We start from the raw sequence: 72089 nt of genomic DNA, 5'->3' as shown, positions 1-72089 counted from the left end.
AATCTTTGGCTATTTTTTATTCCTTTCTGTTCTCTCCACTTCATATTTTTGCATCTGTATCATCTAAAACTTATTCAGAATTCTAAATCTTAAAACATCTGTTTTGCCACAATCTAGGAAAAGGCGAAGACAGAGAGGAATGATCCTATCAACTGAAATCTAGGAGCAAGGTTTGGCACATTTTACCCTCATTTTACTACGTCTTCTAAGCAATAAGAGTTCATTTTTTCTCTTCCTAGTATATTTATACTTGATTCCCAATAAAACGGAATCTGAAGAAAATATATTAGGAAAAATTTTAAAATTGCAAGAATAAATTGTCTTGATAATCAGCAAAACTCAAATAAATGCTGATCAATTTTGGGGCAATCAGATAATAAAGAAAAACCTTTGGAAAAAACAGTAGCTAGTTAATATTACTGATACTATTTTATGTGAACTTGTTTCATTCATTTAGCCAGCCTCAGTGGAGAAGGGTCTAATGAGCCCAGGGTTATAAATCTCTAAGAGCACAACACACATTTTGCGAGGGAGCATCAATTTCCAAATTTAGTTACAATGTTTGTCCATTCCTCTGGCCCGCTTTCTTACAAAAGTTGTTCATTATGGCTTCAAAAACAGTGAATGCATATCTACTATGACAGTAAATCTGGAAGTTTCTAGGAAAGGAGAATTCCCTCAAATTTGCCTAATTTTTTTTTTTTAAATTCCAGTTTTGTTGCAATGAAATACTAATGTACAGACTGAGGAGATTCAAAAGAAAAAAACAGAGCATGGGAGTGCACTGTCCTATCTCCCAAGCCTCTTCTTCTGTGACACAAAAAATCCCCAACATTTCTGAAAATATTTGTATGTTGAATTAAGTGTGTTAGTCTAATTTTGTTCAGCATTGCTTTCAACAGTTGAATTCCCCATATTATATTATGTTACACAGATGAATGGATTACTAATGGAATGTGTTGACACAAACCCCCTTCTCCATCATACTGCTCTGGACATAAGAAGATGTATACTATTTTCCAGAAAGCATTTTAAAAAATCCAATGGAAATTCATCTTGTAGCAAGCTCATACAGGATCAGGAAGAGCCAAGGGTTAAGCAGGCCATAACCTGCTCAGAGGACTTTGAACTAAGCAACAGTTCATGTGCACATGCAAAATGACTCATCTGGAAGGTAGATTGTCACATTAGAAAAAAGGCAGGGGCATGCCTAGAGTTGGAAATTTGATCTATAAAGATTAATTCTTTATGATTGCTTTTATGATTAGCATTTTTAGTTTTTTCTTTGAGGATTGCACTGGAGGCAGCTTCAGACAATATAATGTAGGTTTTAAGACTGTGCTAGCAAGAAATGAAAGTAAAAGTTTCAAAGTGAAGCTGTGCTATTAAGTACTGAGGCTGAGAAGCTGGACGTTCTTTGCAAACTTTATAGCCCAAAGAGAACAAGCTCAAGATTCCCATTAAATTATAGACAGACTGCTAGAGACAGTCAAACACTCTCAGTCAAGTAAATCAGCAGAACCAAGAAAAACAAGCCTCCAAGAACAGCCAGTCATGAACAGAAAAAATTTCTCTCCAATGTTGTTGAATATACTGAAGAGTAGTAATATTATTCTAGAACAAGATAAAAGTGGCAAGTTGCTAACATACTACTTTCCCCCAGGTTTGAATCTCACTGCCTGCATTTCTACAAGATATGCAGTCAATCTGCAAACGCACAATAAATTCGCTGAGTCCAGACAATATTTGATTTGCAAATTTCAGCAGTATTCCATGCCCACATCCATCACTTTCCATCACTCCTCCATGTAGCCATTCCCATTGTTCTTCATAGGAGATAACTGAAGGCAAACTACAGAGCAATTCAACTGTGTGGACATGTTAATGCAAATCAGTTCTGAAGGTAAAACACCATGACACAGGTGGAGCATTTGCCTTTCCTTGCTTTTGACTTTTTTGAGCACTTCTGACCAAGAATCACATACTGGTTTCATATTTGCACATCAGCTTTAGAACAGAAATCTGATCCATGACCACTATTACTGTGGTTACTAGGTAATAATCCACACCAATAACTTATTGTCCTTACTAAGAACAGATCTCCCTTCCTGCTGATCTGGGGGGTGGGAGAGGATTATTCCAGTATTGCCAAAGAGCTAAGCTAGTTAGCACTACCATTTCTCAGTCCTGTGCAATGCATTGCTTCCTATCACTTCAGTCAAGCTCTCTTGAAAGAATACTGCCTTTCCCAGAGAGTAAGGAAGTGCTGTCTGTGATAGTAAGGAATCTGTCTGTGTTTGTATTGAAACCCCCTACAAATGCTGACCATGGCAAAACTAACATATTCCAAGGCTACACTAAGGTTTCACTTTTTGTGGTTATTTTGTTAATAGCTGCCCAAAGTAACTGGAATTCTGTGAAGAGATCTTCAGTGTTAATTTTCTTTTATATCCATAATCACCAAAATTTCTGCTTTTGCTTGGAAAAAATCTATCAGCAAAAGCCAATTAACATCTAAAACACTGTGTATGCATCATGTTTCCAATGTGGAAGTATTTTAACAAAAAAAAGAATAATTACATTTCACCATCTGTCAAAAGGACATATATTTTAGGTGTTCAATAGTCACTAAATTCTACTCAAACCCAGTAAACCTCAGTGAAGAAAATGACAAATATTTATGCTTTAAACAGTGAAAGGTCAAATTATTTTTCTGCTTTCCATCTCTCAATATAAATGCATACTCACAAGGAATATATATTATGGGGGAGAAAAACAAAACAAAAATAAAAAACAAAAATGCAAAAAAAAAAACCCCAAAACCAAAACAACCAAAACCACCCCCACAACAATTGAAACTTGTAGAGAAATCTCCCTACAGATTCTTTCACCAAACCATGTTGAAATAACTATTTCAACCTTTACAGGAACCATCAGCCATCAACAACAGTAAGGACAATCTGTCAAAAAATTGTATAATAATCAGTTTTTAAGAAACAGGTGCTTATGTGTCCTAAATCATCATTATTGAAAATACTAGCAGTCTTTGTAAACATAAGAAACTCTAGTTTCATATTCATCTGCTAAAAATTAGCTCTATAAAGTTGCACCCTTGGTAAAAGATACCAAGATTTACTAAAATCAGCTGTGTGAACAGCACAGTTATATGAAAGACGTTGAGAAAATTCTCTCTAGTGAAAAAAAGTTTGCCAGTTAAATCTGAAAGATGATAATTCAATGGAGATGCATACAAAATTTTTTGACACATTTTTTGTTCTTAATAACCAATTTTTAACAGGAGATCAAAATCTAAATTATGTTAATGGCACCATCACATACCTGAGAATTTTGCTACTAAACATAGGTTATGTGGATGGAGTTGAGGGACCAGACTCAAGCACATTTCAGTCTCCAGGTTGGGGACTGTAAGTTGCAACCAGGATACCAGGTTATTTCATGCCTTTTCATACAGAACTTTAACACTTTTCCATTAGACTGAAAAGGTTATATATATACTTTTTTTTTTTTTTTTTTTTTTTTTTTTTTTTAAGGAAACTCTTTGAGGTTTTTCTCTCTCCCTGGCCCTCAATTCAGAAAAAGTAAAAAGACAATATCCGAAGGGTGCTGGATGTATTAGCCAAGGTGGGGAGGAAGGACATAAGTATGTAGGGCAGTATTTGGGACAGTATTTTGACTTGTGTAACAATGAGTAGGTCTTCTGCCTACAGATTTTAGGTCCCTGATACCAAGAATGGAGACTATGATTTTCATTATAAAGGATTATTTTTTTAAATCAAGCACAGGAATCCCTCTAAGACCCCAGCAACCACAGCATCTAAAAGCCTTGTATTTGCTGATGTACATAGTCAGGGGTATTAACTCCATGAGCCCAAGACTTCAGATTATATTACGAAAAGCAAACACATATAAGTTTCCCAAATCTCAATATATTTGAGGTGCAGCAAAAAAACCATATAATACTAGGTTTTACTTGCCTTGCAATTACATGTAATTTATAATTATTGTTTTCATCTCATGTCTAAATGGGGCACAGAAGAATTTTGAGGACATGGTTGAATGTAATCTGCAACAGAATATTAAGTAAATTGAACAATAACATGAATTCAGAGGCATCTATTGCAATAAATAGCTAGTTGGGTGGTTGGGTGTTTTTCTCAAAATCAAAAAGGATAAACTCTGCAGGAGGGGGCACACTGAGAATATGCATATGGCAGATTAAACCAATCAAAGATGGGCTACCCTAAAGAAGCCCAAAATGCTAGTGTTCTAGAAGTGGTTCCAAAAAGTCCTTGCGCTGCAGCAGCCACCTTGTGCCCACAAGAACAATATTGATTTTCGTTTTCCTGGACCTTTAGCCTGAAAAGCAAGCTGCTCTGTATTACTGTGCAGATGGGAAGGACAGCAAGGAACATTTTAAACTAACTATGAAATTACACCCAGAAATTGCTTTCCTTATTGTTACAGAAAATAGTCCTGCTGTTTACAGCAGACCTGTGTCTGCAGATGAAGAAAAATAATCCATACATGTGACACAAATATTTTGCACTGGACATTACTATTCTACACTTACATGACTGTGTTAAATTGGAAAGAGATGGAACTAGCTCAATCCTTAGATAAAGCACAAGACCACCATAATGAAGGATCATAGTTTATGCAGGACCACAAATCAGTCCATCATGACATGGAACATTGAGACAGAATTGCACTTGAGTGTAATTAAGGACTAAAAGGATGATTAAGGCTAGTAATTCTGCCCCATTAAATAAGAACTGACAGACAGAGAGGTCTTGCAGCAAATGCCTGACATTTGAATCTGGCAGCTTGCAGTTCACTTGGAAGGAACACAGTGATGTGATGTGAGAAGCTAAAGTGTCCTAACAGGAAAAGGTAAAATTGCAAAGAAAAACTGCAACCACAGTTCAAAGCAGTATTGACAGCCATGACTGTTCAATGAAAGACTTTTCAAAGCTTGCAGTATAAGTAATGCATCATACTTAGAATTATAGAATATGCAGAGTTGGAAAGCACCCACAAGGATCAATCAAGTTCCATCTCTGGCCCTATATACATCTCTGGATACCCAAAGAGTCACACCATGTGCCTGAGACATTGTTCAAACACTTCTTGAACTCTGTCAGGCTTGATACTGTGACCACTTCTCTAGGGAGCTTCTTCCAGTGTGAACCATCCTCTGGATGAAAACCGCTTCCTGATACCTAATCTAAGCCTCCCCTCACTCAACTTCATGCTGTTTTCTTGAGTCCTGTCACTGTCCACAAGAGCAAAAAGCTCAGTTTTCTCATTTTTTAAAATTTTTTTTCCCGACTTAGGACATTTATTTGAGGGCAGCTCTCCCAAAATGTGTCACTCTGGCCCTTTTACTCATGTCCCAGTTGTTCACAGAAACTGTTGGCGGCAAGTCAATTCACACCTCTGTAAATTTTACCTTAGAATTTTAAGGGGGATTGGTTTTTTGGTGGTGGGGTATTTGGTTGACTGGTTTTGGGTTTGTTTGTGTGTGTGTGGGATGTTGTTTTGTTTTGTTTTGTTTTACTTTGTTTTGTGTGAGGTTTCTTGGGTTGGTTTTGGTTTTTATTATCTTTCAAACAAGAGTCATCTGACATGGACTTTTAACTTCTTTGCACATATTCCATTGTGTATTTCTGGCACGTATAATACACCACAAAGTGGGTCTGCTTCAAATAACACGTTATAACTTGCAGTTTTTGAGTGTGTTTGAGATCAGACAGCGAAGTAAAATCAAGCCATTCATGTCCAAAACAGAAATCTAAAGGGACAACATGAAGGCTTGGTCCAGAACTTTATATATTTAGGAATAACTGAATATATGTGATCAACAAAAAATCAGGATGATGATTTTTGGAAGACAAAGTAGATAAGAAAGCATCACTGGAGCAGTTGTAGTGCATTCAAATATAAATTCATCATACGAAACTCAAACTTGACTAAGGCGAAATGCAAACAAATTTGGAAACAGAAAGAAACATGAGAAACTAATGCCAAACTGCATCAATAAACAAGTAGCACCTTCCTTTCAGAGTAGACTCTGGAAAACAGTTTTGCAAGAACAGAGTCTTAAACATGATGAAGGAGATGGATTCTCCATTCCTCCAATATTTTTATTTTTCGAAGTTAAATGCCAGGATTTTCTTGTTTTAACACATTAACCAATTGGCAATGAAAGAAAATACATTCTTTCTTGTGACTTCTACAAAAAGACTTGATAAGTCTCAGTTTCACCTGACCACTACTCCCCAGTGATGCCTCACACCAAAACATCTTACAGTTCTTAATGTCAGAGAATAGTCAACAGTATCTAACAGGTCCTAAAGCAATTGGTCAAACTGCTAATGGAGCCTAATGAATTAATCACCTCCCCAAATAATACACACGTGGGAACTAATGTCTGTACAAATTTGGGAAACAAAACACATCTACTCTCCCTCAAGAGTTATCATGCTTGACACTGGTATTCCAAAAAAACATGTGGGAAAAGAGCAATCAAGAAATATCTGACTCCCAAATTAATGCCACAGAATCAGTTTGTAAGTGCCTGTAACAGTGGCAACTTACTTCTAATGTTATAACTGTAAAGATTATACCTGAAGCTGTTGAACAACAAGTCATTTCTGCATTCAGGAGTTACTTCACACTGCTCTTACAGAGAAGTACAGCCAAGGTACACACACGACCTACTCCTTCTTCCCTTCACCGCAAATCCTTGAAATAAAATAGGAACTCTTATCTTAGATCCATACCAATGCTCCCAAAATATTTCCTAACATTTCATTTGGCCACCAGGAAATTATAAAAGTTCACTAGCAAGGTATGTTTACATACATTGATAAGTAAGTATAAGTAAATTAAGTGTACTGGGAACACCAATGGAAGTGATTAGAGTCAGCAATATTGACATGTAAAGAAAAATATTTGAAAATTAAAGATACAATTTCACTACACATCACAGGATTAAGTGACATCACAGACAGCCACTGGGATACTAACAATTACCCATAATATTTATATGACTGATTTTATAATTATTAAAGAATTTGAAATTAATTTTAAAGGGAGTAACAAAACCAATTTTTTAAAATGTAAAGACAAGACTCTGTCTGAGTATCATGAAACACTACTTGGCAATAAGATCAGTAAAGCAGCACAAAAGCATCCCAGGGGAAGTAGTGGAATCTCCATCATTTAGGATATTTAAAACCAAACTGGACAAAATGTTGGAAAATGTTCTTTAGGGAATAGTCCTGAATTTGTAAGGAGACAGACTGGATGACCCAACAGGTCTTTTTCCATCTGTAATGTCTATTACTCTGCAATTGTCTCATGTCCTCAGTCCACACATTAAGCTATCCCCAGATAACTACAGTGCCAAATGGTTTGGTTCCAAAGCTCCTACTCTTTCTTTACTCATCATTTAAGACTAGAAGAGCAGATGCTACTTAGGAATGAAAATGTCCATAGCAAAATCAACAACAAGGAATAAAATATAATTCTGAGGCCCAATCATGTAATTTCTCTCACACCAGCAGTTCTCAAGCTGTGTTAGTGCATACAATGTAAAAGGTACCATTAGGGGAATACAAACAACTTGAGAATGGTTTGCAGCTCACCTCAATGTTCTGTATTTTTAGTATGACTTGAATTTGTGATTATCAGCATTGTTAAACCCTGTTGCAAACTACTGTGCATCTCAGAAGCTGATGAAAAATAGTTCTGTAAAATTTCAATCCCATTGTCTCAAACTCTACATTGATGACAGTTTCTTTCAGCTACAATAATAATCTAAGCAATATCTACCTGTCTCATTCTCATCACTCAATCTTGTCTGTGTTTATAAGTCTTATTTACATACCACAAGCAGTAGCAGGAAGAGGGAGGATATTCATTATTACAGACTTTACTCCCAAAATTCTTTTTTATAGTTCCATAATCTGCAGTTTTACTTAAATTGGGAAAAATCAGAAAAAGCCTTCTTTGATCAGGGATGGCTAGTCTGTTTTCATAATGGAGAAATACATCAGGTTTCATATTTACAAACGAATGTGTTTCTGAGCATGAGTTTGCGTAGTGTGAGAAAGACTCACATTTCTATCCCTCAACACAGAAAGGAAGGTTTACAGTACTAACCAGCAAAATCACACCTTGCTTTTTACCAGAGGTGGTGCTTTAAATTTTTAAAGGCCCTTTTAGTCCCATAATAGCTCTGTTTTGTTATTCATCATAAGGAACATGCCATATGTAGAACATCTTAAAGTTAAGATTTTACTTGTTTTGAACCACATTTTATTTAATAACAGATTAAACATATAGATTTGACTGGTTTCAGCTTTCTAAATATGAAAGGTTTACTTAGAAAAGTTTTCAAAATATTCAATGAAGCACTATACTATCAAAGTAATAACTTTATTGTTTCTTTTTAAAGCACAAAAATTTTAAAATATTTAATGGTTTTTACTTTTTATAGCAATGTTAACATGCTTTTCATATTGTTTTCCACTTTGCTTCCTTTTATATTCACACAGGGAGAATTTATCCATTAGCATAGCCAACTTGAATTCCTTCCTGGCACAGGTACTTCAAATTGTTTACATAATGTAATTATGAATTTATATCACTAGATATGATTATATCACTATAATTTTATCCATGGCCATGTTTATTCCAGAATAAAAATATTCATTCATAGACCCATAGAGATATGCAATAGTTATAAATTTAGGATATAATATTTTCCAGTATATCCACAATTTGTATTGTACCTGGTCTAAATTGCACATTTTTAAAACAGGGATATTTCCGTTGAATCAGAGGATCCCAGGATGGTTTGCGTTGGGTGGTGTTATGATCCTCTCTAATCACAGAGGAGCAAAGTGAGTGCTCCATGGATTATGAACAGAATCCTGAGGTTCGGATATTCCTCGAAACAAGATCAAAACCAAAGTAATTTAAATGTTGACACAAAAGAAAATTGACGTATTTTATTTAATAGTAAAATGAGAAAGAAAGAAAAAGCAGGAAATAGGAAAAGGGATGGAGAGCTGGGAGATAGAACAGGAAGACAGATTAAATACAAACATATCAGCACTCCATGGGTCCAAATAACATCTTGTTGATCCCCATCATGTGGTCATCTTGGTGGTGATGGTTCCCCACCAAAAAACATAGAATCCAATAGTTTAACATACATTTTGGCCAGATGGGAATGCCCAGGTACATCTCCTGACACTACCTCTTACAAGACTTTGGGTCAGTTTCATCATTTCGCATCATGGTCAGTGCTCTGGTGCAGGATCTGAGGTACACTTTGGGGGGCCTTGGATGGACCATGACACCCCCTCAGCTGCCACTCATCTCAATGTCCTGTAGATGTGCCTTTCACAAGGTGGGGGGACCTGCAGCTAAGGCAGTTTGTGTAAGGGAGGATGGGCATTCACTGCCCCTCACTAGAAGCTACTTCACACACTCAAAACCTCTCCTCCTCCTCCGTGGGTTGGGGGAAGGAGTCTATGCAAATCTGGCAATGGATAAGCCTAGGGCTACGGCTTCCACCCTGAAGCTGTTGGACTTGGCTCTTCCTATGCTCTCCCAGCCTTATCCATTACTTTCCAGATCTGAGATGCTTTGAGCAATAGTATCACTTATCTTGAGTAGCCTCTGGCAGTTTGACTCACAGTTCAGGGTTTCACACAGGAAGCCCATTCAGATTGTGCTTCCATGGTGCAGCTAAGTTATACAATATTGCTATAATAGGCAAAAGTCTCAAAAAGTGCTTAAGCCATAAATCAAAATATTTCACACTCTGACAGTTGGAAGGGACCTTCAAGATAAAGTAGCTCCAAATCCCCTGCCATGACACCTTCCACTACACCAGGTTGCTCCAAGATCCATCCTGCCTGGCCTTGACACTGCCAGGCTTTGGCACCTGCATCTTCTCTAGGCAACCTGTTCCAGTGCCTCACACAGCAGAGAATTTCTTCCTAATATCTAATCTAAACTTACTCTCTCATCTCGACACTTCTTCTTCACTGCTATTATAAATTAATGCTACATACTCGTCTCATACAGTTTAAAGCAAAACCCAAAAACCTCTGTTTTCTAAACAGTTTCACATTTAACTACAAAGCTAAAATATTAAATTTAATTACACATTTATTATTTATATCTAAGCAAAATGGATAAAAAAGCTTTTCTATTTCCCTTTGGAAGCTTAAAAAACATCAGTTAAAAATGTATCAAAAATATGAGATGTGTGAAAAGTGAAAAAATCTTGATCAAAATCTCAAGTTCATATTAAAAAATTTACAATAGAGGTACACAATGAGGTTATACGTAGTACCTTGTTTGACATAGAGAAATATCAGAACTCCTAAAATAAATCTTGTGATTGTCTTAAAAGAAAAGCAATACGGGAAGAAAAACTATTATAATCGGCACCAAAAAAAGTTTACTAAATGAAATTGCTATAAAAATACAAAATAGACAAACTGAATAGAAATGAAACCCCCAAATTAACTATTTGATTTACCACCTGTGAAGGTTAAAAGAAAGCAAACTAACTGGGATGTTATTTTGGTTTTTTTTAACAGTACTTGTTCCAAATTACTGTATGATGTTAATTATGTGTTCCAGGAAACATTCTGCAAGAAGCACTGTGCAATATGGCAATCATGGCTTACAAAAGACGCAGAAAACAAACAAAAAAAATTACTACTCACAACATACAGCAACATGTAACAGAAAGTCCTCAGCTTTGTATGTACCGGATTAAAGTTATATTATTTTTAACATATTAAGAACAACAAATGTCGCCACATTAAAACCAAACATTAAAATAAATAAAATAGTCATGTCTTCTTTTGACATTAAAAAATAAAAATACCATGTTGTATAGTACCTTATTTTCCACTCTTGATTTTGCTTCGTAGAAAGAAACAAAATCTCTTATGGTTTCTCATCTATAGATACTGAACTCCAAGTATAAATCAGAGAAATAATATCTGCATAGATGATGAATATATATATGTTATTTATATAAGCTAAGTGGCAAATTTTAAATTTATGTAAAGTTTTAATTAAGTTTTTACATAGGAGTTTTCAAGCTACTTGTCCTTTAAATGAAGGGACCTAAAAGAATGTTTCAATACTTTTTTCAATATTTTTCAATACTTTTTATGTTTTAAGTTTTTCTAGACTTCAGGGCTGAAATGGACAAACTGCTTGCTTATGCAGGGTATTGCCTTTTGTAAATTCATCACTCCAACTGGATAGCTGGCAAAGCTACCTCCTATAATTCTAGGAAATGGTCTCAGGGTAGAAACATCAGACATGATACACTACTTGTCAGTTCAGCTAAAAATTACACAACACACAGCTAGAGCCAAAGAAAACTCTAAAAAATTATATGGCACTTGATAGCATACTCTATCTAGTAATTTATAAACACAGTCGATTGCTTCAGATAGAGAACAATTTGCCTATTTATAGTATTTCAGTTACTTGTATAGATTCTTGTGGGTTTAGCCCTTCACTTTGAATGTTTTATTTGAGGAAACCACATTACAACTAAATGAGGTAGAGGTAAGCATTGCTACCTGTACGCAAATGTAAGTCAGGACTTTTTTTCTTTTTTAGTTTTTAGAAGACTTTTCTAAAATCATCTATAGTCACATATTCAAATTTTTTTTATGCATGTGTAAACACAGTTGAGAAGCTGCAAGACCTGGCTGACTACCTACTCTTGCTGCATCCCCATAAGGGGAAAGTGGTTGAAAAAATGCTGCTTCTTGCAACTGACAGCTGCTTCTTTCCAGGGTTCAGATGGTTGCTTCTCATCTCTACTGAGTCCAACTTCCATTTCAGGAGAATGAAGAACCTCCCAAGGAGGACAGGAGCATTTCTCTCTTTCCCAGCATAGAAGAATGAGGGAGGATGACAATGAAACACTTTTCAATAACACCAGAACTTAGCACCAGCTTCTTTTCCTCTGCTCCACACTCCCATCCTACATTCTTGTTGATGCACTGTAAACTTACAGACCAGGTTTCCCATCTTTCAGTAAGGTGGTCATTTTTGTATACTTATCCACAGGAAACAAGGAAAAGGATTCACTACACCATATGAATGCCTTGATGAAAGCAGACATGCTCAGACTGTAAACGAAGGATGAACCAAGTATCTTTCTACCTTCAGCTTTCTTATTGAAGAAAGACATATTAAACGAGCTAAAGGGATGCTGGAATGGTCACCTTACATTTTTAATTAAACCTTTTACCTCTAAAAAGATAAACCAGATATAATTAACTGTACTGATAGTCTATACATCTACCAACTGCACACAAATCAAAATATGAGAGGCACAATCATATTAACATCATTTTTAGCTGGTTACTCTTTTTTATTTACTTGACCAGCAGTAAAAATGAATTTATCTGTCAGAGACAACATAGATGCACAAAATCCATTATCAAACTAAACTAACAAACTCTAGTTTAAATGCATTAAACATTTAATTGATGTTTCTTTCTTGCATTAAAAGGGAGAAATTCCTAAAAAGTAAAATCCTTTCAATAAAGTCAACTGCAACTCCAAAGGCACAGTAAAGCCATGCAACACAGTGGTCACATTAGAGACAAGCAAATTAACACTACATTATCAGCTAATATATTTACATGCCATATTAAAATAACATGTAGAAGCAGTAGTTTCACTCCTAATAAATGCATTAGTAGTACATTGTGAATAAGACTGTATTGCAAGTAGCAGATATGCTTTTAGAACCCCCTTGCAGCTCCTATTTTCAGTATCTTCCTCCCATGAGCTGAGTGATGTACCTATAGAACATCATTTGAGTAGCTCTCTAAGAAATGAATGACAGGTCTTCTCTCAGGGTCATTCATGTTCAGGTAAATTGTGCTCTTCCTTTACCTTCCCTGACAATTATTTTGCTCCTTCTCACATAGGTAGGGGGTAAAATTGTAGATTTAGAGAACCTAAGGCTATGAAAATCATCATGACCATCTATGCTGACCTGAATAATGCAGACAATATAACTGTATGATTCCAAATTAAATCTACAAAATCATGCTAACGGAACAGTTTATTGTGTTGAATGATTTCCAATTCCTGTTTAAAAGACTTCAGACTCTAAAGAGCCTATCATATTCCCAAACCATTTGTTCCACTGGTTAAGTATCCTAAGTATAAAATTCTTATCTAAATCTGTCTAACTTCATCAAACATGCATCAAAACTGCTCAGTTTTCTACCAGATGCAAGACCCTACCTCCAGAAACTTCCTCTAGGTTGCTGTAAGTTTTACTCAATTCTCTTCATAAACTTCTTTAGTTAAATTAGCATTCTAGTTTATCTTAGTCACGGTGATAATATTAATCCAATTTAGCAAATATTTTAGAGAAATGGTGAACCCAAGCTTATAGACAAATGCATAAGCAAAACATGCGTATTGAACACAGAAGCAGAAAGTCAGAATGACAAGTAACCATAGAGTTGGAAAAATTATCTTACATTAGTTATCTAATCTAGTTTCTAAAAAACTCATTGGACTGAGCAATTTCATTCTACTGTTCTTGCAAAATATTCAGCTGTTTGAAGCAAAATTGTATTTTGATCCTTTAGGTCATTTATACAGACCTGAAATATTCTTATTCACAAATGAATTGAAAACAAAAGAAAAAGATAATTTAAAAAGACATTGAAAATTTTGGCATTTACCATGATTTAATGTACTCATTCATTCCCAATCTTTCAACATTATTTCATCACTCCTTTGTTCCTAATTGTCATAATAAGCACGCCTATGTAAGTTAATATATACTGAAAAAAAAATCAACTAAACAGAATGAAAATATTTAAAATATTTTCCCAAGGAACAGCTGAGGAAAAGGGCAAGGTTTCATAGCTTTATTAAAAGTTTAGACTGAACTACAGGTTAAAGGTTCTGTAACACACTAACAACATGATTTCCTTTAGGGTATAGCTTTTGGATGGTTACCAAGACAAATTTTAGCTCCTTGTACAATTCTAACCCTGTTTGCTATACAAACTTCTTTGCCTTATTCAACTCCTTCCATAAACTCATGACTGCCACCAAGGCTGGAAGAAGTCAAATTATTTTTCTAACTCACAGTGAAAATACAATATTTATCATTTTCTACAGCTCCATCCTTTTGCCCGTGTGAACAGGATTTTGTCTCTTTTGCAAAACACCAACATAGTTTCAAGTATATACTGAATAATTATTATACCAATATTTTAAAATTCAAGGTCCTATACCACATTGGATTTTATAAGTTTCCTACAAGAGAGCTAAAACAGTATCATGTTTGACCAAACCAGATTTCACATAAACTAATAACTATAGAGAGTTAAGGCTGAAAAAATGCTTAAAACTTTTAATGACTAACACAAAAAAAATATACTCCAAAGGGTATGGAACCAGAAAATTATTTTCTGTAACAAACTAAAAATACTATCAGGATAAAAATATAAAAGCAAAGTGACCTATCCAATTACAACCAGTGTAAAAATGAGACACTGTTCAGACAGAGGAGTTTTTCTTTAGTGTTACATTAGTCATAATAAAGTAGGTAATTTGAGAGAATTCTGAATGAACAAAAAGCTGGAATTTTAAGAAGAAAATTCACATGTTGGCCTGAACTTCATATTCCTAGAAATTCTGAACCAAATGTAAGTCTTAAACTTTTTTTTCCCCCAAATGAGGAAAGTTAATTGCATAATTAAGAATTGTAACAGCTGTTCCATAAGAAAGAAGAACCACTAATTATAAACATAAGAAAGACAGAAACTCAAATGCTGCTTCTCATCCTCTTAAGGCCCTTCACCATTTCTATTGCCCTCCTTTGGACACTCTCTATAATAGCTTAATGTCTTTTTTTTATATTGTGGTGCCCAAAATTGCACACACGACTCAAGGTGAGGCTGCCCCAGCTCAGAGCAGAGCAGGACAATCCCCTCCCTTGCCCAGCTGTGATGCTGTGCCTGATGCCCCCAGGACAGGGTTGGCCCTCCTGGCTGCCAGGGCACTGCTGGCTCAGGTTCATCTTGCCATCGACCAGGACCCCCAGGTCCCTTTCCATGGCACTGCTCTCCAGCATCTCATTCCCCAGTCTATACTCACATCCAGGGTTGCACATCCCAGGTGCAGAATCCAGTACTTTCCCTTGTTGAATTTCATGTGGTTGGTGATTGCTCAGCCCTCTGATTTGTGTCTGTCTGCACAGCCTCCCTGCTTTCAAAGGAGACAACAGCTCCTCCCGGTTCTGTATCATCTGGGAACTTGCTCAGCATCTCTTCCAGTCCTGTGTCCAAATCATTTATGAAGATTTGAAGAGCACAGGGCTGAGGATGGAGCACTGTGGAACTCCACTAGTGACAGGTCTCCAGTCTGATGTCACCCCATCCTTTGTGCCTGATTCATGAGCCAACTGCTCACCCATCCCACGATGTGTTTATCCAGTTGTGGGCTGGGCATTTCATCCAGAAGGATCCTGTGAGAGATGGTATCAAAAGCCTTACATAAATCCAAAAAAGATTACATCAGCTGGCTTTCCTTGATCAGCTGGGTGGGTTACTTTGTCATAAAAGGAAACAGGTTTGAAAAGAAGGGCCTTCCCCTCATGAACCCGTGCCGACTGTGACCAATGACTGATTGTTTTTCAAGTGTTGTACAATACCTGTCAGAAAAATCTTCCACATAACCTTACCAGGCACGGAAGTGAATCTTCAGGCTAAGACCTGAAGTCTAACCCTGTAGTTTCCAGGGTCGTTCTTTTTGCCCTTTTTGAAAACTGAGACAATACTGACCAGCTTCCAGTTAACTGAGACCTCTCCAGATTCCAAAGAGCATTCAAAAATCATCAAGAGAGGTGTCATGATGACATCAGCCAGCTCTGTAGCTGTTGTCAGCCATCATGCTCTATAGATTTATAGGGATCCAACTAGAACAACAGATCCTTTACAATTTCAGGGTCAACTGGGAGTTTATCATTCTCATACTTATGGTCCTGCTCAGGGTACTGAGACCCTTTTAGTCCATCACTGGTGTTGAAAACAGAGGAAAAGAAAGCAATAAACATCTCCACCTTTTCTATATCCCTGTTTGTGGGGTGATCATCCTCATCCTCTAATGTGCCCATGCAACTTCTGCACTGACTTTTGCCCTTAATGCATTTTAAAAAACTGTTTTGAGTGTCCTCTACATTCCTGACCAGCTTCCACTTCAATTGAGCTTTGATGACACAAATTTTCTCCCTAGAGTGGCAATCCACATCTCTATATTCTTCCCATGTCACCTGACCTTGCTTCTGCAGGGTATATACCTCCCTTCTGTACCTTATCTCCAAAACAAGATTCCCACTTAGCCATGCCGGCCTTCTGCTTTGTCTGCTTGACTTCTGACATTTGGGAATTGCCTATTCCTGTGCCCTTAAGATGGACTTCAGCACCTGCAAAAGCATTTTCCAAGGGGGCCTCACTAACTAGTCCCCTTAGCAGCCTGAACTCTGCTCTCCTCATGTACAAGGTTGAAGTTTTGTTGGGACTTTTCCTGCTATCAAGAGAGATTTTAAACTTGAGTGTATGGTCACCAATCTCCACTCAAGAGACCCTCTTTGTTAACACGTAACAAATCAAGGAGGGCATCTCTCCAGGTTGGCTTAGTACCTGCACCATGAAGTTGTCATCCAGGTGTTTTAGGAATCTTTTGGACCTGATTAGACCAGGCCAGAGGGAGGATCAGTTGCTCATACATGTCTAACATCTTGTCATTTTCTTCTTATTAACACTCAATAGAGCTATCAGAAATCCATGTTTTTTCACAATAAATTACCTCAAGTAAAATTCCCCAACTCCAGATTGTCTTATGACTGTTCTACCTTAAATTTTAATACAATTACTTAGTTCTACTAAATTTGAGAATGTGAGTTCCCAAAGATATTACAGCTGTTGTGATAATCAGTAAATGGGAAGGACCAGGGGATAGAAAAGTGAGAATAATCTCTATTAATTCCCTGACTGACAGTAGAACAGGGAGACTTTAGATGTTATTCACTTTGACAACAACCAGCAGCTCATTTAGCACATGAATTCCTTGGAATAAGTACAAGCACATGATGCCTTTTGCCCAGCCAACAGAAGCAAAAGGAAGCTGAGGGCACTAAAAACACAAGTTTAAAAAAAACATGAGAAAGATATAAAGGCAAATGCAGAAGGACTCAAAGTATTTCAGAGTGAATATATAAGGATATAAGCACCACTTTTTTAGAAAGCTCTAAGGAGATCTAAGGGTACTACTAAAAGATACAAAAGGAAGAGGGAGTTAGAAAAAAGCTGGATTTTAGAGTGTCAGGATGGAGGAGATATACAACACTCACTCCCCACCCCCACACCCCAAAGGAAAAAAAGAAAGGTAAAAGAAAATCCATCCATTACTTTTGATTGAACAAAGTATTACACTACTCTAACAATAGAGAAATAATATAGAAAATGAAAGATATGGGTTATGTTGTCAATGTGAAGATATATGCTTTAATTTCATGGTGCTCTGGCCAGGAAGGATGGGCAGACAAAGGGATACCACTCACCCTTCCCGCAGCTGCCAATGTGAGTAGTCAGGAATGCAGGGCACCTGGGACCAAGCATGACACCATGAGAAGTCTGCTTTCACATCTCTGTTCCCAAGAATGCTTACTTAACTCTGCAAGATCCACTCCTGTACTCTCTCAGATTTCACTATAAAAATGACAGAAAATTATGTTTGATGACAATTATGGCAGCTCCCTTCAAGACTCATTTGCTAATTATTTTTTTCTAATAATTTTGATACTACTGATTCTACACTTACTATTGGCAAGATACTCCTTATAAGAACTGTGCTACATTCTTACCTTTCACTGGGGGGAAAAAAGAAAGTATTTTACCAATAGAATATTTTAACAAACTAATTAGTATGAACTTGAAAGCTATTAACTTGTTCAAAAAGCTATTAACATATTTTCATTATGCTATCTTGCAAATTAAATATCTATGAGACTCCAGAATCAGGTCTTTATTCTGAGAGGAAATGTCTCTGCTAAGGAGATTAATTTTTTTCCTTTTAATTAGAAAAATAAGGTAACATGATGAATGTGTATGTTTCTCTCACACATATTTGTAAGTGGTGTTCATTGCACAGTAAATGGTTAAAGATACCAGACTTTAACCTATTCTAAGACCTAATACTTCAGCTCCCCAAATAATAAATCCTTCCTTTTTGGCATATTTCTATGCTCATGTGAGATTACACTTCTCCTTTTTGTTAAAGAAATGAAAGAATTACACATATGAGCAGCAAGAAAAATGTTTCATTTACCTAAAAATGAAGTAGAAAGAAAATGCTTTGTCCTTATCAAAAGTGAGGAAGTGTTTGGTTTAAGAGAGTAAACCTCATCACAATTTAACACAGAAGTTTAAAATAGTTCATCCCATAATGCCCTATCTCAAAACTGTGCTTTCATTAACCCGGCAAAAATTCTCCCACCTTTGGACAAGCCGTGAATCTTTATAAATTATGTTTTGCATATGCTCAGCAGAAAGTTCCTTCCAAAAGAATAAGTCTCAAAAAAAAAAAAAAAAAAAATCCCTACTGAGTACTCTCCAAGCTGGAGATGAAGGAGCTAATCTAGCCCTTTGTAGTTGCCTCTGTTCCAGGCTGTTACAATGCCAAAGACAAGAAGAGACAGCAAGGGAACATTTCCTTCTGTGCCTTTTGTTCCTTCACTAATTGAGCACTGAGAGTTCACAGATGAGAGAAGCATAAAAGAGGCAAGGAAAACCAAAGACAATTAGGTAGATTAGACAGATAACTGCTACTGGAACAACGATACAAAAGGTCAGACGGACAAAAAAAAATCATCAGAAGGGGAAGAAACTAAGATGAGACAGTTTTAAACCTGTATTTGCTCATGAAGGACAATGAGCAAAACCAGGACACAAAGTAAGGTGGGCATGATTTCAGGGACAGAGAAGCTGTATTAAACAGATGCTGCCAGCTGAGAGGAGGTAGAGGACAATTTTGTACCAACAGAAGACATCCTGATCAGAAACTGGAACTCACGCTGAGTTTGCAAACGCAACCATCTCCAGTGGTCAGCAAAGCATATGCTTTACCAAACTGTACAAGTTGGCCCCTCTATAGATGTTTATCATTAGTGCTCTCTCAAATTAAGTACCAGATGACTGTGTTATCATAAGCAGTTATGTGAAGAGCAATATAATTCCACATCACAGATTTTTTTTAGTTGGCTTCATTTAAAGCTTAGCAGTCTACATTGGTAAAACTACAATTTTTCTGAGGGATCATTTTCTAACTGGATAATATTCTTTCCCAAATTACTTTTATCCCTTCCTTCAAATCATAAGTCACTGCTAGAAAAGTACTGGTATTACATCTAAAACTGACAGAGTTGAAATGGGACCACCAGTAATGGGGGCAAATATTCTTTAAATTCTTTCCAGTGCTTTGCAGGAAATATCATCATCACTACCCCAAGCCAATTCTATTGTTCGATAGAACACATACTGATTTTGTCCTTCCACAGAGAAATAAAACCTTGTTGAATAAATGTGGGATACCAACATTCCACTGATCATACGTAATGAGGTGAAAAAAATAATCTATTTAATTCCCTTACCAAATACAAAGTAATTTAAGAAAAATATCTTTAACAGTAAGCCAATTTAAACAAGAAATCCATATTGTAAAAGCAGTATTTGTATTTATCATGGTTTCCCTATCTAGATAATCAAAAAGAAGAGGTGGATGTGTTTTGAACAATTTTTTATATTCAATTCTTTCTCTATTTTTCATTCTTGGGAGGTTCATAAAAGAGTGTAACTTCTTCCTTAGTTGCATGCAACACTAAACTGAAGTTTACAGAGAAGTTTAGACTTTAATATTGATTTTCTTATTATCATAAAATATAATGTAGACACATGGTACTGCCCCTGCTCTTGTGAAAATTTACACAAAGTAGGAAAAATTTTATATATAAATTGCTGCAAAAGGATGTCAAGAATTTAAAATGAAAATTTTAAAATGAAATGATAAATATTAAAGGATAGTCTCCCCAGAATGAACGAGACCCAAATAAGAAAAACTGCATACCTTTCTTATCTCTAGCTATTGTTCTGAAAAATAATCTTAAATCTAATTTCAGAGGGATGTTGACTGCAAAGCACAGAAAGCATATTTGTTGCATTAATAGGTACCATTTTACACATTTACTTTCTACATTAAAACGGCATTTTACAGTGATGCAAAGAACTGCAAAGCTGAAAAGAGGGATTATAAAACAGACAGGGTAGTCTTCAGTTCAAGAAATATTTCTATTGCTCTCCAAGGAGATTTATTTCATCCACCATATAGCATGTGTCAAGAGTTATGCTGATCCTTCACCAGGAGCTAAGTACCCTGATAGTTTTTACATTACCATGCACCACAATAGCAAGCCTTGACACTGGTTATAAGTGTCAGATGGAGCCTTCATTAATTGTCATCATCTTTAAGGCATAAAAGAAACCCTCTCTTCTTGAATGTTATTACACAAAAAGTGTACATGTTATCTATATACAGCAAGTGCAAAAATGCTTTGTATTGTAATAATAATCATTTAGAATATATGGGGTAGAAAGTGTACTATTGTTAAACTGTCAGTCAAAACCCTTGTTATACAAGGATAGAACATCACATCCATCTATAACAGCCTTTTCTGTCAGTCAAATGTGTTGTTCTATACAAATCTAGCATCAATTTGATTTTTAAATTGGCAGAGGCTCTAAAACATTATACTGATGTGAAACCAATGTGATCTAAGTTGCTGTTGATATCCGAATACAACGCAGGTTTCCTCTAACACCTAGTTCTGCTTCTGCTTTTAGATATCTGCAGAACATAAATGATTTTGCATACATAAGTACATGAATAGCCAATGTTCCAAAGAAGTGTTTGGTGATAATCTTTAATTTTAAATAATTTGCGAAGTTTGTATGAGAGTGATGAAATTATTAATATGGGTGCACAAAACCCAAGGAATACTCCTGTTTATCCATTACCTACCTTCAGAGTAAGATTAATCCCTTTATCTCAGCTATGTGTTTTATGAAAATTGACTTAAAAAGCACTGAAGTCCTTCAGCATTTTTCTGTGACACTAGCTGCAGATGAACTGAATGGGACACACTATTCACTCACAAAAGAATGCAGATTTGGAGTCCATTCCTTGTCCCACGGAAAAAATGAACAAAAATTAAAAACACAGTGAAATTTAAATTTTATTGTGAAAAAACACAAAGTAATAAGACAAATGCCGGCCCTTTCTAACCTATTCCCATGCACACCCTGACATCTATCATTTTCTACTAAGTTACTAGTTTTCTCACCTGGGTTCAACATAATCCTGGGAAACCATATCAAATCAATCTTTCCATAGGCCACTAACAAATTTAATCACCCAATTTCTCCCACCTTTGAAGTGTGAAAGCCAAGGTAATAAAAAGTACTGGTTACCAAAAACAACAATAGTTTGAGTTCTATTTTTTGATATTTTGTTTTTAATTTCATACAGGAATCATTGATCTAGAGTGATTTATTAGGCATCCTGAAAATTATTTGGGCATATGCAATGGACCAGACCTTTTCCATACCCATAATCAGTAACTTTCAATATACTTGGTATTCACAACAACCATATGGAATACTACTTAATGACAAGGTTCTAAAATCTTCAAGATCCCGTGGGCAAATGCAAATAAATTGTTATTGAGATGGTATCACCAATCACTTTTTCACTTGGGGCAAATTCAGATGGATTGCTCCTGAGATGGTATCAGAAATCTCTTTTCCACTCGCACTCTTTCAGTAACACCTACAGTCTAAAATCAAGGGTGCCAATGCCTAAACCATCAACATTTTCAAAACACTAAAGCTTACAACTCTTAGTTAAGGTACAAAATGCAAGCTCATACTTGAGTTTATCAGCCCAGATACCTTTTAACAGAACTGAGGTTAAACAGCTGACCAGAGTAACCCTCAGTATATCACATAGAACTAAAATATGTACAGGACTACTAAAAAGTAGTTTTCAAAAGCCATAATTCAAAAACTCCCAATACCTTACTTTTGTTCTTAGCTTCAACACAGTAATTTTCCGGTAAAGGATGTAATATTTCCATGACTCACTTAAAATTTAACACAAAAACTCTCTTATAAGGTCTTACTATTTCATTCACGTCAGAACTATGAATGCTTAATACAAAAGCAGTTTCTAAAGCAATCAAGAGTCTACACATAAAAAGTAATCACATATAATCAACCCAATTAACATTTACAGCAGTATTTACTTAGGTAGCATGACAAAGCAGGCTAAAAAAATAGGCAGCTTGCATACTGGTACTGTCTCTCTATTCTGAAAAAACTGTGCACAGGACATTGTATATATTCAATTGTTAGTCTCATTTTTCCTGTGGCCAGTAATGTTATGTTAACTGCTTGAGTTTATGTGCTTCTAATTCAAGATTGAGTCATTTTTATCCCTATCTCAACTATCATTTGAAATACCTGAACTGGTATTTGAAAGCTGGTCTACAATAAAAAAGTGTCAACAAGTCAACTACACAATTTATAGAATCTTGGAATGGTTAAGGTCTTGTCCAGCTCCTGACTCAAAGTAGTTTGTTAACAGCTCTGTCCAGTGAAGTTTTAACTACCTCTAGGGATGGAGATTCCATAACCCATCTGGGAAATCTGCTCCAGTATTTGATTACCCTTAAAATATGAGGGACAGAATAAATTACTCATTCTCAATTAACCATTATATTGACAAAAATAATATATGCATAGTAATTCTAGAGAAAAAAAAAACAAACCACACACACAAAAAAGAAAAAAAAACACAAAAAAACCCAAAAAACAACACCTGTTTTTTGATGATGTTGCTTATTCAGCTTAGAATCTATAGATACTAGCAAAGCTTGGAGTTTATTTTTCTCCAAAAGAAGTTTGCTTCATAAGAGTGCAAGTTCTTGATACTGTAAAAACATTTAGGACACAACTATCTCTGGAAGTTTACAGTATGCCATCAAAGCAGAATTTAGGTCAAAGAATTTTAAGTAACTAGAAACACAATAAAACCTTGGAAATTCAGTTTCCCATGGTTACAAAATAGACCTGTTAATTCTTTTTATGGATAAGCACACATATAAAACTGAAATTAGCTAAGGTGAGTTTTAACTTTCAACTTTCTTTAAAAATATCTTACATAGCCCAAAATATAACACTAACAAGATTAACCATTTCTTCTTTAAAGAGTATTGGAGAACTAATCACAAATTACTAAAAAACCCCAAGGAAATTAAAATTTGAAATTTACATGAGGAAGGAAATACATTTTATACACTGGAGTCAAATGTAAGGAAACATATTTACAAAACCATTCACAAGATTTTTCCAGGTAATTTAAATTACAGAGCTAAAGACATTAGCATCACAGTCTCAGTAGATAGTTGCTACTTTCTACTAGAAACTAAGAAACACATAAGGTCAAAAATAATTATATTATCAAAAAAACTCCAAAAAAATCAACAACAGAAAACCTCAAAACAAACCCCAGGATCTGTTACTTCTCAAAGAGTAAAACTGAATTGGGAAATTGAGTTTATATAGTACCTTAATCTGAAAAATGAATACAATAAACCAAGTTTAAAAATGAAGGTTAGCACATAAATGCTTCTTCTCCAGCATGTAAATATGAAGGTTCATTCTTTCCCCAAATTTGTATTTTCAAAGGAAAGTACATCATGATTCATTTTCAAATGTACAGAGACAGTCACAGAATACAGTGCACAAATTTCCATACTGACCATCAAATTCTAATCATTATTTTGATTGATACAAATGTCAAATGTCTGTACAATGTCAATCTGCCTATTGTACAATTGCTTTCACTGAAAAACCCAGCCCAAAAGATTAGATATATATCTATACACACATATATATATGTATTTATATCTAATACCAAAAATTTTTCATCACCAATACATTGTTTTATGCATCACATACTATGGAACAGAATCACTCCTCTCAAGATATCTGTTATCACCAGAGCTTCTGCCTGGCTGTATCAGGTGGCTATTATGATTTTTTTCCTCCTTCTGTACTTCAATGATTATGCGAGCAGAATATTGTTAAACATACCAATCTTAAAATTTCAAAGCACAGAACAGATATTAATTTATGTCTGCAGCACTAAGAAGCAAGCAGATATTTTACATACCTGGAAATCAAAGAAAGGTGAAGTGCTTTGTCTAAAGGCTCTTGGAAGAAATGAGTAACAAAGCCATAATTAAAATTCAACATCAAGCTTCATGTTAATCCTCTAGACCTGCCTTTTTTCAAAGTGCATGATTTGGAACATCAAAATAAGAATCAATTCAGTCCCATTTCTCAATACATGCTTTGATGATAAAACACCACATTCAGCTTCTTCCTCTGTATTCACATGAACAATCATTTAAGAATAAGAATCAAACTCATGAATTCATTTTGGATTACAAAAAACAATTACAAAGAAAGTCAAGTCACATGTAAAATTTAAATTCCACATTCGATTTGGCTTCTACCTCTGTGTACTGAGGGGCCCACAGGAAAACACACATACGTGCCAGGTATGCTAGTATACCAACTTACACTAGACCTATTTAATTAGTTTGCTTTCAATGCAAAGGTGCAGCACCTCAGCAATTATGAGATCGTTAATACAAGAGAGCATAACAGCACCTTTAGAGATCTTGTCTAACCTCTAGGCACACATATAACTCCCATTAAGACTAATGGGAGTCACATGTGTGTATCCAAGGGAGAAGAGACCCATTAAAACTGATACAACATATCCATTAATCTTCAGGTCACTCTTAAGGTCAAACATTATAAAAATGTTTGTGAACAGTACTTGCTAGGTATTCACAGTGGCTACTTTGGTTTGGTACAGACCTGTGAGCAGTTAAGGCCATGGAAAATGTCTGCATTAAAAGCATCACTGTGTTTCAAGTAGAGGCACAGAAATTTGAGTGCTTTTCTATAGTCAGAGGAGACCTTTTTCTATCATATCCTGAAAGAATTAGAAGGGTAGAAATGACAGGGAAGGTTAGACACAAATGAAAACCTTGGATAAAGGTATGCTTTAGGTTTTCATTTTTCTTCCATCCCCCTCTCTTTCTTCATCATTCAGTCCCTCAGTTGTGGTTTTCTGCTTCAAGAAGAACATTAACAGCAGGGACTAAATTCCCAATCTGTGCAGCCTACTACAAAGACACTACAAATAACATTTTGATTACTAAACCACCAGCAAACCACAACAATTTAAGTACTTCTTGCATGGAGGAAGGGGTGTTTAAAGTGTTTCAAAGAGAAAGATAATATTAATTTGCTCTCTATTTCTATAGAAAGCATACCTGAAAACTCCCCATTTCATCACTGTAGTACATTTTAAGCAAGCATGTTCTTTTCCAGTTTCCAAAACGGTACTATTATCCAGTCTATAAAACCAACCTGCGCAACAACATATGTGCTGCTTTTATCCATACCCAGGTCTAAGGAGAGAGAGAATTCTCAGCAGCATGAGGGCCAGATGATCTCCATATGAACAGAGCAGAAGTAACAGCAGGAGAAAATGTGAGTGTCAGGTGAGTACAGAAATGCAGAAACGAGGACACATTTTGGGTATGAAGTACCCTATTTGTTTACTGTTTATTTCAGCAACTGGAGTAAACAAGGTGCCTTCATCAAGAGTTACTCATGGACTACCCTGAAATTCAGCTTCCAGAACTCACATCAAAACTCTCACTCTACGTGTAAGACTTGTTCAGCACTCCCTATGATAATTCCTGTTACAGGGTCTGTAAGTATCCCAAGCATTGACAACTTAGATCTGCAAGTTTTTGTTCAGACCTCCTGTGATGGACACAGATAGCCAGCTGCCTCTGCAGTGTCAAGTCAAAACAGAGGCAAGCATGGCCCCCAGAGGCAGCCACAGCAGGAAAAAGCACCTTGTTTCACTCTTGAGCTGCAGGTCCTCTGCCGCCTTTCTCTGCCACGCCCACGTGAAACAAAGTCTTACTTCACAAGATTTTAAACTATAAGCTCTCCAAAGTCCCCCACACAAGGAGGAGTTTTTCTTTGTTCCTAATTCAAATATACAATGATAAAATAATGATAATAAATTAATGTCATGGTTCAATTACTCCTCAGCAGGAGTAAATTACTGTATGATTTTGTTTTAAAAACAAAGCAAAATTTACCCCAAATACCCTGATGTACATAGTATACTATTTAAATATTTGGGGGTGATTGTTTTTTATTAGTGGTAATAAGTTTCCCACTACAATGTTTTTCTATTAAACAAAAGAGTCTTTCTAATTCAAAAGATAGTAACCTCATTTTGCTTAAAAATGCACTTTTCATACAAAAAAGATCTAATCCCATTTTTGTGAAATCAGTCACGTGAATTAGCCCTATTCACTTCAAACAGGTATTATAAAAGAGGAATTACTCATTGCTAACAAAGTTAGGCATCAGTTTTGCCTTACTTCTTTGTGAAAATCTCCATGTAAATATTGAACAAAACTGTTCTTTGATGATCCTGATATTCACAAAGGTCTGCATTTTGTTTTGTGATACTTGAGGTAGTCCAGAGTGCTATAATTTCTCATGAGTTACAAAAAAAATAATAAAAAATGTAACAATATGCGCCTATGGCATGCCCCCTCAGCAGAGATAACCTCAGGAAGTTATCTGAGGAAGTACAACCCTTAATGACACCTGTGAATCTGTGCTCATGGATATGTCAAAACTAAATATAGTTGTGGTTTGGAGATAAATAAATCACTATTAGAGTATCTTTTATCTTCTGTTTAATAAACATTGACAATTCCCCCAACCTCTCAGAGAGAGTTCTCTTTAGTTTGCTTTCCAGAACAGTAATAGTCAACTTCACAGTGCAGTTTACCTCACTAAGGTGTACAACACAATTAAATTACAGCTCTTGAATCACTTAAAATACTTTCGAGCCCGTGAGGGAAAACCTGACACCGATGCCAGTAACAACCGAGCAACCAAGTACCGAACAGTGCAACTGCTGGAGAAATACCGCCTGCAGCGTTTTTAGGCTGTCACCACGCTTGTTCCCCAGTTCTGCTTGCTTCTCCTCTCATAGGCCCGCCGCCAAACGCTCCACAGCCTCCCCCCTCCCCACGGACTCCAGCACAGACTGCCCTCGACTCCGAGCTGTTCGGTGACCACGCCACCCCAGGGCAGGAGTCTCTCCACTCCCCCACGGGCGGTCCCCGAGCAGGAGCCGCCGCTGGCGCCGACCCATCCGCACACGGCGGCACCGCCGCTCGGGACCCACCGCGCCCACAGAGCCGGGGCCACCGGCCCCGGAACCGCCCCGCCCCCCGCCACCATTGGCTGCGCCGTCTCGCCCCGGGCCGCTGATTTGCTGCTCGGGCTGTCAGTCAAGTAGCGCGCGGCCCGCCCTGGCACGGCCGCCGTGCGGGGAGCCCTTCCCGCGCGCCGTCCTGATGTCCCGGAGCTCTTCCTGCGCAGGCGCGCCGGGCGCTGGCCGGCGCACTGCGGTCCGTGCGGCCGCCGCTCCGGGCAGCTCCGCCGTGACCCGGCGGCCGGGACGGTGCCCGCGGACCAGGGCGGCTGCGGAGACAGCGCCCGGGGCGGCTCCGTCCTCGCAGAGCTTCGCTGGGAGGCTCGAGGCTGAGCCCGGCGCACCCGCGGAGTCGCGCAGGGCTGGGCCCGGCAGCAGCGCAGGTCAGTCGGGACGTGGGGCGGGATGGAACGGGCCGGCTGCGGCGGGCGGGAGCTGCCGCAGGGGCTGGGGCGTTTGGCGGAGCCCATCCAGGCACCTCCCGCGGCCCGGCAGGCCGGGCAGTCCCTTTGCCTCAGGCCCCGAGCTCATGCAGGCCCTGCTTATGAAAACTTGTGTTTGGCTTCCTGCACTTGCCAGTCTCCGCCTTTCCGTGCGTGCCGCTGGCGTTCAGCCTCCTGGTGCCGCAGCTGCGGACGGCAGCTTTCCAGCTAGGCCCAGGCGTGCGGTGCGACAGGACGGCCTGGTGACGGCCTATGCGGAGAGGAAAGGGCATCATATCCCGTCAGAGGGGTGTTATCGTCGAATTCTGACATCATCTGAGAGACTGAAACACTTACAATCTTCAAGGGTTGTTCCTCTGACTGTCTGCTATAGGTGGCAAAGAAACCTAAAAATGAGGGTGCCACCTTTCCACTTTCTGTTGATCCAGTTTTGTGCAGCCTGTAAGTAGCAAACCATTGGTTCACCAGAAAACGAATGTGGATTTGTTCTGAGTGGCCCATGTGTTTTGACAGACAGATTCTGCTTAATTCCAGTCCGTACTGGAAACCACAGCACCGTGTATTGCTTGTATGATCTTTCACTGGTCAGTGTGAGGGAGGTGTTCGCTAAGGTCAAAAATGAAGTATGACTAAAATTTGTACTAAATGATGAAGTTTGTGCTAAAATTTGAGTCCGAAATACTTTACTATTTGATTTCATTGGAAGTTAGTTAATTATTGTCCACTTTTTGGAAGCTTTTCATGACATACAGTTTAGCAACAGTTGTACATAAAATTTTCTTTTTAAGATTAATGCTGTTTTTATTCTTTTTGAAGATCTGCCTTATCAGTGTTTTCTTCTGCAGATTGTTTTTCATCTTTCTGTTGCAGCTCCTTCTCAGCAGCAACTTGTTTTTCAGTTCTATGCTGTCCATCATGACTAGCTTATCTAATGAAGTGATTAGTAGTAAAACAATTAAAAGTACCATTGCTAGTACTTAATTAGAGTAGTAAATAAGCTATTAAAGGGAGGAAAAGTTAATGTTTTGAGGGTTTTTTTCAGTGTTTGTTTATATAGCATGAAGTAATCAATTTCCATTACTTGCTATGGGGTTAAATTCATATCTATAAGATGTATAAATTAACAAATCATTAAAAGGGCTTTTTTAAAAATCTTTTTAATTTTCAGTGGAAAGGAAGTAAACCAGTAGGACACATAATCAAGAGTACTGAAGGGATTCGACAGTTATATTTTAATTTTTCTGGAAATTAGTAGAGGAATATATGATCGTGTCACTATTGAAATGTCTACTTTGGTTGCTAGTGCCTCCAGCATTAGGTGTTAGTAAGAATCCTTTTTTAAGTTAGTGCTGTGTTGATGGTTGGACTTGATGATCTTAAAGGTCTCTTCTTGATCCTAGAGTTCTAGATGATCTTGATGATTCTAGGATTCTGTAATTTACACTTTCAATTACCATGATGATTGCAGTTTTCTCTGTTTCATAAGGTTTTTGGCAGAATCTGTGATTGGAAGGTGGAATACATTTAAAGCTATTGTCTGTGAAGATTTTGCAAGGGTCATATTTCACCCTCTTTCTTGCCTATTAGTCTGGATTTTTTGGGGGGAGTCTGAAAGAGGTGGGATGTTTTGGCCTTTTTATGTAGTGGGAGTTTGTGTGTATATCAATATTTTGAAAACCACAGTGCTATGTATATATATTTGCAGTTTTTAAAGTAGGAATTGAGGATGCTTATTACTGAGTACAGAGTATTGTGAAATTGCATCAATCTGGGGCCAAGGCAACTGAAATAACTCTGCTTAGCATTTTGCCTCTATTTGTACATCCTTTTAACTCCTAGGCTTATCTTTGTTCAAACCTGTGTGTTATTATTTGTCAAGAACATCCTTCTCAGCAAATGAAAATAATCCATTCCATTAATGTTGTTATAATTAAGTAAATAATTAAAATTAGATACCTCTCTGCATGAGTGTCAAAATATCTTTTATTTTTCTTAGAAATGTTGAAAACTGTGAAGTAGTAGTGCAAACTTACATGTATTTGAATCAGCTCATGCTTTATAGAACTCTTAGTATAGTAGTACAGACATATAAAACATCATGTTCTGAAATTTTTTTTTTTTTAAATATTTCTTAGGTAATGGTCCTTCAGACGCATTATGGATCTACCAACTTATTAAAGGGCTCCTGTGTGGCTAGAATGGCATTCCTCAGTTCATGTTCATAGAGTCCTATGGCTCAGGCTAGATAAATGTCTGCTCTGTGCAAGGAGAGTGTTTAGATTTGGGAGGGAATTTTTTGTTGTTTGTTTGACAGCTGTGTTTGTGTCCTGTTAGATTCTTTTATTATTCACCCCTGTCTGTAGGTGAAGACTATGGGTTTAATTTCATTAAAGATTGTAGTTACTCACAGAAAGGTTTTGATACTTAAGGTGATCCAGGACATGCAGGGAGTAAATGTACCTGTAATAGACCAAAATAAATTAAACTAAAACTTTCAAACAGCTATTACTAGTATATAAATACTCTATTCATAGAATTGAATAGAAAAGATAATTTTTATACTCTTGATAGTTTTTGACACTGTTACTTACCCAAGGTCCTTAATTTGTTCTCTGACATCAAATGCTGTGGTGTAAGTCGAGAAATACATTTTATCTTCTCCATTTATAGTCTTTTGAAGTGACAGTCTTGAAAATATCTAAAAGCTGCTACCTAGAGAATATTTGGGAAGGAAGGAAACTGGTTTATGGCTAAATAGTATCAATACCAAGAATATGGTGCAAAATGAATGACTCTTCAATATATAACTTGTCAAAGTGTAGGGAGTGATATCTGAACCCAGTATTAACATATAGCTGGATGTAGTAATGAAACACACGGTCTTTTAGGGAAAAAACCCTATTTAAATGCATGTTCAAAATGTGAGATAATGGGAATGTCTTTTCTTATCTTTTTAAACATAGGAAAGTAGTTTCAAAGCTATGAGGTTCAGAGAGAAGGGGAGGGGGGAACAAAGAAGGGAAGAGATGGACAACTTCATGAAGGAAAATTAGTAGTAGATGAAACAGTAGACAAAAGCAGTCAACAACTGGAGATTATAATTTAAGTACCTTGTTACCCATGTGTTTTATTTCTCTGTTGGTTATAATGGCCTACTCTTGCAAAACTTTGAAAAATTCTACAGCACTGTTGTTGCACTTGGAATTTCTGCATTTTTTCTGTGAAAACAACAATCAAGAAGATGTAAAAAAGCAAATAAATTGTGTCCAGCTAACACTAACTGATAAGCTTCAGACATAAATACAATTTCATTGGATTAGCTTGTAAGCATGGTGCGCTCCAATAATGATAATTAAGATAATAAGAACTACAAATAAACATTTGAATTAAAAGATAACACTGTATTTAATAAACAGTGTTCTTCATGTATTACCAGTAAATTCATTCCATATTAATGTCAGTCCAACTGAAGAATAAGATATGGTATATTACATTTTTGATACCTTACTTCTTAAACCTTTTAGGTATTTAATGATTTTTGGGCAGAGAGGGCTTTTTTTAAGACTCTCTAGGTAATAACTTTTTCAATAAAGAAGTTCACTGTGTTTGTGCCAGTTTAGCAATATTTCCTTTAAGCTATATGGTTTCTGACAGAAACTAATGTAATCTATTTTTTATTCAGTCGGTTAGTGATATTAGTGCTGGCTTTCTCTGAGAGCCTGGTTTAAGGATAAGAAAGTAAGATCATTGCCCTGGATTTTAGGAAAGCAGGCTCTGGCCTCTTCAGGGATCTACTTGGAAGAATCGCCCAGGGTCAGGCCCTGGAGGGATGCAGCAAAGCTGGTTGATACTCAAGGATCACCTCCTCAGAGCTCAAGAGCGGTCCATCCCAGTAGTAATGAAGTCAGGCTAAAATGCCAGCAGCCGTGCGTTGATGAACAAGGAGCTCATTGTAAAAGTCAGACATTAAGTGCAGAAGCAGGAATGGATAACCTGGGAGCAGTACAGACAGTATCTGAGCATGCATGGATGTGATTAGGAAAGTCAGACACTACCTGGAGTTGAATCTATGAGGGATGTCAAAGACAGCAAGAATTGCTTCTGTAAATACACCAGTAGCAGGAGGAATACTAGGGAAAATGGGGTCTCGTGGCTGAATGAACAGAGAATGTGGGAAACACTGAGGGTCTGTGGGCCACCTTTGCTTCCATCTCTACTAGCAAAGACCTTCAGGAACTGTAGAATGCAGGGAAAAGTCTGGAGCAGGGAAGAGAAACACTTGGAAGAGGTTTAGGTCAGAGAATGCCTAAGTAAATAGGACATAGATAACTGGAAATGAATCCATGAGTGCTGAGGGAGCTGGCTGATATTATTGTGAGGACAATAAATAATCAATAATCATAGGACTGGGAGATTGAGGAACTGGGAGAAGTGCCTGTAGACTGGAGGAAAGTCAATGTTCCTTCTGCGCATTGAGGAGGTACTCAGGGAACTACAGCCTGATCAGCTTTAGCTTGATCCCCAGAAGGATGGAAGGTGATGGAGCAGCTAATCCTGGAAACCCTTCTAAGACACATTAAAGAAAATGATCAGGAGTCGTCAGCATAGATTTACCAAGGGGAAGCCATTCTTGATCAACCTGATAATTTTCCACAATGAAATTAACTGGCTTGGTAAACAAGGAGAGGGAGGGCAGTAAGTACCTGCATCAGTAAGTGCAGTGTCTCCTGTGACATCCTCATGGAGAAACTGCTGCAGTATGGGCTGGGTGAGCAAATAGTGAGGTCAGCCATAAAATGTGCCGAACAGATGGACCACAGAGAATGGCAATCAGTTCTGTGAAGTGTAGTTGGGAGCTGGTAACTACTGTTGTACCCCAGGGGTCAATACTGTATTCAGCCCTGTTTAACATCTCTTAATGATCTGGATGATGCAATTTGCGCAGTTAGAAGATGGTAATTTTGTCAATTAAAATTTCTCCCCAGCCAAGGTCTGGTTCCCAAATGTTAGCTATTTAGGAAAAACATCTGAATTCATGCAGTTTTTCAGAGCATCCAGAAAGAAATTTAAATTTTCAACCTAAATGATAGTACATTGTTTATGACTTAAAATGGAAATGGACGCAGTGTATTACTGCTGCAGTTGGTGGGGACAGCTGCTACAACTTGTTACCTCTCTTGGACTGTGGAAGTGTACTACAGTATGGTGTTTCCAAGCAGGCTGCTTGTACTGTTTAGAGGTTTTTATTGGGTTTTCTTGGTCTGGATTTTTAAGAGATAAGGTTGGGCTTTTTTCCTTTTGATGCCTATTAGCATACATACTTTTTCACTTAGACCACTGAAGAGAGTCGCACCCTTTCTGTTCCTCTTATTTTAACCAACAAGCATGCTCTCAACATAGCTGCTATATAGCACTCCCTGTAAAGTTAAAAGCAACAAATAAAAAAAAAAAAATAAAATGACCTGTGTGTTGTGCTAAAAAGATGCAGGCTCATAGTCAGATTATGCTGTATATGCACAGAGAAGGTAGCAGGCTCTCTGTTCTGTAACTTCTTCAAGAGCTAATTGGTTCCTGCAACCATACAGCTGACTACAGGCATCATCAGTTCACATCTAAACTTTACAGAAATCTTCAGGAAAGTATGCTGTCTGTTTGTAACATGCCTCAGAGATGGGGGTTGGAGTTTTTTGGTTTGGGAGTGGAATGCAAGAACTTGGGTAGTTTGAGTTTATTTCAGACTCTTTTGAAAAGGAAATTAAATTCAGATTTTTCAGAGTGAGGGGGAAAATTAAGAAAAAAAAGGTAGAGAAATTTGAGGTAGACGAAAAAGAGGATGTACACAATATATGAAGAGGAATTTCAACAATGGTGCAACTCTTGATTCAAGGTTGATTCTTACTGGGTCTGGGCACTTCTTCCTTCTCCTGCAAGGGAGGACCTGAGGAGGTTTTTTGCTTTTAGGAGGAAGTTGAATTGAATGTTACTGATATTCATTGTGTTTGTATCAGTAGCTGCCTGGAAATCTTGTCTCTGACACTCCTTATCTCCACTCTTGGTTTTTGCTAATATTGTGGGTGGGGTTAGAAAACAATGAGTTAATCAAAATTTAAATTCTTAGAGAACTCGAAAAAACACATTAAAATAATAATATTCAAAAGTAATGTTAATTGTGTAGGCAGAGAAGCAACCAAAAAATATCACAGGAGGGGCTTGGTAAGGAGGAAAAACTTTTCCTGGAAAGGAAATTAATATAATGCCATGGCAGTGTGGGGCATAACTAAATCATGAAGGGAAATGCACATTGGAATTGCAGAGGGATTTCACAAGCTGTAACAGCATACAACTCAGACTGCCTAGCAAGGAAATTACTATCCCTCTTCTAAACTGTTACTTGTAATACGTGTATGCAACCATTCCGTTGATTGTAAAATGCTAATGAAGTTGTATGATTGAGGAGAAGTGTATCAGTCTTTCCTTCCAGTGTGCTTAAAGTTCCTATAATTAACAAGTAATAAAATCGTCAAGTATTGGGGACACTGAGCACATCAGATTTTCCCAGCACCCCTAGTAGTCATGTGTATGCCAGATGTTTCAAAGTACAATCATACCAAAAAAGCCAGAAGTAGAGAGGAATTGCATAGTGTGACTTATTTAAACAGAGTATCCTCTCACTTGCAAGTTTGCATGAATCCTACAGTGGACTGGTAGGAATAATTATTTTCTTTTTATTTTTGAAAGACAGCTAAAGTTTCATTATTTGTGTTTGCGGTGTTGTGGTGTTTTGTTTGAACATTCAGCACGTTGAACTTGAAGACAAAGAGCAATTCTTCAAGTCTTTTGTTAGACTTGAGTTTGTCTTGCTGTTGACTGGTGGTGGATGTAAGAGTATGATGCTGAGATTCAAAGGCATCTGGTTTCACAATTACCTGGTCTTCCTGACCCTGTTGTTCTTTTTACTGGTACTGCATGTATCCTATCTGATTGTGTGGTGACCTGTTTGTTTACTAAATCTGCAGAAAAATAAGTTTAAATAGAATGGGCTTTTGCCAGTTCAACATGCAAAAACAATTCAGTAGAAATTCAAATGAGTGCTAGTGTTAATTTGTAAGATAAGGACAGAATACACAGTAGAAGGAAAATAGGAGACAGTGACTGTAGCTGTCAAAAATTGCTTTACCTTAGGTTTTTATAGAACACAAGCCTAAAAAAAGAGGCATGTATGTCAAGTAAAGTACTGTTCTTTATCCTTACGCCAGTTGAGAGTTCTTGATTTTAATTAGATCCAATTATTCCTATGTTATGCCATATAATGCAAAATCAGAACTTACAACCTAGAGTGAACAGGCTTGTCTTTTTATTGATGCAGGACTTAATTGGTTCTAGGAAATCAAATATACACAGTCTGTAACAATTCTGTTTTTACATAGAGTCCTCCTTTTGGTACAGATGTAGACAGGGGTTAGTTATGACTTAGGCATTTAGGACAGATTTTACTGTTCTTATCTAATAAGTATTTCTAATAAAAGATTAAAAGACATTATATTCCTGCAGAGCAGTACTTGGATCAGCATTGTTACACATTGTTAGATATTGCTGAATATTCATGATTATGCAGTTGGTATACATATGTATGCAAAAAGGGAGAAAGTTGGAATAAAATCTGGGCAGTGACTGTGTTTCATAAATGGTAAGCATAAAGTGTTTAATGAAAAATTGCAGGGTTCTGTCATCTGTGGTAAATTGTATCAGAGTATATAGAGCAGGTGTTGCATCTGAATCTCTTGCATGTATCTTCTCAATCTTCATCCTGGCTTCTCCATACTTATCTGGTGATCCATTCATATGAATCAGACAGGTAGGAGCAGAACAGAGACACAGAGCTATGAAATGAGGATTTAACTTAGATGACTTTTTCTTTGTTTTTTTAGGTAGTTTTGAATGGAAGAAATGTAAGGAGGGGCATGGAAAAGATGCATAAAATTGGGATTGACACTGTGCTAGACAAATAAAGTGATGTGAGATACAGTGCCCTTACAACAATGAAATGCAGATGTTACACATATCTTGAGGTATAAGACCAACCTTTCAGAAAAATAACAGTAACCAGCAGAGGAAGAGTTATGACTGTAACTGCCCTCCCTGTGCTCCCAACTGTGCATTCATGTTCTGTCATTGGACCATTCTGAAATGGAGCTGCATACCTCTGCCAGCAGGTGATATTTCATCTGCTTTACACAAAAGATGGCACATTTACTAATCCTTGCATTCTTTTCACTGATGCACATGCATTGCAATATTACCTAGCCATCCTTTTACCAGAACTTCATATCCTTATCACAGCCAAAATGTCTTCAAATACAAGAGTTTCCCAGTCATCTGTTGGTCACATCAGCAGTTGAGATCTAGATTATTAACTTAGTTCTTAACTTTGCTTAGCTTTTACACCTCCTGATACTGGTTCAATCAGAGATGTTGCCCCATCCTTACAAGGGGCTGTTTCTTCCCAGCTAACCGTCACAGTTGCTGCTCTGTTCAACTACTTCAACCAAATCTCTCTTTACCATTTTAGTTCATCAAGAGTAAAGGTAAGGCACTTCTCCAAATAATTCCCATTACCTAGTTCCAAAGAAAAAAGGAGTCTGTTGTGTACTAGGCACATACTTTGCTCAGAATCTAGATCCAAGGGAGTTTTAACCATGTTTTTGGAAGTCTTCAAGTTACAATGCAGCTTCTTTTTAACACTTTTGGGCTTTTTTCACTGATTGCTTTAAAAGGAGCAACAGCTAGATTTTATTTAGTGTAACAGAGAATGAGAATTTATAAGTGGAACTGACACTTCCCTTTAAAGATGAATTTGTAATTCAATGTACTAAGGAGCAGGATGACAAAAGAGGAAATAACATGAGGGAGGAAGAAGAAAAGGATATGGGATTAAGAATAATAGTGATGGAACATTAGCTTGTTACATGCTTATCTTCCTGTTTATTCCAATAAATGAAACTTAGGGCATATCAAGAACGTTATGGTACTGTCTCTGGCTTCTATGCTACGAGGAATACAAATGTACTTTGAGGTTTTATAGCCTTGAGTTTAGCATCACAAATTTTAAAAGGCAGTATTTTAAGTATTAGTTATGAGGTAATTATCAGATCTGGTTGTTTGGATCTAATAATCTGTCTTTTAAGAGTGCTGACTGATGACAAATTTATCTGAAGTCAGTAGAAGCTTTTAGCATTCAAAGTATCTTTAGGAGTGGCCAGTAATAGTCTTGGTTGCTAGCATTCATCGAGGGGATGTGTTACACTGATGTGGGATTTTCAGTTTCCATCAAATGCTGACAGAAATGACTGATTTACAGCTTTTAACAGTGCAGCACTTTCCTGCTGCTCTTCATTACTGTTGTATCAATTCTGGCTCTTCTGAGCTGGTTTTGATTTTGTAACTTGAAGCCCTAATATTTTGATTCTGGCAGATAGTTTATGGAAGATAAATCAATGAGCTATCATTATGTTTCCTTGCTTTCTCCAGGCATTCAGCAGTGGCTAATCTTTTGTATCTCATTTTATGAAATCTAAGTTTACTGAGTTAAATTGGAAAAGCAACCTGTGATTTGAATGTGTCTTTGTCTTGTGCTTGGTTTTTGGACCTTAAATGTAACTGTAGCATTTAGGATTCTGGAATTATTTACTAGTAGCTCACTTAACCTCCATAAAAAAATTCTGAATTTTATCTATGGGATTGATTTGTTACACAGTCATTCAGTGTTTTCCTTGAATTAGTCTATTTTGAGAAATAGTTCTTTCTCCTGGGATTATAAGAAATAAATAATAGTTTCTGTGATTGCAGTGTGTGTTACTGACTTTTCAATTAGTGTTAGTAGTTATTCCAAACAGTTAAAGAATCAATTTATGTTATTTAGCAAATGATAGGTATTTGTCTGAAGTATATAGAAATCCAAACAGTAATACAAAATCAATCTTTTTTAAGGTTATTTGAGGTAATGATATAGTGATAAGTTAATTTTGCAGTGATTAAGAGACAACACAGTTGGGGCTCCCAATTAGACTTTGATCTGAGGATATTTCTCTCTGTACTTGATAAGTAAGAAAGAGATGAGAATTAATGGTGAGACATGAGGATTTGAGCAGCTGGGGTTCATGTTCTGTGTTGAGAGTTGGTGTAAAGGAATATTTTAAAATTGACTGAATATGTATCATTTGATTCTCATCTTTAAAATTTATTGATTTTTAAATTGACATCTAAAATATCCTCTGTTATTGAGAGTACCCAAAAAGAACAGTTAAATGATACACATTTTCACAACAAAAAAAGTAGAACACTCCACATTAAAAAAACTTCTCAGCATTCTTGTGATGGGTGGAAAGGTAGTTTTCATTGCTATCTGTTGATACCCTAACTTTGAGTGTCAAAGGAGGGATTGTAAACCAAGGCTATGGTTTGCTGCTCTACTGTCACACACACCCAGTATGACAATGCTGAATGCACAGTACCAAATGTATTGTAGCTCCCAAAGGAAAAAGGAACTGTGTGTCAGTGTTTCCTCCAGAGAGGGGATGATTTCTAGAATATCTGCTCTACATACTGCTTCCCCATGCTTGGATCACTGATCTCAATGCTGGGACTTGGCAGAATCTAGTCTGTTGAAAAGGCTGAAAAATTGTTATCTTTAATGTATATCCTGTTGTTTGTTTGTGTTGAGATTAGTTTATAACAGTAAAATAGTAATACTGAATATTAAAAGAGACTTTATATCAGGAATTCTTCCATGGTCTGGAAATTAAAAAGTTGTCCAGGCAGAAGTAATACAACATGATTTGGAATAAATAAAAAGGAATAGCATAGGAAGGTAAGAATAAAATTGGTGACTGAAGAACAAAATAAGTTTCAATTTACAAAACACAAGAAAAGAATCAATGAAAGGGTCCAAAAATCTGAGTAAGAGGAGGCATGAAGGGATAAGTCCATTACCTAGATCTCTTATTAAATAAGAAAAGAGAACAAGGAACAGACTTTCAAAGACTGATTCTTTCTTTCATACTTTGTAAAGGAGATATATTGTGACCTGCTGCTTTCATGAAATTAATCTTAGACAGGAAATAAGAGTGGAACCAAAGCACAGAAGGAATAGCCTAAGGAATCTTAATATAGATGTGCTCAAGTGGCAAATCCTAATAAAATTCGTCCTAGAATGATTGAGGAATTAGGCACTGCTGATTTTATTTATTTATTTAATATCCCAGAGGGTGGAAATAGCCAGCAAAATGGGTTTGTGTGTTTCTGGTTTTGTGCCTCTTTATTCTTCTGTTAAGAGAATTATTGAAGCTGTCAGTTTTGATTCTAAATAAAGGTTCAGGAGTAAATAGTTTAGCAATTAATTTGTATCTAACGATGTGTGGAAGAGCGATGGTAAAACAACCAGTATGGTTTGGTGAGACCTGTTTGTAAGCAACCTCAATATTTTTCTCTTCTTAATAAGAGTAACAGGTTTAGTAAGAGGAAAACTTTAGGTAAAGTAGAACTTGATTTTAATAAGTTCTTTTTCCTTACATGAGCAAATTAGGGAAACGTAATATCAATATTGTTTCCATTAGATGTTGATGTTATCAGCATCAAGTTGAAAGATTGTCTTTACAGAGTAATTATCTATAGTACTCTGTCAAGATGAAAAGGCTTTAGTGAGTTGGATGATGGAAGAGAACACATACTTAGAAAAGTTACTGATGATACAAGCTGGAGAGAGGCTGGAAGTTTAGGGTTTTCTTTTTTCCTTTGTTTTAAACATAAGATCTGAATCCAGTGTATTTCTAATGAGTTTTGAAAGTGTAAAATCAGCAAGATGAAAAACAATGCAGGCATTTAACATGAAAAATTCAAAATACATTAATTCAAAACAGGGAAAAATTGTTCATATAGAAAAAGGAGAGAAAAAGACAAGAAGATATAGTAGATCTCACGTTAAAAATTAAAGTTGTTGTTTTGTTGTGGATTTTACTTGGGTTTTTGGTTTGGATTGGTTTTTCTAGAGAATCATACCAGGCCTGTTCTAGGAAGGCAGATATTGTCTAGTTTTGCAAATCTTCTCTGGGTAGCTGGTCCTCTCACATGCCTTGCTTCTTTTTACTCTTGAGAAGGTGCAGGAAAATGGAAATTCTTTTTCATTGTTCCTGATTTCTGCTATGAAATGAAAACCGTCCTGATATGTACTAAACATGCTTTTTACTGAACGCTAGGAGAAGAGTCTTTGTAATTATTAGAGTCATAAAACACTGGAACAGAATACTTAGAAAAACTGTGGAATAGGCTGTTCGTGCTGCATTAGGATTTGGTGGTCTGTTGTAGTCCATTCCATCTCTCTGTAAGTACAGTGTTAGACTACATGTTTTGTCTACACAGAAGAGACTGTGTTAAAGTATTAAATCACAAACTCAGTGAAGTTAGTGGATGTGCTACTTATGCATCCTAACTGCAATTTTAAGTTCCCAAAATGAGCTAGGTTGGAAAGGATCTTTGAACATCAAGTTCAACCTATGACCTGACACCGCCTCATCAACTAAACCATGGCACTGAGTACCATGTCCAGTCATTTTTTTAAACACCTCCAGGGGTGATGACTCCACCACCTCCCTGGGTAGATGATTCTAGTGCCCAATCACTCCTTCAGTGAAGAATTTTTTCCTGATGTCTAACCTAAACTCCTCCTGGTGCAGCTTAAGACTGTGTCCTCTCATTCTGTCACTGGTTGCTTGAAAGAGGAGACTGACCCCAGCCTGGCTACAACCACCTTTCAGGAAGTTGTAGAAGTGTTAAGGTCACCCCTGAGTCTCCTTTTCTCCAGGCTGAACAAGCCCAGCTCCCTCAGCCGTTCCTCACAGGGCTTGTGTTCCAAGCCTTTCACCAGCCTCATTGCCTCCTCTGGGTGCTCTCAAGTGTCTCAACGTCCTTCCTAAACTGAGGGGCCAGAACTGGACACAGCACTCAAGGTGTACCCTCACCAGTGCTGAGTGGAAGAATGACCTCCCTACTCCTACTGGCCACACTATTCCTGATCCAGGCCAGGATGCCATTGGCCTTCTTGTCCACTTAGGCACACTGCTGGCTCATGTTCAGTCGGCTATCAGCCAGTTCTCCCAGATTCCTTTCTGCCTGGGCACTGTCCAGCCACACCATCCCCAGCCTGTAGCACTGCAGGGGGTTATTGTGGCCAAAATCCAGGACTCAGCACTTGGACTCGTTAAACTTCATGTTATTGGACTCTGCCCATCTATCCAGCCTGTCCAGGACCCTTTGCAGAGCCCTCCTACCCTGCAACAGATCAACACATGCTCCCAGCTTGGTATCATCTGCAAATTTACTGATGGTGGACTCAATCCCCTCCTCCAGGTGCTCAGTAAAGATATTAAACAGGACTGACCCCAGCACCAGTCCCTGGGGGACACCACTTGTGACTGGCCTCCAACTGTTAGGAACAAATTTTGGTTTTTAATTTAATAAATATGTTTTTATTTTGCTTCTCAAAAAGTGATTTAACAGATCATACTTAAAATTATTTTGAGGCTTCTGCATATATGTCTATTTGTCATCTAATGATTTTGCTAGAAAAGCAGAGAATGCGGTTGTAGTTGCTCTGAGATAGTTGATTACTCACCCACAGTAGAAAAGCCCTGTGGAAAAAATGGCACCCAAGAGGTTACTTGGATTTGTGTATTTCTGCAGGCAAAGTTTACAGACCTGTAAATTTAAATGTAGAATTTTTGTGGGCAGAATGCATTGACAAATATGCCTGATGGTAATACATCTCCTACTGATAGTCCCAGAACAGGTCAATAATAATGCTTATATTGATAGCAGCAATGCAGGAGATGTTACTTGGTATTATAGCTAAAATCCATGTTATCCCCTTAATTATAATTACATTAATATTGACAGGCTGTTGACAATACTCACATTACTATTGATAGATTTCTGTCAATAACATGTTTCCAAATAAAATATATTCATTCATAATTTCTACAATGCTCAATAACAGCACTAATACATACCAGAAGAAATTCCTTTTTCCCTAGTGATATACAGTAATATTTTTTGTACTGTACAAGTAGGATTGTTTATTTGTTTGATTAAAAAAGACAAAACAGACAAAATATAGGTTATTTGAGAAAGGGACATTTTAGGGTTTTTTTGGTTTTGTGTTTTTTTTCCTGGCAGGCAATTCTTTTTTTTTTTTATGCAATATCTTGGACAGTATAAAGTAAAGGGAGAACCTTACAAGTACCAGTCTTTACTTTTGCCTTCGAGAGTATTTATGTAAAAGTTTCATACCACGTGGAGTTTATTATATATCTGAATGTTGATACCTGTCCCTTTCATTACTACGTCTAGGATTCTGAGTTCTTATGTTTAAGCAACTTAAAATAAGAGTTAAAACAGTAAGGATTTAACAAATAGAATTTAATGAAAAAACATGGAGGAAAATGAACATTCTCTATATTGTCTATATTCTTTTGCTCAGCAAAATATAGAATGCAAAAAAAGCATCAAAAAAAGTACAAGATAGTGGTGTGTTTTAATCTAGTTTTAAGATACTATAGTTCTCATTTATTTCTACTTGGTACTACTGTCTGCAAAAACAATACAAACTGAAAACCAACAAATTTCTGAAAGGACTTTGTATAGAAGTAATTTTTAAAGGGAAATTTTCTACCGTAGCAAAACTGGGATTAAAATTTAGGGCTCATCTCTCAAAGAAACAGTTGCTCTTACTCAGACCATTAGGACATTTGAAGACAATTTCATAGAGCATTGCAGATTTCAGACTGTCCTTTTTAATATTTGCCTATGGGAAGTAAATATCTTCCCTTTAAATGCAAGAAAACCTTAAATTAATTCAGAAGAAAGCATAGTCTATAGCAGAACACTAAGCACACTGAAATGTGCTTACACATTAAATCAGAAGTATATGGATATAGTCTTTAGGTACAGTAAATTCATGAATACAAGCCGCACGGAGTATAAGCCGCACTGCTGGTGTGTTGGCAACATTGATGTCTTTGTCAATAGATAAGCCGCACCCGGAATATTAGCCGCACTTTAGTTCGCCACGAACTTTCACAAAGTCGTCATTTAGCAACACAATCGCGGGATCGCCGGGGCTTACTGGCTTACTGCCGACCTCGGAAACATTGTTTCCAAGTGAAAAAAGACACACCCTTTATTTACAAGCCAAAAAAGACAGGAACAATAGTGTGGTCATTTTGCGAGCATTCCCAATGGATCCGTGTTGCCTTTAAACAGCCGCTCAGCCGCGCGGGCAGGAAGCTGAGCTCCGAGTGGAGCCACATCTCCGTGCTGGCACAGGAGCGGCCGTTGTAGCCCTCGCGGCCCGTGGGGGGAGCGGCCGCTGTAGCCCTTGCAGCCCCGCGGGGGGAGCGGCCGTTGTAGCCCTCGCAGCCCCGCGGGGCGAGCGGCCTTTGTAGCCCTCTCCCTGCGAGCCGAGTGGCCGTTCTACCCCTCTCCCTGCGGGCTGAGCGGCTCTCCCAGCCCTCTCCCTGCGAGCCGATTGCCCGCTTCATCCCTCTCCCTGCGGGGAGAGAGGCTCCCCCAGCCCTCTCCCTGCAAGCCCAGCCAGCCCCGTAGCCACACAAGACTGAAAACACTTTAAAAAGTACAGAGAAATATCACACACTTTTATCGAACTGCCGAGGTAACTCACCCCGATAACAACCCCCGCCCCTCAGTAACGCCGCCATCCACAGGCAGGCAATAAGCTGTTCTCTGATTGGTTCATCGTCGGAACAATGGGAAACCATGGATTTCAGACTGTTTTGGCTCGGGACTGGACCAGCATGATACTAGGTAAGGGCAGATATCACATTTTTGTCCATAGATTAGCCACACCGGAATATTGGTCGCATTTCCGGGTTTCCACCAAAATTTTAGTCTTCTTGCTGCGGCTTGTATTCGTGAAATTACTGTAACTTGCAGGGTCCAGTTAGCAGCCATGGCCTATGGCAAGCTTTAAATGTTCTTAGTAGGAAAGAACTCCAGAACAATGCCCATATTTATTGCTTGAATTGAGAACACTTAATTGTTCATCAAAAGGAAAGCTTTTATTCTTTTTTTTTTTAATGTAGCTATGTTACAAGCATAATTTAAAAGTTAGCATCCTTACTGTGGTTTGGTGTTCTTCCTTTTCTGTATAGTCTGTATAAACGTGACTAAAAGTTCAATCAATTTGATAGCTGTAATTCAGGAAGAGACATTAGACATGACACCATTAAACAGTATATATGGTGTTGATTCTGGTTTTTTTTAAAAAAAAGACTTGTTGGATTTGACAAAATTTCAAAGGTTAACGAACAGTAGTTGTGCTGCTCAGGCATGTTGTCTCAAAGGTGGTTTCCATTTTCTATATACAAAGTTCCAGTACACTCCTGAGAGGTTCAATGAAATTATTTCCTTCAAATACAGTTCTGTATAGGATGACAGACATGAAAAAAAATAGCAGTTAGATTCTGCAGTGAGGCAATGGGAATGTCAAGCTCCAAGTCTTCCCAGAGAAGATCTTTAAAACATTTAGTCTACTCTCCTGTGAAAATGTGGAATAAGTTATTTGCTAAAACAGATAGGTTCAGGCATCATTTTGTCAAGTTTCAAGAATTTCTGGGAATGGAGATTTTGGTGTCGGTAGATAAAATGTTGCAGCTTCCTTGGGTCCAATTGGGATTTCTCATTTAGTGACTTAAATCATAATTGCCTCTTTTTCTTTTATTGCATCCCACAGAAAACTTTGACTTCATCTTCTCTGCAACCCTTAGGAAGTAGAAGATTATTCACAGACCACTTCCTAGCCACCTTTTCCTTTAAGTTGAACAATCCCAGTTCCTTCAAGCTCTTCTCATATATCAGGACCTGAGGTTCGCTGATGGTATTAGTGACAGGACTCTTTTCAGTTTGTTGACATTTCTTTTGTACTGCTCATAGAAAAGAGGCAAAACTGGACTTTGTTTAGTAGACTCACTAGTGCCAAGTGGAGGGTAATATGCACATTTTTCCGTTTGCTGGCTATACACATGCTAATGTGCTGTAAGATGCACTGGTGGCTTGTGATCAGCTTACTTCCTGTCAGAATCTCCACATCCTTTTTTTCAAAGCAGGTGTGCAGTCATACAGGCTCCCAGCCTATGTGTATTTCATGATCCATCATAATCCTGTGGATTTGACACATTTTCCTTTGTCTTCAGAAAGTTCCTGATGACCCATTCTTCACTTGCTCAGGTTTCTTTAGATAATATAGCTATAATGGGGGGGAAAATCTGTACTTAGTCTGCCTTATTTATGAGAAACCTACAATAGAAATCGCTCATATCACCTGTGATAATGAAAAACAATTGAAAAAGATGGTTGAACTGATGTTGGAAAATAGTCTTAGTAGATGGATCAAGAAAGTTGTTTAATAAGATGTCCCTTTTGAGTAACTTCAGTATTTTTAAAGGAGGTTTTGTCTGTTATATAGAGTTATATAGAACACTGAAACAAGAACAAAGTGAAATGAGTAGAAGAGAAAGTAAAGATGACATTAGACATTTAGGGGTTATGAGTGAATAACCAGTGACAGGTGCCAGAGCAGATGGCCCTGGTTCCTAAAATGATAGTGGAGTAAAAAGATGAGGGATAGGAGGGTGAATGGTCATTGGTGCTGGAGTTTTTGAAGTGATGCAGCAAAATCCAGTAGGGATTGAATTCCGCCTTTGTTCATAAATTAGAGGAGGCAAGTTATTTGTAAAAAAATTTGGAAAATGTTTCCTGTGCTTTGATTTCTGCTACAGAAAAGACTAAGTGTGTGGGAGAGAAGCTTGGGTATTTAGCCTTTGTATCCTGTTTTTTCCATCTGACGTGGGTTCATGCAATGAGCTGTATAGCTGTTTATGTAGAGGAGGTGGCCTTATACTGCCTTTTGCCTGCTAATATGGATGCAGGAGTTTAAAAAAACTGAGTGGAGCTATTGTATGCTCTACCCCTGTAGCAGTCTTAGTTAATTGGAAACTACTGTTACACACTCTACACTAGGGACAAAATCATATTTCCTTGCAGTGATAACTAATTATAAATATGGAAAACAGTAGGAAAGCTACAGATGATGTTTTATCATCTTTATCTGTTTGTCTACAGATTGTGTTTTAAAACTTCTGGGGTGTTCTGTTTGGCTAATATGGTTGTTTGCTTGAAGGATTTTATATTTAGTATTCTTGGCATCATTAGCAACCACTGCTACCAAGACTCTCTGCAAATTCTTTTACTCACAGTAATCTTGTATGGTTATAAGATTTTTCTCTTAAAAGAATTTGAGCCACTACCTTCTATACTTTCTCCAGAAGGCTGTGGACTCCTGTTACGCAAAGAATCTGGTTTAAAAAGTGAAATATGTTGCATGCTGTCTGAAAACACTTCTGAATCACTTTGGGGTTTTTTTCTGTTCACAAAGGGAAGCAAAAATTGGTTACCCCACAATTTTGCATTGAGCTGTTACCTGTATTTTGCTTTGGCATTTTATTGCTTTTATTACTCAGACTTCCAGATGCAACAACATTTAAAAGAAGCCATTTAAAAAATATTTTAATGTTTCTCTATGATGCTTGAGCAAGAGGAGTGTACATTTGTAGAAGTTACTAGTATGCATTAATCATCTTGCCTGGAAATGTTATATGACAAGTAGCACAATCCCACACCTGTCAAAAAACACTCTAGAAAATATATGCAGACTTCAGTGAAGTATTGTATAATAATTTATGTCTAAGTGCTGAATATTTATTTAATTTCATATGATTTTTCTCTAAACAACTCACGACCTTTATTGAGAAAATTTCACTCATTCCCACCTTAATTTTCATCCATATCTTTATGTAATTCCTAAATTTGTCAGTATTTCTGTAGTTTTGCTTTCAGCTGTAGCAATTGAAATGTTCATATGGCAACACTTTGCCTCACTGTTCTTTTCCAGATTTTTTGGTTAGTATGTTCATTTTCCCTATTTCTCCATAAAACATCATACAGTGTTACACTTCTTCCTTCTGATCTATTTTAAGGTTCAATTGAATATTACAATTATGCCCTGCAATATTTTTTAAAAATGTGTATATACATTTATATGTATATATATGTATTTTGGATTTTTCTGAATATCTAGATGATGTTGAACACTTGTTTGTAAGCCAGTGTTAACTGTTTGAGAGAAATAGTCAAGTATAATTTCTTCTAAAAATGAGATTCTAAACTAATTTATGTGTGTACTAATTTTATACTAATGTAAAGCTTCCTGAAAGGAATTATGACGTTTTAATAATATATTTATAGAGCATTCTGAGAACTTTGTTGTTTCTTGTCTACTGCTGATAGATTACAAGTTTGTTATCTTTAATAAAAATAGAAACAGGAAATATTCCACTATACTGAAATCTATTTGTGTTTTATTTCTAGAAAGTTTTTTTGTGAAGAAATGGCCTCCAGCATTGAAAATGAAAAGAGTGTGAATCCTGTGCTCAGAATAAGTCAGCTTGATGCTCTTGAACTAAACAAAGCCCTGGAACAACTAGTGTGGTCCCAGTTTACCAGCTGTTTTCATGGATTTAAACCAGGGGTGTTGGCTCATTTTGAACCAGAAGTAAAAGCATTTTTATGTCTTATATTATGGAAATTCACTATCTATTCCAAGAATGCAACTGTGGGACAGGCTATTCTCAATATTCAATACAAGAATAACTTATCTCAGACAGAGAAATACCAGCCTCTGAGCAAACACCAGAAGTTATGGTATCTTATTTTCACTGTTGGTGGAAGATGGTTGGAAGAAAGATGTTATGATTTATTTAGCAATCGTCAACAGCAATCTTTCTGCAAAATTAAGAGCTATATTAGTTTTGGATCTGGACTTCTTAAGCTTTGTGGACTTCTAAATTTTCTGATTTTTCTTCGGAAAGGAACATTTGCAACACTTACAGAACGCATTCTAGGAATTAGGTCCGTTTTTTGTAAGCCACAAAGTGTTCGTCAAGTGGGATTTGAATACATGAACAGGGAGCTCTTATGGCATGGCTTTGCTGAATTTTTGATATATCTGCTACCACTCATTAATGTACAGAAACTGAAACTTAAAATTTCATCTTGGTGCTTGCCTATAGCAGGTCTTTCCAATAGTGAAAACACATTAGCAGCTCACTGCAGGGAATGTTCACTGTGTGGGGAATGGCCTACCATGCCACATACCATAGGCTGTCCACATGTTTTTTGTTACTACTGTATTAAAAGTAATTTTTTATTTGATATGTATTTTACATGTCCTAAATGTGGCTCAGAAGTACACAGTCTTCAACCATTGAAGTATAAAATTGAAATGACAGAATTGCATGTCTGATACGAGGTTGATTTAGTTTTATACTGTACATGATATATATTGGAGAGATTAATGGAAGAATTCAGAAATTATTGAAAGCAGACTGCTTAAAGATGGTTTTGGAGCCTCTGTAATTTATTATAACATGTATTTTTATGAGTCTTAGGTTTTTATTGAGCAACAGTGCCATAATGCCCTATCCCTCTTGGCGGGTTAGGGTAAGGTAGATGGATTTGCTCTGGGTGGAGCGTGGGAGAAACAGCAACATTCTCAGGAGGTTCAATAAGAACTTTTACTTTCAAACTTCAGAACATTCCAATTGAATAAGGCACTTGGCAAACCTTGATTTAGCAATCTTTAACTTATCCAGACACAGTACCATTACCGACTTAGCTAGTAGATGGATTTTGTGAGAAAGTTGTTATTTTCATGCCTAAAGAATAATTTTAAATTTCCATTCCCAATATGATGCTACACTAAAAACAAAGGTGTAAAGAAAACTTAAAGAAAATGGTGTACTTTTTAGCCCTTCATGAGACGACAACTAATTTTCTCTGGCCACTATGTCTCTGAGCTTTAATTACACATATATTGTCTTCTACCTCTTCCCTTAGAAGCTCAGGGATGAAACCTGTCGTCCATTGGAATGTGGCAACTGTTCAGGTTAACCCATATCCTTCTGAATTAGAGACACTGAAGAAAACTGTTTACTCATAAGATGCTGTCTGTAGGAATTGCTACTCATGTTTTTTGGGGTTTTTTGGTGTGGTCTAGGTGGGTGCCAAATCTCAGAGTTCACTTCTACACAGGAAAAGATCACAGTTATGTGCATGTTAACATACTAAAATAGGTAATTACCTGCTTTTTGCTTTCATATTTGCTTTCCTAGTTAGCTTTGCAATGTTTTAATGGTTCTAACACTTCATCTATTTACTCTTCAATCTGGTTTTATAAGATTATTTTCTTTTCAATTGCAATCTTATTTAACAGAAAGTCTTATCCAGAAGAGTCTCATTAATACAAAAATACATTATGTCCTCTTTTGAATCTTAAATTGTCAAAAACATATGCAGTTAAATAAATAGCTTTATGGTGGCTCTGTTCCTGGTTTGCAATTGTCAGTAGTCAATCCCAAAAATAGCAGGATAACTGCTGATTGAGTAATTTTGATCTACTTTTATGAAATGGTTTATTACATTCTTCATTCTACATTCTGATTAGAAAAACCCACTAGCCTATTTGTTTGAAGATCTTAAATTCTAGGTTTTGATCTTTAGAGTGACACACAGTGCTTTCATCTGATGTAATTAAATATAGTTAGTGGGTGGGCAGCCCAAAACTTCATTAATTCTGCTACTGTTATGTGAGTCAACAGAAGCTTCAGAGCAAGTACTTTCAGATACTGTGCTGCAATATTATTTGCTGTCAAATGTGCATTTTAGCAGCCTGCCATATTTCTGTTATTTGCTGTTGCAATTAGAAGCAGCAGGTGCAAACCTGTTTTTATTAGAGTAGGAAAACTTTCAAGTCATTTGAAGAGCATCTTGAAGTTACTTCTTGATCCTGAAGGAATTTTTGTGTGAATTGGCCTTCCATGTCACTTAATGGCTTTTCCTAAGGAAATGTATTAGCAACCCTGACTTCAGAGTGATCTGATGTCTTCAGAAACATCATCAGTATTTTTGGTACATCAGTCTTTATGCTTGTTTATTAAAACTTGTATGCATCCAAAATCCAGTGTTTGTAGCTTGTTTGCTGTGGACTCTTCATTTGTTCTGAAGTCTGAGAGCGATATTTTATCAAAATAGCAGGGATTCTGTATTGGCCTCTGCTAGGTGTCATGTCCTTCTTATGTAGGAGTGAGCTTCTTTTCTATTTAGAAATGTTTCATTTTCCTGAATATTAAGCAATGTTTTTTTCCTTTTCATTCCACCTCCCTCTGTCCTGCTGTTTGATGTATGTAAGCTGTATGAATTACCTGGGGTTTGCCTCTTGCAACTTCATGCAGACCAAGTTTGTACTCTGTTTTTCATCCCTGTTACACATCAATACAAAACCTGTTTCAAGCAGTTTAGTACCTCTATTGTACGGCTGTTTTCTGCTGTCTCTGCTGTATCACACTTTACTGTTGGGATTTTTTTTTTCTGGAACTAAACTTTGAATATTTGTCCTGATTTATTATAGCAAAGCATTGGCTTAACTTCTGTAGCACATCCTCATCACAGTGTTAGGTTTGTGTTGGGTTGTAGCCCATAGTATTAACAAAGTTTGTAAGGCCTGTGTCTTGTGACATAAACAGCTTTTGTTACCCAAAGATCCTGGATCTTAAGGTGGGGGTTTAGTTCTTTTATTTTCCTTGCAAGTAAGCAGGTACCAAGCATCTCATAGAAGTAGGTGGCTTGGGAAAAGAATGGTTATTTATGTCACATACAGATTTTTTTTAATCTCCCATGTGGTAAAACCTTTGCTCAGTTGTAATTGTAGTTGAGATTAATGAGGGAAAGGTTCCTATTTGAATATTGAAAAACTACTTGCTACCAGCTTACCTTTTTAGTACTTCAATAGTCAGCATTTTCCTAAAGAACTTTAAAATTAAATATATACTTCTAAAAATATTTTAATTCTGTTTTATTGTGTCTTGTGATATATAAGCTGCAGAAGAGTCTTAGTTGAAGATATTACAGGGAAAAAATCAGGTAATTTGTAGACTAATCAAAGGATAATTAGTTTTAAATATTAATTACCTTCACAATTTGTCATCATAAGCATTTTATTTTTCAGGTTTAAACTGTTCTTTGACAAAGGACTGCTACATCTGGTCCTACTTCCTGCAGAAGAGGGAATAAAATTTCTTTTGGAATGTTATTTTTTTTTTTAAAGGGGTTAGTGTTCAGCTACCATTAGAATGTACTTTGAGTACTCATATGTGCATCAGTGAAAAGGATGAATGCCTAGAATTTAAGGAAGCTAAAGTACCAGAACTTCTGTTCAGTCTTGGATAGGAGTTACAGCCTTGTATTACTAGTTTTCTTTGTGCTCTGTTGACTTTGTGTGCTACGTGAACATTTTCGTTATCAAAAATCAAAAAATGAAGGCATAAATGAAACAGACTAATTATGTTAATAAACATTCTAGAAAACTTTTCATTTCTTCATATGAATGAGAATCATCAGTTGCCCAAGGTGTGATTCAGGAGGCATTCAGATAAAAACAGTCAGAGAATGCTGGTTTTTACTTCCACAAACCATCACCATTCCACCTACTATGTATGTTTTAAGGGAGGTCTTATATAAGTAATTTTATAGAAGACTAAAAAGCAGGAGTTTTCTGTAAAAGAAATGAGAGGGATTGTATTTGATTTCTGCCTTACCTGGAAATACTTATTTTTTCGTTAGTGTGAGATATGATGGACAAGGATGATCTCAGCATTAGTAAGGAGATGATGTAAAGAAAGATAAAGATGTGTATTTGCTAAATACAATCTATTATAATGTCCTTATTTGAGAATACTAATGCAATTGTTATCTGGGATGCGTCATTCTTATGAAAACCAAGTTGACAAATAAATTATATTTTTAAACTGGAGGTTGTGAAATTTGCCTTTTTCTTGGAGAGAGATTTTTTTGCAAGGCTGGTTATTTCTTTCTCAGTGGGTGACTTCATACTTTGCCATTTATGAGAATAAAATGCAAAGTGAGAAACTAGTTTAGACTTCTCTAAAACTTTCTTCAGTTTAAGGTTTAAACAAATTATCTTTTTTCACATTTCTTCTTTTGAGCAGATTAGTCATAGCTGTTACACTTTGCTGTGTGTTTGCTAGGAAGCTGTGTTGGCTTGCACTGAGAAGAGAATATTGTGGCATGCCTGGGCACAGGATAGGGTTGTGCCCAGATAGATAATAAAACTGATGGTTATTTGCTTTTAATACAAATGCACATAGCCTGAGCTGCTGCAAGTCACAGTGCATATTACCAAAGCAGCAGAAGCAGTTTCAAAATGCTGCTTCAACCCCTTACCTATTCCTCAGAAGAACTCTTAAGTAGAATTGGTTGACTAGATTACAGCTGCCTGCCTTCAGCCTCTCAAGAGAGTTTTACATTAAAACATCCACCTAAATTGTTAGCACAGTCTTAAGTTTCTGCCATTCCGGGGGAGTCTGCTTCCAAAGCAGGAAGCTGGCACAAACCTGGCAAAGTGGCCAAATACCATTCAAGGAAAAGACATCTGTGGCAGAATCCCTCTCAGACTGACACCAGGTGAATCACAAACATGCACAAGTGTTTTTGTAGAGCATCTGCTAAAGCCACCTAGTCATCTTTTCTGTTCTCTAGAGCACACCTGGGTTTTTTAAATTTTCAAACTAACTGTTAATCTGCATACAAAAATGCAGGTCTATTTCAGGTAAGAGGTGTGCACAGACCTGTAAAGCAGCATGTGCGGGTAGTTCTATGTCTTGCGGGCAATTTCTAATAAGTACAAAATCCTTAGCTGCATACCTCTCTCATCTTGGGTCTCCTAAGAGCAAAGTGGTGCAAAATATGATAAAATTGGCCAGTGTGTTACCATTCATCTTGTATCTGTCTACTTTCAGGGACATATTTCAAGAATATTTCAGGGGAAAAAGAGGTTGTCAGTCTTGTAAATGCTCTGCATTAGGCAGTATTGGAAGAGCTGTAATAGAAAACTAATCACAGCACATTGGAGTAGCTCAGGAGGTGGGAAAACTAACTCTTCTCTCTTCCATTTTCTGTATTCATTGCAATCGTCTTTCTTACTTCGACTGCAGAGCTGGCAACTTCCATTAACATGACCAAAGCATCCTATCATGTTCCCTAGCTTTCAGTCACTTGCCAATAGCTGGTGTGCCATCTTGTTTGAAGCCATTACCTAAATAGTCCTTCAGAACACACTGTGCCAAGGAACTAACCCTAGATAGCATCTCCAGATGGTGCAATTGGCCGGGATACCTCTGATGCAATAACTGTGTCAAGGACAGTCTGCAACGATGCATTGTATTAACGGGGAGAAAAGTCACATCTTATAGGTCCAGTAGAAGCCTTCAGGTAACTGATTCCCTAACCAGATTGCTCACCTACCCTCTGTAGCTAGTTCTCCTTTGTGGCCTGAAGACAGAGTGCAGAAAGGATCAGGATATTCTGCCTAGAGGCTGGGCACTCCCTGGGGATAGGCCCCTAGGAGCATGCCTGTTGCAGCAGGAAAAGACAGTAAATTGCATCTGTGGCAGTACTGACTCTTACATGAGAATATGTATTACCTATGTTTTGAGACTTGTCCTGTTTTATTGAGGTCTGCTGCCCCTTTCATGGTTATTCTGAATGAATTCTCTCCTATTGTATCCAGTTTTGATATAAAGTCTGTAGTCATGGTTGTGCGTGGTGCAGTAACGGATGATGGGCTTGGTATTCTGGATGGTGATACCCAGTTTGTCACTGGTGTTCATCTTAATTTCAGCTGCATTAAACCACAACAGAAGCTATGAACATACTATGTGAGAACCAATTATCTGGGTAGAGATGCGTGGCTTATGACAAGGCATAAGAAGTGTGTGCATAACACAGACCCAGGGCTAATTAAGCTTTTCTTAAAATGCTTTTGTGTCTGATTGCACTTAAATAGGTAAGTTTCTCACAAGTGACCACCATAGCTGCTAAACACTCTGTAATTAATAAAAGCTTCTATGATGTGTGTGTAGTATTTATAGATAACTTCTAATTCCAGCCTCTTTTGACTCAGGCTACTTTTAAAGATTGTGGTTTCCATGGATTGTTCCACCTAATAAAGTCACATGCTTCAAAGACAGAGAACAAATAATTACCATTGTTTCCGTATACTTTTCATAACAGCTCTAACATCTCTATGACTGATACACTACCAAATAACAACCTATCCCTGATTTATTCTGTGTTTAAAAGGATAAGAATAGGGCAAAACTAGAGGCAGGTGCTAGACACAAGAATCAGAGCTCTAGAGGAATGTGGCTGCAGGGTAAAAAGCATGAGGATTTCAGAAGGCCTGTTGTATGCAAAAGCTGTGCACTCACTGCTGTTCATTCCATATGCAGAGGACAAAATGTTCACATGTGGTATTTCTTCTCCAAAAGCAATGCTTGAATGGCTGCAGATGCAAGCATGAGATGGGCAATTAGCCAAGTGGCACAGCTTCTATTACATGTGTTGTGGAAAATAGGGTAACAGTTCAATTGTGTTGGCTGGTTGTCTCCAGGTTTAAGCAAACTGGCGATTGCAGAAGGTATAGATGGACCTCCCTTTCACAATCGTTGTGACTGATAGCAGCAACAGCAGTCATCCTGCAACAATTTCAAAGGTAGAGTGGCAAGGCACAAAAAAGTGCAAGTTGCTCATTGCATCTTTGCTTAGTGCCACAAAAACCCAACTTCATGAAAATATAAATTGATCCAAGAAAAACTGGTGCATTATCCATACTTGCAGAACCTACATACATATCAGGAGGTGGAGATTAGAAGTATGAAGAAAATGGCACTTGAAAGCTTTTCACATACACAGCAGAACAGCTTTTGCTGCAGAAATGCAAAATGCATTAGTCATTAAGAATAGATATCTGCACATTTCCAGTCACCTACAGCTATTCCTGGCAATATGTCAGGATCAAAAAAGACACAACATTCAAGCTGTGAAATACTTTACTGAAATGTCTCAAGATATAAAATATTGTAGCAATCAAACTCAATTCTTGCTGAATATAAATATGAAACAGTTTGGTTAGTTCTTAAAATTAGCTCCACTAATTAATTTTCCTGGCATAAAACTCTCTTAAGATACATATGATTGTGAGAAGTTGCTTTTCACAGTGAAATGGTAAGTTCTTACACCTAAGCTATTACTTTAACTCATGCTTTAAACACATTGTTGGGGTACATTCAAGGAAAAGCATGTAATTGATTTTCCATGATTACAGAGAAACAATGCTTGCTTTCTCAGGTGCTGCTCATGAACATGATGCTTTAGATCTACTTTTTGAAGCAGAACATGTGTTTTTGTGTAAAATTATTATTTTTATTTTAAAATATATTAACAAAGGTAACTGTTACTATTATCCTTGGTTTTTGGGGTTTTTTTCTCTCGTAAGTCCTTATGGAGTGGATGGAAATTTTAATTCTATTACAGAAGTAAAAGCCCCTTTTTGGCATTTTGTAAGTAGATGATGATATTCCGTTAGCAACTGCCTTTTCAGTAATGTGGTGGTCTAAATTCTGAATTCTATTATTTTACATCTGCAGCAACTGAAAGTATATTTTTTATAAACAGCAAACTTCACCTCATAAAAATTCATTACATAAGGGCATAAACAAGTACTTTTCCTTCCAGTCATTGGCAGTAAGTGATTCATCAGTTTTCCACAGAAAACCAATTTCATTGCAGATGTTCTGCAGACTCCCTGAATTGTAGAATCATATCATCCAATCCCAGCACAAGGAATGTAGGAATTTTTTTTTAAAGGATGGAAAAAAGGCTGTGCTTAGTCTTTTTAATAGGATTGAATATCATTTGCTGTCTCATCAGTTTTGTGAAATAACCATAAAGTAATCAGCTTGCCATTCTTTCCTTCCCTGTACAGGCTATCAACTTGCTCACAATGCTGATTTCATAGCAAGTGCATAAGTGAATAACTTGCAGGAGAGCAAAATCTTCCTTTGAGGTTAAACAAAATGTAACTGGGTTACATAGTTGTCTCTCCTTCTTTTCTTCATTCTTTCTCTTCTCCTTAATTTCTTCTTTCTTGTTTTTTTCATTCCTTTCTTTCATTCTTTCCTTCTTGTTTAATACTTCAAAATACAGAAATTTCCTATAGTAATCAGCCACTAATTTTCATTGTCTAACAAACTTGCCCTCTTTCTTCACTTAAAAATAATTTAATTAGAAGGTTTTTTTTCTAAGAACCAGTAATTAACTGGTTAATTCAATTCTGTTTTTTCACAATGAGCCAGAAATAAAGGATAGACCTAAAAACTACTTCTTGCAAATGTGTGCAATTTTGTTTAATTCTATTCTGTATAACATATAGAATCCACCCTACTATATTTCCACTGCATTAACTTGTGTAGATACAAAATTCAATTCTGATAGCTGAAGGAGGGAAAGGAGACAAAGGAATATATTAGGATTAAAGTGAAAAGGTATGGAGAAAGTTTAAAGCAGAGAAACCAGAATAGTAGCTGGAAAGCAGCAGGAACCAGAAAGAGATGATTTTTTTTCCAGTAGGAGGAATTAATTTTATTGCTATCTCCAAGATGGGGTTGAATTTAGCTCTTAGAGAAGAAGCTTGTAGGAGCAAAATGCAGAGATTAAGTCAGCAGGTAAAAGTTCTATACAGCTTTAAATCTTGCTGTAAGTCTTCTATTTCCCATTTTGTTTTCTCCATTGCTATTATTCTTAGCATAGAGAGAACATTCCTCCAAATGTGCAAATCAATGAACTAAAACCGGCAAGATCCAATCTAGAATCATAGAATCATAGGATTTTTTAATTTTTAGAAAACCTCTAAGATCATTGACTCCAACCGTTGCCCCACCACTGTCAAGTCCACCACCAAACCATGTCCCCAGGTACAACATCCACAGGTCTTTTGTATACCTCCAGGATGATGACTCAACCGCTTCCCTGGGCAGCCTGTTCCAATGCTTGAAAACCTTTTCCATAAAGAAGTTTTCCCTAAAATGCAATCTCAGCCTCCCCTGCTGCAACATGAGGCCAGTTCCTTTTATCCTATCCTTCGTTGTTCAGGCAAAGAAACTACCCCCTCCTCCCACATCGCCACAGCTTCCTTTCACAGAGTTGTAGAGATCAAAAAGGTCCCCCCCAAGTTTCCTATCCCTCAGGCTGAACAACCCCAGCTCCCTCAGCTGCTCCTCGTAAGGCTTGTGATCCAGACCCCTGACCAGCCCTGCTGACTTTCCCTGGGCATGCTCCAGCACCTCAGTGTCTTTTCTGTAGTGAAGGGCCCTAAACTGAACACAGGACTTGAGGTGTGGCTTCACCAGTTCCAAATACACGGGAACGATCACTGCCCTTGTCCTCCTGGCCACACTCTTGCTGCTATAAGCCAGGAAGGCATTGGCCTTCTTGGTCAGCCAGGCACACTGCTGGCTCATGTTCAGCCAGCTGTCACTTGCCACCAGAGAGAAGAGATTAGTGCCTGTGCCTTAACTCTCCCTTCAGTGTCCTCTTCTCCAGGCTAAACAGACCAAGTGACCTCAGCTGCTCCTCAAGGCCCTTCACCATCTTTGTTAGCCTCCTAGACACTCTAACAGCTTAATGCCTTTTTTATATTGTTGCGCCCAAAACTACACACAGGACTCGAGGTGAGGCTACATCAGCAGGTAGGATGTCAAGCAGGACCTGCCTTTTACAAACACAGGCTGGCTCAGCCTGATGCTCTGATTGTCCTGCACGTGATGTGTGATGGCACTCCGTGATCTTCCCTGGCATTGAGGTCAGGCTGACAGCCCTGTAGTGCCCCAGGACCTTTTTCTGTCCCTCCTTGAGATGAGGGTCACATTTGCCAACCTCCACTGAACAGGGACCTCCCTGGTTATCCAGAACTGCTGGTTCAAACACTGGTTGAAAGTGTTCCAATAAGCACTTCCTCTGTACCTTATCTTGTATCTGTATCCAAAAAAATAGTATGTAATTTGATGTTGAAAATGAATAGTGGAAGTCCTAAAGAAGAAGCCTTTGTTCAAAGTTTGAGAAAACAGGAAAATACAGATCCAATTGACTTTTGTTGATCAGATCAGATTCAGGAGATCAACACTTAACAGCTACACTGTACCTTCACCAGAAATCTAAACATGTCTGAACCTGTGTTTTTAGGTACTCTGGCACAGTTCCCATCTAGTAAATTCATTACCCATCATAAGAAGATGGTTTTGAATGCTTGAGCCTAACTGAGTGTATTTATATCTATAAACAACCACAGAGTGTTAATTTCTAAGTAATTTCAAATGCATTTCACATGATAAGTATTCTCCATATATTACAAGTATTCTCAGATTGTTCAGTGTCACTGAGCTCAACAGTAGATAAAAACAGAGAGGGTGCATGCTGCCTTCTTCCAATAACCGCCTTTAAGAAAAAAACCATTAGTAGAATTAGGGAGTCATAAAAGCAGCATGAGTTTCAACTTTGACTTCACTGGTGCTGCAGATGGATCTGTGTGTGCCCCAGCATGCTCTCTACTTCTTTGTTGCTTCTCCAGTTCATTTCTTTCCCAGGCAGAACCCTTGAGTGGTTTGCCTCCTGTGACTGTTAGAATAAGCAAAGGAGCTCAAACTACTGGTGCCCATGTTTCCAGGGTAGAATCCATAATTTTTTAAAAACAGTGCTAGAGACACAATCTCTTCATTCCCATTTGAGTTCGTTCTCTGCAAAGACAATGGGGCAAAGCCTAGACTGGGTTTAAGCATGCCTTAAGAGCCTGTCTCCTAGGCTCTTTCTTTCTAAACTTATATCTGGTTCCAAACCACACAGGACCAGGATGTTGACTGTCTCAACAAAGAAAAACAAAAGTTGTCATACCTTCTAGAGGACAGTGCACTCAAACTACCTGTATTTGCCCTATGCAGATTATAGAAACAAAAGCTTGAGCTCATACTAAAGCCCTGAGCATATGCAGGCTCTCACTCCCTCAAAAATCTACAGAATTTTTTCTGCATGTCTGTATTAAATTGTGTTGTAAACAATATGGATAACTAGCAAATGTCAATTCAAGAACAGGATCAGATAGTTAATTTCACAGCTTTGGTTTACATAGAAAGGATGAACACTGATGTTGTTATTAGTCATGCTTTCTCCTTGTGTATCCATGAAGACGGAGCTATGGAGTAAGTGCAAACCAGCACAAACAGATCTGTTCAGCCCTAAATTCAAGTGTGGTGAAAAATGAGAAATTGCACCCTGATAACAAGGAAGAATGGGTTTCTTCATATGTAAGTTTATACATATAGAAAGATTTATGGTGTTGATGAAGTATTTTTAAGATCTACTCTTGTAGAATTACAGACTTCCCTGTTCTGAAAGCAGTGCAGCTGTCCCACAGGGTGCCAGAGATTGTAAGATCAGGCACCTAAGGAGAAGGGTTTACACGATTTTGTAAGAATGAGCTGTGACAGGACATGAAAATATGTTCCAGGAGGAAAAAAAAAACCTATAGGTGTATGGACATAAATGAAAAGAGGAGGAAGTAATTTCAGAGAAAAGCTTAAGGAGAACTTGAAAAAGGACAAGGCACTTGGCAACTGGGGACAAGAAAATTTACCTCATGCAGCCACTTGGATTGAGGAGAGCAGCGTGTAAAATGGAAAAAAAAGTTGATTCTTACTGAGGTATTGAAAAAACTGATTGAATTAAGTTTTTTCTTTAAGATGCTTTGCTTGAGTTTTCTCTGTGAAAAACAATCAGCCTGCTAACTGCAGGGTCCAAGTGAATACTTGGAAAAGATTTTTCTTTGTATGATATAGATTATACTGACATGTAGAATGGAAATTTAATACTGTACTTTATCATTAGTCCAATGAAATTAGAGATATCAGCTTCTTTAACAAATTAGAGTTATACCACATTGAGAAAAGGATTAAACCACACGCAGAATTAGGGTTATCTCCACTCCTTTCTGGCCTTAGACCATAGAAATGAAAAGGACAGGTTGGAGAAAGTTGCTAGGAGACCATAATCACAAGTGTCAGAATAATACATTTTTATTTAAAATAGGAAATGTTGATTAATGAACATACTTAACAGATAATGAGTAAAGGTATTGAAAGCATCTATGTTCAGTCAAATTTCAGGTAAAATATTTAATTTATATGTTGAAAAGCCACTGAGAATTGAAAGTCTTCAAGGTAAAGCTAACCAAGTCAAGCAGTTAAAACTGAAGGACACAACAATTTAAAGAGTACTTGACTAGAAGTTTCTAGATATTAAGAAGCAAGAGAAAATGTTTCTAATGTGTAAACCCTGTAAGTGTAAAACCAAAGGATATAAAAGGAAATTATTTATCTATTAGAGACTCATGTAGATATGTTGTAGAAACTAAGGTAAGATGAGACAACTGCTTTGGAAGCAACGAATTGATTTAAACATAAGATACTGGAGAAGATGTTGTATATGTAGCACATTAAATTGAGAGAAAACTAAGCAATAAATTAAATTAATGGTAAAGAAACTTCAGCTTAAATGACAAGGTAACTTATTAAAGCACGAACAAAAGGGTGCTAGGATTTATTATAATAAAACCTTCAACAATGTCCACATCTTGATTTAATTTGTATCAATTTAAACAGGTATCATGCCCTGAAAACACTAGCATGATATTTTGTATGCAAGATTTATGATCCTTAGGTTCTTGGAACCAGGAATCCGAGTTTGTTACATAGCTTGGAATCTGAAACTATAAGACATTGGCTCTCCTCTCTCACATTTAGGTCTAAGTAGTAATGCATAATAAGCAGTTTACTGTGATGACCACCTCAGCTTCATGAACATAGAATGGATTGTGTCCTTATTGATTCATGTCAGTGTCAAGGAAACCAGTCAACAAGATTGTCCATCCAAACCAAGTAAAATAATTTGACTGCCAGGAAGAAATTGCTTCCTTTATGTCAATAGACACCTGCAGAAGACAGGAAATGAGATACTGGTCCAATGTCTGGCTGCTGATCACTCAGCCTACAACTGACAACGAAATCTTATGCTAGATATAAATCTTGCTAAGTCTTCTAGGGAAAAAAATCTGTTGTAAAAGAACAGGAATCATGAAATGCTCTTGAAATAATGGTAATTTGAAATAAGCTAATCATTCCATCTTAAATGTGGAATAATCATAAAAACATAAAAATATTCCTATGGTGGTTTTACTTGATAAATAATAAATCTAGACATTTCTTTTTACCAAGCCATTACTTAACTAATTCTAAATTAAATATTTCTAATGAAGTATTGTATGAATATGTTTATATCTTAACACAGTATGTATAATTTCTAATTAGCAAGAGTAGCTGCATGCAATGAGAAAATAGTCATGCCTAAAACAATTATAGTGCAGGAAAAATACGTTGTTGGTGATGTTAGCTGAAATGGCAGCTTACACAGAGATAGTGTGACCTGAAACAATGTTTTACTTCTTAAAAAAATATTAAAATATTATTTTAATAACCAGCTCAAATTTGAGAAAGAACATAAGAAACACAGTCTACAACTGATAGTTTGCCCACTAACCAGTAAAATAATACAGCTGGGAAAAAAGGGTTTTGCTAATTTGAAATGGAGAACAGCAAGTGTACCTTGTGTGTACCAAAAAAAAAAAAAAAAAAAAAAAAAGACTGAGCTAGCAGTAATGTGGAAATAGTTTGTACATCCAAAGTTTATAATTGCTTCCATTAACAGTTCCAAGCTTTTGGCTTTTTACTTAACCATTTTATTTCTGATCTGAATAAGGGCTCCTGGGCAAATGGAAAAGGGCTGACACTACAGATTCCTGTCTTGAACAATGCCTTTATCACCTACCAGAAAGAACACTGAATAAGAAAAAAATACTGCTTATTATTTTGTGAGACAAATTAAAAACACTAACAAAATATATTTGTTTGAACTCTGATAGTATCACTGTTTAGTCATCTTTATATGCTATGCTATTATTCTGGATTGCTTCATTTGTTTATATTCCAATTTAATTTAACACAGGTCTTGAATCTGTATTTTAGTTAATGAATCCAAACTCACAGAAATATAGCATGAATAATAGCCAACAACTAGCAAAAATAATTTCTATTGTGTAAAGAAAAAAAACAAAGTAAAGCTCTATATAAATTAATGCACTCTCTTTCCTCCTGCATCTTAGATAACTTATTTGCTAAAATATGTAGCAGAGTTTCATCTTCTCAGGAACCTTGGGACAGCAGTTACTGGATAAATTGTATAGTTATTATATGGGGTTCGAAAGCAGATATGTAGAAATTAGTAGTTTCCTAGGAACATATAAGAGAGAACTTATTTTAAATTTTATATTCACAAAAAAGACTAAATAATAAATAAGTTAAATGAGAAATCAGGCTCTATGAATATGGTCAAAACAAGTATTTCAACACCTAAATCCAAGAGAATGATCAAGATTAGAATGGAATATGTAGGCACTTTGCTTTCTACCAGTAATGTTATTACTACTGCAAATTTCTTAGATATGTCTTAGTCTGGTACTATGCATAACCAAAAGTACAGCTGCTTGGGGAGAGCAGAGCATGACAATGTCCGGCTTGTGTCTAAGAGAACTTGGGATTTATATAGTAACCATCCTACCACCCATGTCTCCTGAAAGGTACATTACAGCAGACAGGCACCAGGATCCCCAAATGTGCATTGACAACTGTGTGTATCCATATTTTTTAATATAACAATGGGTAGAAGTGAGAGTTTTGGTTTCTGTGATTTACACCTCCTGGAAGTTCAACTCACACATGCATGCCTGTGAGGAGACAGCACCAGCTCTAGATTAGGTTGCAGGAGAGCCAGCAGTCAAAGATGTAAGACACCTAGATGTGTCCTTTTAATGATTTGTTTCTTTTCTCTGTAGGTTTACCACCCTGCTTTCCACAGAGAAAGTTATTCCTTTTTTTTCCTTCTTCTAACTAAAAAAGTAACAAAGTAATATTTTGGCAGAACTATTTTGTCAATTAATATCTCTTCTTCTTACTTCTTCTGTTGGTTACCTGTTCTCTATCTTCTTGGAGTTCAACCTTTGGGAGATACTGAAGACCAGCTTCCGTAGATGTCAAAGATTACCGAGTCAACAATAAAGAGATGATGGCATTTGATGCATTGTTAAATGTAGTTGTTTCTGCATTTGTCTTATTTATTCTTCATCTTTATCTACTGGGCCTAAATTATACTCTGTTTCATTATTTCGAAATGATGTTAAAGTTCACCACAAATGGTAAGATTTTATTTTACTGTGTACTAATAAAAAGTAGACTTCTTTTGTGCCTTTATGTTCAAATCTGGGAAGTGACACAAGACAAAATACATAATTTCATATCTTAAAAATTCTTCCATTTTAGCTTACAATACACCACTTTACTTGCTTTTGGGGCCTGGGTCCATAAAACCCTTTGAAATTGTAAACTTTAATATATTGTTTAAGAAATCAGTCATCTGCTGTTCTTGAGAAACAAAGTCTTCTATTTTCCATAATACCTGTCTTTAGCAAATTAAAGACATAATTCTACTTATTTATTTGCCTCATAGATTGGAACTGCTGTAGAGACACATAGCAAACAAACAGGTTTTACATGAAGAGTTTAGAATACTGACTGAAATACCCTGCATATATACCTAACATACAGTATATATACTATTGGATGAGTTTTGCTACAGACATACACATAAAGGAACTTTGACTTTAGATTCAGTAGCTGGGGAAAAAAATTTGCTGTTGTGCAGTTCCTCCTCCACACAATGAATTTGTTCTGAGTCTTTATCTCCACTTGCATCAAAATACCCACAAATTAATTCAGATTGTTTCTGAACAGCGTTGGGAGCCACATTTCCTGCATTTTGGCTGAGCAGTGAGAGTGTCATCAAAGTGAATGTGGCTTTTTCTGCTATTTCCCTCCCACCTTCAATGCTGTTAATAGAGTTCAACTATTCTCTTAAACAGCATTTACCCTCCAAACAGTACATTAATTTCATGCATAAAAGTAAGATGTGAAAGTTGATCTCTGTGAGACATGGAAGGACTGGCAGAAGGAGTAGCTGTGCAGGCTATAGTACACGCTGTGGTGGCATCAATACAGTTTTACATGGAATGTCACAGGAGTGGAATTAAACAACATGCAGACTTATGCTAGGTGCTGTTTGGATATTTAATTTTGGTACTGTGATTTGTAATTTGTATATCTATCTATTAGGGACAGAAGAGAGAAAGAAGAGTTGCCAGTTCAGGACACACTTTATTCTTGGTGACAAACCTACCTCACATTTTCTCTCAGACTGATTTCATGTAGTGGGTTAGAAGTGCAAAGACAGTTTCCAAGGACATGTAGCATTTCTTCTATTAATCCTTTTGTTTGTTTGCTTTGTTTAGGTTTTTTGGGCTTTTTTACGAAATTAAAAAAATTTCATGTTTGTCCACAGATGTTGCTTGTTCCTGCCCTCCATATGACGAGAAGAGCAAAAACCATACTCACCAGCTGGCTCATCTGAATTGTTTCCGACTATAACTGCAATAATTGTCCATTTATCTTTTTTGTTCAGGTATCCCAAATCCTTTTACACGGGCTTGTAATTCACGGAAGTTGAGGAGGACTGGAGAATAGAGACTGGTATATTCAGTCTCCATTTTTATGCAGTTGCAAATCTTCTTGATAAGAATTTTAAGATTCCTCTTTCATTAAATATTTGTACACGTAGCTGTCTTCCCTGTACAATGTTAAAATGCAGGTACTAGATAAGGTTTTAGATGTTGCAGTTCTGTTAGGACCTACTTTTGAAATGGTAATGACAGTAGGAATGGTTCAAACAGCAGCAGAATTAAAATCAAGCCTTATGCTCAACCCATTTCCTTATTTTGCTTTATCTCTGTTATATGTTGCTAACATTACAGTAAGTTCATGACTATAAGGCACACCAGATTATAAGGCGCACTTCCGGGTTCGGGCCAAAATTTTAGTCAAAAGGGTGCACCTTATAGTCGTGAAATTACTGTAATTTGTGTTCCGTTCATATGTAGCACATATTATGACATTTTCCATTCTCAACACTGTTTTTACTGTTTTGTTTCATAAACAACTAAACCAATGAAATAGTACTGAGTACTGAATTTAACAAAAGGGGAATAAAGTTTCATTCTCTGGTATATGTGTTTCATTTAAAAATGTAACACAGATGCAAGACCAGGATCTTTCCAACTTTCATTCTGCAAAAGAGAAAACTGTATAGACCATTTTCCAGGCTTTCCTAAAAATTGGGTCTGTTGTAGTAAATATAGTCCATATGTAAGGTATACATTGAAAACTTCCCATGTTATCCACATCATCCACACCAGTGTCTTTCTTGGCCCCCACTTTTCTCCTGTTGGAAACCAAACAGATGGAGTGGAGTACTCAGGAACAACACCAAATCTAAATAGAGTTTGAGCTTTCCAAGGGCTTTGGAGACTACCCTTGAATCTCACAACATAGTCATAAACTGTCCTTACAAGGCCACTTTAGTGTGTTAGCTGTATTGAGTAGATATCTGCTGTCAGATATCAGACACCTTTTTAAACACTAGAGGAGAAAAACTGTCCCCAGTCCTCCCTCTGCCTAAAACTCAAGCATCTAAGCCCTAAACAATATGACTGGTTTATTTACAAAACCCAGATAAATTCTCCATGACTCAATGGCATTGTCTCATATTCTACCAATGTTTAGGAATGAAAACCAATGAAACTTAAACATTCGTTACATTTCTAAATAAAACTTCAAAACAATAGTGAAGAGGAAGGAACTATAAGGATTAATTTCTGCCTAATATTACAAATAAATACACTAAAAACCTCTTACAGAAGGGTTTATGTGACTACAATTCATCCTTATAAAGAAAATTTGTATTTCATAATATGTTGTATATTACATGTCTAACCAGACAATTCAATTGTAAGAGTAGCCCTGCTTGCTCTCTTTGGGTTTTTTTCAAGCCAAGCTAAATCCTTCTCAAAAATATATACTTTTATAATTTTTTATGGCTGAAGAAATAAAATCTTTCTAAAAATAAAATATTTTCAAAAGGTGTGAGATGTGAGAATTCTGAGAAGTACTTCATAGTGGAGGTCCCAAAGCAAGACACACAGACCCCATGGTCACTTTTAAAAATCAGCAATCTAATTTTAAAATTTTAATCTAATTTCCTGTGCTTATTTATAGAACAGAGCAAGCTAAGCCCTTTGTTGAACTGCAGCCATCCTGTGAGCTTATGTTATCAGTTATAAAAACGTACCCTGCCCCAATTTCACAAGTCCTTAATTACTCATCTCCTCCCACAGAAACCATTAACAAGTGATATATGATACATATTTCTTAAAATATAGCATGAAATGCAAAGCAAAGTGTCAGGCTGTTCAGAAGCTATGCATATTTTGGTGACTCAGAACAATGCACAAAAGTGTAAGGAGATTAATAAAATTAAGAGTTCATTTTCATTCCCAGTTCCAATTGGTCTTATTTAAATGCTGGGTTGTACTAAGGTTAAAAATAAGCCCTTCTAGTTTTAAGCTTTTAAATTGTAGCTTTAATCCTTTGTCTCATTTAAATTTGATGGACTACATTAAAAGTGGACAGATTATAAATATTCATTATTTATTTATTTATTTATTTATTAGATGTTACCCATTGCTAACCAAAGAGATCAGCAAAATGCAATTTCATAACCTTCCACTGATTACTGAAATATATTTTCCACAAGACCAAAAAAAAGGTGTTTAACTTTTGTTTTCTTATTTCAACTCATGATTTCCTCACAGAAACTTAATTTGGTAGCAAGTATTTTTAAGGAGTCTGTCAGATTGCAAATCATATTGTATTTGTTGCAGGAAAACAAACGTTGTATATATTTAAGGAAGGGAGATATGTGATCTAGGTAATTACTGACATAGTAATCCTACCTCATGGAGATTTCAGAACAAACCTGATTATAGTATAATTAGTTATATATTTATATAATTATAAAATATATATATAGAAATGAAAAAAATTCTATGTAGGTTCAGCAAAAACCAATCATGAAGGGTAATTTTACCTTTCTTGGCTAAATTAAAGGGGTTTCTAGACAAAGAGAATGTACTAGCTAAAGTATATCTGGGCATCAGATTTACTGCAATGTAATTCCTGTAAGAAGTTGCTTACTAAGTTAATGAAGCTAAACTAGTGCAAAAATTGTAATATGGGTAAGAAAAGAGTGCAGGTGATACTGCTGATGTAATCTGTTAGTAGGAAAAGTAAAATAGTTCCAGTGATACTAAATTAAGAGAGGAGAGGTCCGGACTACCAGAGTAAAATGGACAACTGAACATTGGAGTAGAAGAGGTGGGGTGACATACAGCAGTAGTTAGGTGTGGAGCTCAGGACAAACAGCAAGGTTTTTTTGCTTACAGAGTGGAAATAATAGAAGAAGATAAAGTTTGGTACTATTAGTCACATAAAATATATAAACAAGCAATGTGAAGAGGCTATTGAAATGAAAAATATGATCTGAGATTGTGGCAAGTAAGACTTCTGCAGTACAGAGAGGAAAATAGGATTTCTGTTGTAGAAGACGTTGGTGAGATCTCACCTCAAGTACTATTTAAAGTTTCTGCCATCTGTTTACCAGAAAAATGTATGGAAATGAAAAGAAGCCTGAAGAAGTGGATCTGTAATGTCTGCCTACAGAAGAGTATTATATTGAATTGCTCACTTTCCCCAGGTCATGAGATGATTTTGTAGTTTTGTAATTGTGTTGAATAAATGTTTTGAGCTGACATAGTCAACCTCTGACATAAGCATGTTCTTATAGAAATAATTGCCTAAGAAAAAGAATGTAGAATGTGTGGGCAAAAAAGTGGTACTCACAAAGGTGGTCCTTAGATTGTAAGGTTAATTTTTCTTTTCCCTGCAATCTCATAACAGTTTGTGAAAAAAAGAGTTCCTTCAAGGAATTATTCAGAACACATGAAATTAAGCTACTTTCCAATATGGCTGAAACTGATGAAGTTGATATGTCTGTGTGAAGTTGATGTTTCTACTTTTTCAATATTCAGACACTTGTATGTTTAATGTAAATGACTAGGAGAACTTCACAGAACTGAAAGTTATAGTTCTCAGTGGAAGTTTCTCGTATATTTTACTGCCTAGCTAGTTGGGGAATGCAGACATGAGAGACATAGACATAGCCAGATTTTTTTTAGAAGATGAACTGTGTCAAGTTTTTTTATCAGCACACTCATTTATAGTAAACCTATGATCTGATTTGTGGATGGACTGTATGAAATGTGAGCTGTTGGAATTGGGGGAATGGAATTTCTCCCAGAAGAGGGAAGATGAACTGATATACCACTGCAACCTACATCAAAGTGGAAAAAGTGAAGCTGCATGGAGAAATTAAGCTTACACTCAGATCAACCACACCAATATATATCTCCATCTCCTAAAGAACAGGATGTGTATCCAAGGGAAGTTCTACCAGCCTTTTGGATTAGATAGAAAACAGCAAAAAGCTTAGTATATGATGTTTCTGTGCAGTTAATTATATATTATTGCCTTGAAAATATATATTTCTTCAGCCAAACTGTTATTCTTTCTTCCACAAACTTTTAGGAAATAATTTATGTTTGCAGGCTTCATTAGTGGAATTTCAATTTAGCAAAATCTACTGAGTGTTAACAGATCCAGCAAATAACTGAGAGCACTGGCTTGAAGTGTTTTGTTTTAGAGCATATTTTTATCAGGATATATATCAAAAACAAATAATCCTCAGGCCGAAAGTTTTTTATACTCTGGAGCTTTTTCTCCCATGAATACATGAGAGATTTGCCTTGATAGCTCCTATTAACACAAGTGGGAGTCGCAAGCCAATCCCCCATGCATTTTTTGAAGAACTTATCTCAAAGCATTGCCCAAAGCAAATTTTTATGATAGCTTAGCACCCCTGGGAAAAGGGATTTATAATGGCAACAACTGAAAAAGACCGTAATCTATAGTTTAGTGATGGGAATAAGAGTACTGTTATACATTTTCAGTTATTATGCTGCTGAACTTGAACTCCAAATTGTTTCCTTCTTGAAGAAATATTTGAAGTAGTTTTATTGAAATAACTATTATAATGCTTTAAAGTTTCTAAAGTATTTTAATATTGTCTCAGATTTCAACCTTTCTTTCCATTTCCCAGTCAAACAACATGCATTAATAACAGAAACTATATAAAACCTTGAAAACCACTATGTAAAGAAACAAACACTCTTGTAAGTGTAACTTTAAAATAATATTTTCCTAATATCTATAAATTTAATCTATTACTGGTAATTTTCACTGTGATAAAGGATCTGACTTGTTCTTTGGGTAATCATCTCTGTTTTAAAAACTTCCAAAAGGAAATAAAAAACAGTGAAAACTTAAGCTAAATGGCATGAGTAATGTTCTGCAAATTATCTTGTCAGTATTACAGTCCAACATTTAAAACCCAAGGATGATAAAAGCATCTAAATTAGAAATCTCTGTAAGTTGGGTACTTTTTAAAATCATTTGGCATAGTAAATGTTGCCATTTTACAATTTTAGATTTTGTTTTCTAGGTTTTCTAGGTTTGAAAACTTATCAAAGTTTCAAATGTTAATGAAACAAGTGGGAAGTTGATACTAGGTTATTCATGGTCATGGTTTTGGGTCCTATAGAGAGAAAAAAAACTTCCATAAAATATACAATGGTGAAGGATTTTGTTTGCCATATGAAGTAAAAATGTTTATTTATAGAGATAGGTTTTAAAGAGTCTTGAAAAAAATTGTCAAATTTTGATAATTTTGATCTAGAGTAATATGTAGATCCTACATATAATAGCATTGGTTTTTAGTCTAATTAATGTACTTTCACTATAGTGAATTCCTTTCACTCAAGGTCACAGAATCATGAAGTAGCTAAGGATGGAAAGGACCTCTGCAAGTCATCTGGTCCAAACCCCCTGTTCAAGCCCCCTGTAAAGACAGTTTTGCAAGATTCTTTTGAAAATCTTCGAGGAGGAAGACACCATAATCTCCCTGGGATGTTCAGCCAGAGCTTTCTGCTTTCCCAGCTGTGCCCCTTGCCTCTGGTCCTGTCATGGGGCAGCACTGAAAAGACCCTGACTGTCCTTTTTCTACTACCCTTTCAGGTATTTACAGATATAAGGCCACCTGCGACTTCTACTAGGCTGAACAGTCCCAGCTCTGTCAGCCTTTCCTCAGAGGGGAGATGCAGTCTCACCAACATGCCTTTGTCTGGCCTGTACGAGGGGACCCAAAACTGGGCAGAGTACTCCAGGTACACCAATGTTGAGGAAAAGGGAAGAATCACATCCCTTGACCTGCTGACAACATTCCTCCTAATGCAGCCCAGGATACCATCAGCCCTCTTTGCTGCCAGGGCGTGTTACTCCTCACACAGGATTCTGAGGTTCTTTTCTGCAAAGCTGTTTTCAAGGTGGTTGCCACCCAGGTCATGGGGTTGTTGCTTAGCAGGGCTTTTTGCTTCCACTTTTTGAACTTCATGAGATTCCTGTTGTCCCTCTGGATGGCCACACAACCCTCTGACAAACCAACCGCTCATCACTTTTTTGTGTCTTCAGCAAACTTGTCCCATCATCCAGATTGTTTCATGTTAATGTTCTGAGTTATCTTCTTTCATTGTCCAGTCTCTTTCCCTCTTTCTGTCCATCTTTTACTATCTCTTTTGTGCTCCCCAAACCAGGAGATATTGTTTTGCATATTGGCTGCTATGAATATTCAGAAATCAAAGTGAACCTCAGATTGTATAAGGAGGAACAGAAAATCTTGAGTGAGTAGTAAATTCGATCTAGATAATACTGCAATGGGAAAAAAAGATGTAATGGAATGATTAAATTAGCAGTTAGTTCATTATCTTTTGCCAGCTCATATTTTATTCACACATAATGCTCCAAACTGCACTATCCTTGTTGGTATCTCTACATAAGGTATAGAAAACAGTAGATACATTTGATCATCAGGTATTGAGGGCTTAAGAACAAAATGTTTGGACTAGAACTGTGCTTTCTCATATTAATACATTTTTTACACAACTCAGATGGAAGCTAAGTTATAAATCACTTCGTCTCTGAACCAGCCTAGAAGAGTATAGGTTAAATACGGAAAAAAATGAAATTGTGAAGTCTCTTCATAAAAACATATTGAGATGGATCAAACACTGCTCAAATCTATTGCACTTACTGTACAGTTAACAACAATGCTGAATTTGTACTGGAATCAAGTTTTAACTGGAAATCAGGAAAGATAAGATTATGGCAGTATAAACTAACTTGGTCCACTGTTTTGAAATGTAAATTTTGTAAGAATTTAATGTCTAAAAATATCTGAAATAATTAGACTATATTAATGCATTGTTCAATTAACTTCCATTTGTGGGAGTTTTGAGGCAACTGATGTGCTCTTTCCTGCCAGTCATTATTGTTCTAAAATGATCTTAACCTGGCTCACATATCTGTGCCAAAAAGTCATATTTTAAACAGTGGTAAAAGCCAGGCTGTTAGTTTTGTTTTGTTTCAATAAATTACTCCCTCACTTCTTTGTCAAACTATTAGGTCTTAATCTGTGAGCTCTATGTCCTCTAATGTATGCAAAAAATGCCACATGCCTTCAGCCTAAACATATATATCCATGTATCACTGTTCCCTTCCCTACTTCATATAGTATTAACTTCATATAATATTAACAAAGGATAATCTTTCTAACAAGAAAGTAACAGATTCCAGAGTTTTTCTATAATGATAACCATATTTTTTCTCTCCTTCTAACAGTCAGATGGATGATATAAAATGTTTTCTTGTAATGAAGATAACTAATCTCTTTATAGTTGAGTGCTTGTACCTATACAAAAATGTGCTG

General features: G+C 36.8%; 1 protein-coding gene across 2 annotated transcripts; it reads left to right on the top strand.

The window, feature by feature from the left end:
• Positions 1–27810: 27810 nt before the first annotated feature.
• PEX2 (peroxisomal biogenesis factor 2) lies at positions 27811–52002 on the top strand. 2 transcript variants are annotated; one of them, XM_033054941.1, is made up of 2 exons: positions 27811–27950; positions 47505–52002. In XM_033054941.1, exon 2 carries the CDS (start codon positions 47524–47526, stop codon positions 48436–48438), a length of 915 nt encoding a protein of 304 aa, XP_032910832.1. In that variant the 5' UTR covers positions 27811–27950; positions 47505–47523; the 3' UTR covers positions 48439–52002. The 2 variants fall into 2 exon arrangements, with proteins under 2 accessions (XP_032910832.1, XP_032910838.1); XM_033054947.1 differs by lacking the exon at positions 27811–27950 and adding an exon at positions 28089–28451.
• Positions 52003–72089: the final 20087 nt, after the last annotated feature.

This window comes from Catharus ustulatus, chromosome 1 (assembly GCF_009819885.2).
Source record: "Catharus ustulatus isolate bCatUst1 chromosome 1, bCatUst1.pri.v2, whole genome shotgun sequence".
NCBI lineage: Eukaryota > Metazoa > Chordata > Aves > Passeriformes > Turdidae > Catharus > Catharus ustulatus.
Note: the sequence above shows the minus strand (reverse complement) of the source record. Positions and strands in the feature narration are given on the sequence as shown.

Excerpts from the sequence above, each read along its gene's own strand:
- PEX2 (XM_033054941.1), top strand. The coding sequence starts at position 47,524 with ATGGCCTCCAGCATTGAAAATGAAAAGAGTGTGAATCCTGTGCTCAGA.